The sequence below is a fragment of the Pyrgilauda ruficollis genome, unplaced genomic scaffold (genome assembly GCF_017590135.1).
Source record: "Pyrgilauda ruficollis isolate IOZ18807 unplaced genomic scaffold, ASM1759013v1 scaffold38, whole genome shotgun sequence".
Taxonomy (NCBI): domain Eukaryota; kingdom Metazoa; phylum Chordata; class Aves; order Passeriformes; family Passeridae; genus Pyrgilauda; species Pyrgilauda ruficollis.
In genome coordinates this window covers 7,886,341-7,955,187 of record NW_024525267.1, presented here as the reverse complement: position 1 = coordinate 7,955,187, position 68,847 = coordinate 7,886,341, and the positions used below count along the sequence as shown (strand labels likewise).

Below are 68,847 nucleotides of genomic sequence, written 5' to 3'. Positions count from 1 at the left end.
CACTCAGTAAAAGTGTCACATACAAGTAAGGAATGACCATAAAATACCTCTTTTTTTTCTTTTTTTTTACCCATCATGTAGAAATGGAGGTCAGTGGAAGCCGGAGGGCATTTGCCCAGTTATGAGCAGCCTGTTCTGGATGCGATTTAGCTGATTTAGCTGATGCTATTAGGCTGGGAGAGAAGCAGAAGGCTCTCTTCTAGGAAATGCTCCGTGTGAATGGCTCCGTGCTCAGATGCAGCATTCACAGGCCTGGGTGTCGGCTGGGTTTTGTTTGTTTGCTTGTTTTAAAGAACGCTTTTTAAGCAGAGTTCAAATGTGTTCACACCAGAGCAGCTTTAAAGGGTACAAGCAGCAAAAGGAGCACTGGGGCTTGCAGAGAAGCACGCTCCAAACCACAGCCTGCATTTTGCAACATCATCTCGGCAGGCTCGGGGACTGGTTGTTTTGCCCCTTTGTCTTGAAACACAATTTGGCAGCTCTCCGTGGCCAATCCTGCCCCTGGAGTGAGCAGCTCCCTGCCCAGGAGAAGCAGCAACCGCCCTTACAAAGACCTCAGATGGTCTTTTAATATGGCAGTGATTTAATTGCAGCTCTCGCTCCAGGACAGTATCAAAACAGCTCAAGAGCCCCGACTACAAAGAGCTTTGGAGCAGGCGTTCTGACAGCAAACTGTTCTCACACCATTGTTCAGGCTCCCCCTTTCCAAAGGGAATGACTTGGCTCCACCAGGACTGGCAGGAAGCTTCCAGCTTCTCAAAAACTGGGTAAAGAGATTATGCGAGCAGCTCACGAGGCTTTTGCTCTGAGCTGCAGAAGAGATCTCTGCTCTCTAAGAATTTGGTGTGTCTCCTCAGGGCCTTCTGAGTAGCAGCATCTCTGAGGGGTGGGCTGCAGCCCACCTGGTGGGAAGCCTGGGATGAGAACTAGAGAGGGACAAACTATGAATTCAAGAGGCATGTGTATAATTTTAACCCCTCCTTGGATATTACCCTTCAGATAACAAGTAATGATAAATGAAAAGCTGGATGGGGCTTTGAGCAACCCAGTGGAAGGTGGCCCTGCCTGTGGTAGGGGGGTTGCAACTAGATCATCTTTAATGTCCCTTCCAGCCCAAACCATTCCATGATTATATGACAGACAAAGAACTTGCATGTTATCATCTCACACTGGCTCTGCAAACAGAGAAAAAAATAACACGCTGTGTATTTGCTCTGAGCAAATATACAGATTGTAATATTAAAAAATGTGTTTACTCCAAGCTGTTTATAAAGTCAGAAATCATTTTCACTCAGAAAATACGTGTGTGGCATATAATCCTGTAAAGACTTAAGTAGGGTATGTCTCCTCTCAAAGAAGAGAACACTTTGCAGCTTGCCTTCCTCCCTGCAGAGAAGACAGTCCAAAAATGAAGCATGGTCCTAGAGGGGCATTAAAATCTGTCTTTGCTTATGCAGTGGTGAATGAGGGAGGAGTAGGAAGGAGGAAAAACACATGCAAATCCCTAGAGTTTAAAAGTAAATTTAGAAGACAGATGAGGACTCCAGGGCTTGTCAAAATGAAGGTTGCCACCCCTACATCAACACTGCCAATTCCCTTGAAAAGAGCAGCCTTATGGCTCCTGCAAATATTTATGCTGAGATTTATTAACTGCAGTTACATGAACAACATGAACTTCAGGATTCATCTCCTTGAGATATTTATTTTCATTAAAAACAAACTGTTTGGGAAACACAATAAGTATTTCCCTCTACACTTCCATCCATCTGGTTTCAGAAGAGCAATTCTACAGGATACAAACAGTCCTAGGCACCACACAGAGTACTAGACAATGTTTAAACCTCACACCCAGCAATACAGCCTTTACTCCAGTAAAGCAGAGTAGGAATAAGTTCACATTCAGGAAAAACATAACTGAGTTACACGGAGGCTTCCAAGAAGGACTTAGATGGGAATTAACTTGAGTTTAAAAGTTAGAGAAGTAAAAAAAGCAAGTACACAAGTCAAAGTACACAGTCCTTCACAGTTATCTCAGTGGTGAGGGGAATGGTGGCTCAAGAAAATCAGCTGCACAGAGCAGCCACTCCCTAGGTGGAGAATGCCAAAACATCCAGTTTCAGCATCTGAAGGGGGAGAATTACTCTACCAGGATCGTATCGACACTTTCTTGGATGAGATCTGACTCCAGAATACATTCATCTAAGTGGTCTTGGGACAAGCTGGAGCTCTTACCCACGCTCTCGCTGTCACAGTAAGGGTGAAACCTGGGGGTGGTGGGGCCCTCCAGCTGCTGGCAGCGGCCGTACCTGTGCTGCTTCCCTCTGTGCGTGTACATGTGCTCCAGCAGCTGGCTCTTCCGGAAAAACGTGCGGCCGCAAACGGTGCAGCTGATCTTTCTCTTCCTTGAGAAAGAAAAGTTACAGTTCAACTCCACCGGTTCGTGGTCCTTGGAGATGAGGGAGAGCTGCCCGATCTGCAGAGGCTCCAGGTCGCTGCAGCTCGGGTGCTCCAGCTGATGCTCATCCTCCTTGAGGAGGAAGGCCCCGAGGCGATGGCCATCCCCAGGCTCCCTGTCCTCAGCCAGAGGCTGCACCTCGCCCAGGTCGCTGCTCTCCAGGATGGAGGCCGGGACGCCGAAGGGCAGCGAGCCCGAGACGTGGGTGTGCAGGTGCTGCCGCAGCGCGTCCCGCGAGTCGAAGCGCTCCCCGCAGTAGTGGCACAAGTGCACCTTGAGGCTGCCCTTGGCGAGGATGGGGCTCGCTACCCCCGGAGAAGGAGGGGTGCAGCTCTGGGACACCACGGGCTCGGAGTCGCACCTCTCCTGCTTTATGGAAACCGAGAGCTTCGGGCGCTCCTCCGCCGGCTTGGCCAGAGCCGCGGGCTGGGCCGCGGGGCGAGCGGCCTGCTGGTCCAGGGGGACATCGTCCAGGCCGATGGCCAGGGACAGCTGCAGCTGGGGGTGATCGCCCTGGGCCGCAGACCTGCCGCCCGCCTTGGGCAGGCTCTCCTTCGCTCCCAGGCGCTCCTTTGCCAGCTTGTGTGCCGTGGAGATCTGGATCCCGTACAAGTTGGAGGACTGGACAGGCTCTGGGGAGAAGGCCTGGTTCATCTCGATGGCGATGTGGGAGAGGTGGTCTGCGTGCAGAAAGCGGATGCCCTCCTCCAGCCGGCTCTGGCTGACGGTCTGCTTTGGCCCTTTCCCAGTGTACATGATATGTAACAAGTAACTAAATATGTCAGGCTGGATGTCTGTAGGCTGAATTTTTATGCACTCGCTGAAATAAAACAGATGATTAAGTACATACAGGGATCCAAATCCCGATCCATTACCTGCCCATTTGCTGTGAGAGCACTTTTACAAGCAGCACTCCTGCCAAGCCCTGCAGAAGTGCAGAAGCTTTGTCTGCAAAGCCAAGTGCCTGAGTCTGCGTTTATCCCTGTGATTCTGAAGACCACGTGCACAACTGCAGCTGAGGCTGGTGCAAGTGACCAGCCCTGGCCACCCCATCCCTCCCATGCAGAGCCAGCTGCAGCCACACAGCACTGCAGCGATGCCATGCAAGCTGTGCATCACCGGTGTGTGCCACTCCATCTATCTGAGCAATAAGTTCAGCTGCCAGTACTGTGTAATCTTTATGAGTATTGCACTTAAGTGTCAGCAAACAACATCCACAGGGAAGGGCAGTTAACTCATCTCACTTCCAGCCAAGGGGCGATGCAGCTGATCCTAAAGATTATCTTGCAGAGGTTCTGGAGGCCACGATCCTCAGAAAGGAAGGGGAATGAAGAAGGTTTAATCCATCACAAGCAGTCAGCCCCAGGTCAGAGGCCAGACCTTGGCACTGCTCTTGTTATACCTGCAGAACCACTCCTGACCTGGCCAGGTGAAGCAATGTGAACAACAGCTTGAAATGAATTGATGATCTCAGTCTCAGCTCTTATCTCCAAGAGTCTGAAGCACAGAACTGTGATAAGGCCACAGCTTCTCGATTGTTTGTGGATCCTGCCAGAAATGACAGTCTCACCCAGCAAGCTTGACAACAACCTAAGGCAAAGTACTGGACATATTTCACATGGGTAGGAGTACCAGGATATCCCTGGATTCCAAATCTGCAAGGCTCTCACTGCAGAAGATGGTGGTATTTACATGCTTTATTTATCTGGTCACACAAATGCCTCATCTCCAAAATGCAGGGTCTGATGTTGCCATATACTGACTAAGAAAGTGGTTTTAAAGGGCAGTGCTTTCTGGACTGGGATTGTTTAGAGAGTCAAGGCCTGTGCTGGGTTAGGAAAATAATCTCAAACCACCTAACATCCCCATTTATACTCTCTTAGACTTTTATACCTTTAGAAAGAAGAAAAAGCAGAATGCTGAGAGTGGCAAAAGGATAGGAGGGGAGCTATGTGTTCTTACCTCGTCTGATGAATAAATATCATCTTAAAATAGTTTGAAAAAGCAGCGAGCACCGCTCTGTGGGCTTTGAAGTAAACATCTCCAATGGCAACTGTGCAGTCACACAGAAAGCCAAACTCCCGCTGCATGTTCAGCTGCTGGAGGAGGAGGACGCTGTGGCCGGTGGTATCCATGGTGTCCCTGGGAGCAAGGGAACAAGATGTTCATCTCGTTAAGAAATCGGAGAGCTCCCAAAGGCTCCAGTGTTGACTTCCCACCACCAAAACGAGATGGACGCTTGGCATGGAGCCTCTTCCCTCCTCCACATAGTCCCTGCACCCCAATTTAACAGTTTCTCCTTCCGATACCACCGCTGGTGCTCAAACCCACGACCAATGAGCTCAAGACCTTTCGGGGACTTTCCCATCTGCCAGCTACACTCAGAGATGCTTGTCCCGCTGATTAGCTACGCTCCGTAGGGTGTCAGCACTAACTTTAAACCTGGCTGGCGTTTCCCCTGCGATCTGACGGTGCTTCCTGCTGCCCCGCAGCCGCGGCGGGAGCGCGGGGGAGCGGGGCTGAGCCCGGCGGCTCCGGCACAGAGGAGCCCTGTGCGCCCAACAAAGCCCCCATTGTGCGGGCCGAGCCGCGCTCGCCCCGCCCCGCCCCGCCAGCGGCCCCTGCGCAAATAAACGCTGATATTTGCTATTGTTTCCGCAGAAAATCATTGTGGGGGAGAGAGAGAGAGAGAGAGACACGACGCGCATCGGGAGGCGGCGGCGCAGCCTCCCCGTGGCGCGGGACCAGCGCCCTCCTTCCCTCCCTCCCTCTCTCCCTCCCGGCCCCGCGGCTTCCCCGCGCCCGCGCAGCCGCTTACCCGCGCGGAAGCGCCGCGACCGCCCGCCCCCGCTGCCCGCCCGGCGGATGGGGTGGGCGCTGCCCCCCCGCGCTTCCTGCCGGGCGGGCTGGGCCCCGCCGGGCCGGGCAGGGCTGGGCAGGGCTGGGCAGGGATGGGCTTCTCCCGGGAAACGCCAGCGCGGCCCCTGCGCGGCCCGGCGGTGCGCTGGGCGCGGCCCCTGCGCGGCTGCGGGCGGCACTGCCCGCGCTGCTCGCCCGCAGCTCCTGTGCGAGGGAGGGAAGGAGCGTGTGGGGGATTTTTTGGGAGGCTGCGTGTTTTCCCGTGCGTTGCCAAAGGCATCAGCCTGGGCTGGGGGGCTCGGCTTCTTGATCGCCCAGTGGCGGAGTGTGGGCCGCTGAGCGGCTCAGCTCTCGGCATAAAGTGTGTGCGGCCAGGGGGTAAAAAAAAAAAGTAAAGGAGCTTCCCCGGTCTGGCCGGGAATGGATGGGAAGATACGAGCCCGGCTTCCTCAGCAATGTCTGCGGCCTCTGTGCTGCTTTAACCACCGCGAGTCCTGAGGACGCGGCGTTTCTCTGTCAGGCCTCCTCCTCCGGTCGCTCACTGCTGTTAAAGCAGGGGTTATTTTAGGCGAGAGCAGCTGTGCCGGGTGAGGTGCCAGGCACAGGAGGAGGCACAGGCGGCACTCCCACCCTTGACCGCGATTGCCTGGCCACCAGCAGCCCCTCCCGGGCAGGGATGGGCTTCTCCCGGGAAACGCGAGCGCGGCCCCTGCGCGCCCCACCCCTCCGCTCTGGCACTCAGTGCCACCTCTGAGGTGTGTTTCGATGAATGTTACCGAATTGCGTTCTGAACCTGTTCAAACGTCCAGTCCATACAGCGTCCTGCTGCCACCAGGTTAATTTGATGTTCACGTGTTGTTTTTCCAGCTGGAAAAGGCAATGAAAATCACTGTTTGTGTGCTTTTGTTATGATTTTGGTGCAGTTTCCAGGATCTATCACACCCACCTCCTCCACAGCATCTCTGCTGACTCAGGGCCTCTGCAGAATATACTCAGTGCCTCGGATCATCCCTCTTGGCTTCCTCTCAGCATTTGATAGTTTGTAGTCAATTTCCTTTTTGCATCCCTGTAACTGCAATTCTTGAATATTAAAGGCAAATAATGCTCCTGGCCACCAGAATCCATCAGCTTATGGGGCTGTTTCCAGGCAGCCTGAGCCTGGGTGGTGATGAAGTTGCACTGAGAGATGACAGACCACAGGCTCCAAAGCATTTTCATCCATGTGTTTGCTGCTTATCTCACTGACCAGCACAGCTTTATATTTTTTTTCTTCTATTTTAAATATAAAGCTCACAGGAGTCAGGGACCATCTTTCCCTCCTGTGTTTGTGCAGAAGCAGAATTGAGAGACCATGGAGCTATAATTCTGCTGCTCCTATAAATATTAGTAGCCACTTTTCTTCCCCAAAAGAGGTTGGCAGTAGGTGGCTCAAGGTTTTGTACTCTGTTTTGGGTTATTTAACATATTTATTAACCTGCGTATGGAGTGAGTTGCTATTTTCAGATGGCATGTTATTTATTTAAATGATTAATTATTTACATGTTATTTAGGTTGACTCTGGTCCAAAGAGGACTTTGAAGAGCTTCAGAGAAACCAGAGCCAAACTGATGAAAGCGATGGTGAGGAATGAAATTTGGTGTTTTGCTGGAAAACACAGGGAATGATATCACACACAGCCAATACAAAGTGACACAGCCTATGCTGCTGGGTCAGAAAGACATCAGGATGCAATCACAGCTCTCTCCATGCGTGTTTCTACTCCCTCCTCCTCTGTGGTCAGAAAATAATAATTAAAAAAAAAAGTAAATTGCAAATGTGTGGTGGGAAGGCAGTAAGAGAGCGGGGGTAGTGAGAAAGGGGCACTGCCCTGTGCCCCACCTTACCGGAGGTGGCAGGAGCTCCTGGTGTGACGCACATGGGACAGAGCAAGAGGCTGCACAAGCCCCTCATGGGCGCTCTTGGCTTGTGCTGCCCTGGGCTGTGTAAAGAGGCAGGGAGAAAAAGACTCTTGAACCGTAAGAAAAGCAACCTTTCGGCGTGATTTGAAAACCACGACTCTGTTTACTTGTGGAGGCCGTTTATTTAACTTCCTATAAAACAGGAAAACATACAAAGCAGCTGTAATGTGGGGGTCTCTTCATCTTCTGTGGGAGCTGGTGTCTTATATCCACAGAGGTTTTTTTCCCTTGGCACTGCTATATATCCCAGAGGCAAGGCTGAAGCAGAGTGAGAGGGGAAACGGGGATTTTTTAGACACATTCTGAAAGACATATTTTGAAAGATCTGCTTTTATTCTGTGGTGGTTAGAAAACCCCCAGACAGACCCAGGAGGAAGGGCTGATCCTCCTTTTGGAAACTAGGATTGTGTTAGTTGGGTTTGTCCTGTTTGCTTCCACAGAGGAGGGATGCCTCGGGAAAGCCTTCAGGGTCACTGAATCAGGGATGCTGGCACATTTTAACATTGTGGCATTTTATTTTGTTGCCTTTTTTGTTACTTTTGCCATTTTCAAATTTGTAATAAAATCTCTTAGTTTTGCTATGATTAAGTTTGCCCCTTTGGCTTGTCAGATACTTAGAGGGATCTCAGTTGCAGCAACATAAAAACAATGGTCTCTCCAGAAACTGAATGATGGAGCTGTGCGGATTAAACACTTACAATGCTTGTGCTGAAGGACAAATGTCACTTTAGGGGTGGAAAAGTCAAGTGGTAAGACCTGGAGGAAAGCCTGACCTGGCTTATGTTTTCTCTCAGATCTGCGGCAGAGAGCATGGGGGCCGGAAATCCCACTTACTCACATGGGATAGTTCCGGAGAAGCTGGATGTTGTCACACAGGAGAGGTCCAGACACTGGTGGGAAGAGGGCCTGGAACAGCTCCTGGAAGGATGAAAAAAAGCGCTGTTCTCGGGATCTGTGACAGAGCGTGGCGGTGGCTGCCAGCGCTGTGCTCCTGCATCACCGTGAAGCTCCAGGAGGGAGGGCGGAGGTATTAACGTGTGAAATTGCAGCGAGAAGGAAATACTTCCTCACGCAGCTCGCAGTGGTTTTCTCGCAGTTGAACTGTCCCACGCGGGGGCCGTGGGGCTGCGGGTACAACACTCCATCGCCGGACACCCACACGGGTGACCGGAGCCTCCCCGTTAGCACCGGCCACGGCTGCTTCGGGGGGAAAGCAGAGACTCCCCGTTCCCTGCGTCGAGCCCGGATGCGCGGGGTAGGGGCGGACTGCGGGGGGCCGGGAGAGCAGCGAGGCGGGACAGTCCCGGTGGGCTCCCGCCGGCGAACGCTGCCCCGCCGCGGGTCCGGAGGGCTCCGCCGGAGGACGGGGAGGAGCCGGGCTGAGGGGGCTCCGGCAGCGCCAGCCCGCGCCGCGCCGCGTCCCCGGCGGCATGGGAGGAGAGCGGAGCGCGGCAGGGAGCCGCCCGCCGGGCCCCGGCATTGGCGGCGGCGCAGCAGCGCTGGCAGCGGCGGCGCCGGGAGCCGCGGCCGCCGAGGGGAGGGGTCCGGCTCCGTGCGGTCGCGGCGGAGCCGGCGCTGCGGCAGCGGCAGCGCGGCGGGGCGGAAGTCCTTTGTTGCAGCCGCGGCGGCAGCGGCAGCAGCAGCAGCGGCGGGAGCGGCGCGGACACAGCTCCCCGTCGGCGGCCGCCGCCTCTCCCCGAGCCGCGGTAAGCGGGGCCCGGGGGCCGCCGCCGGGACCCGGGAGGAGGAGGCGGGAAGCGGCCGCAGCTCCGCCGGCGGCGGGAGGTGGGAAGTGCCGAGCGGCGGCGTGGCCCGGCGCGGCCCGCCATAGTGGCGGCGGCGCTGCCAGGTAGGGGCTTTCCAGCCGCGGCCGGTCCCTGGCCGGCGGCCGGAGCGGTGACCTTGCGCCCGGCGGCCGGGCAGGGCACGGCGCGGAGCGGAGCGGCGCCGCGGGGACTGCGCGGGGGCTGAGCGGCGGCGCCGCGGCGGCGGGTCCGGCTCCGGCTCCCTCTTTCCCTCCCTCCTGCCCTCCCTCCTTCTTTTCGGGGGTCGCGGCGGGCGCGCTCCACCTGCGGGGCGGGGGTCGGGGGATGCCGCGCTGGAGAACGAGAAGCGGCCTAGGGAGGTGCAGGGGCGAGAGGCGGGGAAGGGAAGGGAAGGGCACCGCGCCGCCCGCGTGGCTCCGGGGCTCGAAGTCGCGGTAAACATCTCGAGTGCCGCTATCGCGCCCGGCCCCGGCCCCCGCCGTGGGTCCCGCCGCTTCTCTTCCTTTTGTCTTCACAAAATAAACGCCCCAAAACTTCGAGTGAGTTGCGGTAGTTTAGCGAAAAACGGAGCGGAGCTGCAGCCCGGAGGGAATGCTCCACCCTGCCAGGCGGGAGACTTGGGTTTCACTCGGGGCTGCCAGTGCGCTGGTTGGCCGTGGAGGCGGCTGGAAAGGAAGGGGAATACTTTTGTCACATAAAAAACAAGCTCTGTGCCGCTCTGGGAGCGGTGTCGAAAGTCTCGTTCTTCAAAGGACTCCTCTCTTCTGTTCGGATAGAAAGGTAGTTGAAGAGAGTAGAGGAAATGGGACTGAAAACGCTGTGAGTTTGGGGCTGGGGTTTTATTTCTCTCTATTTTTCAGGATTTTTTGTAACTCAGTTTCTCAAGTTTACCCCCTGTTTCAGCTGATACAGTTCCTCTTGACACGTAGGCGTTGGTAAACGGGTAGCATGGCTTGGACGCTGCTTAATATTTGGGTGTTTACTGCCAGGTTGTCACTTGCTTGCATTATTTCCCTCGCACTCGAGTATCGCAAGGTACAGCACGCACTGCAAAACTATCCGGGGTTGCAACAGTGCGGTGTTCCTTAGGCATTTAATTACACTAAACAAACATTCCTTTAATTAAAGGTGTTTGTTTAACATTCCTCATTACAGCTCTTGGAAAAACCCACAGAGCAGCCGTGAGCAGGGGGATGCGGGCTTCTCGTTTTTGCCGAATTACAAGTTAAGCTTTCATGGCGAGCGGAGGAGAGGCGGGAGAGGCGTGGGGACCATATGGCCGTGGGGAAAACCGGCCAAACGCGAGCGGTTGCAGAGATTTTCCTAGGCAGCAACAGCAAAGTGAGTTGACAAGATTGTGGAGAGATTTTTGGATGACTGGCCAGAAAACCTAAGGAGTAACAAGTAGTATTAGCTGCACTCTGCTGATGTTTGAGGTAGCAGGGAACCAGCACCCACTGAGGGGGTGGGATGCAGGTAATGAAGATGTGGGTTGGTGCTGTGTGGGAAGCTCAGAGAAGTAATAGAAGCCACTTCTTCCTAGTAGCCAGAAAGTTTTGTGTGGAATAAGATCACAGACTTAACAGATGCTTCAGCTCTGCTTGCACAAGTCTTCATCAGACTCAACCACTGTTGTCACTGGCACAGGAATTAGCAGTGATTACACTGAGAGTGCTCATGCCAACCAGGGATTTGGGTTTTTAGATGCTTTCTTACTTGAATGTCAGTGGCTGCTTCTTTCACAGATTTCTGTTCTTGCTGACAGTGGAAAGCCCTGAAAATCCAGGATGGACAAAGCTGCAATAGCTATTTACCTGCTGGATGGAAATAGAATAGCTGCTCAGAACTGAGATAGTGAAAATTTCCTGATAAAAGCCTGGTGTCCTTTCTCTTACTTGTTAGAGCTGGGCCTCTTACTAGAGTTGTTCTGGACCTACACACATGTAGAGTGAGAAGCCATGTGTTCATTTTTCAGTTTGGGCAGTGGTTCTCCAGCAGTTGAGTTATTCAGCCCTGCCTTTGCTTAGGAATGGTAAACACCATTCCCGAGGGAATGGAGGGGTATGGTAAACACCCTCACCCAAAGAGTTCTGCTGCGGACACAGTGTGTGGGCACAACAGCTGACATAATTTGCATGAGGACCGTTTATATCCTCAAATTGGTCTGGTAATTTTTAATTTGTTCACACAGTGTCATTGCAAAACTCCAGAATTCACTGCCTGTTGCTTTTTCTCCCCCATATTAGACCTATTTGACTGGATGGAGACCCTAGTAGCCTTATTTTTATTTTTAGTATGCTGAAAGTAAAATGTGAAACATTTAAGACCAGGAAGAGTCAAAAAAACCTGTAGTCTGATCTGTGTGTTGAAAGTTACCGTGCTTTGTTCATGTGCATCCAGCAACTTGTTACACTGAAGTGCAACCTGTATTTAGCCAAGGATCCTTTCCTGGAAGGCACCTGTGACTTCATTTGAGGGTCTCAAGACGTGGTTAAACCACCAAGATGCTTCCAGAAGTTGAAAGTTGGTGTAACTCAGAGAGCTGAGATGAAAGGGCTCATCTTTCTGCTGCAAAGCATAAATTGGGTGTCATAGTTTTTTTCCCCACTAATTGTTTCTTTTAAACATATCATTACCGTGTTGCCTGACAACTGTAAAGGTGCCAGATAAAAGATAACTGTGACTTTCTAGAGTCAACCTTTGTGGCTAGCAAGTTACTTTAAAGGACTGCATAAGGTCTCTCTAGGACTTCTACTCTCTAGATCTGATCTAAAGTTGTTTGAAGTTGAGATGGGGCTTTAGCACAAACTCAGTTTTCTTATTTTTTTCTGTCAAGCTGTATTCCTTGTCTTTCGAGGAGTGTTCTGACCTAAGACCATGTAATGTATCTTAACTAATTTTCAGTTAGCAGTTGAGAAGCATAACTTACTAAAATTTGACGTCTGTTTCTCATTTGTGGGCATGGATGCTGAATCAGCAGAGAACTGCTGGCTGAGCAGTGGAGAGCGGGGCATCTGACAGCTCATGCTGGAGGCTTTGGACTGTCTTCCCTTCCCCTGGTTCAAATCTATCCCAAATGCCATGAAACTTGTTCCTGTACATTGCGCAGGAGTCTGTTCAAAATGAATGGATTTGGCCGTCGGGATGTGTCTGAAGATGAGTATCTGCCTCACTGGAATCATCTTCCCAACTGACATGCCTGAAAGGCAGGCGATTGGAAGGGCTGGGAGAGGAGGATAAATTATACCTTCAGTCCTTCATGGCCTGAATAATGGAGCTTAATTACATTTTCCCTGGCAGTACATGGAATTCCCATAGCTGTTTTAATTTATGATCAAGGCTATGCTTGCAATGCAAACTGATGCATACTCGCTGTTGAGGTGGACGGTTGTCACCTGGTACCAAGTTCTTTGCTGTTTTTTCCGTGTTTGTGTAAACTGAGGCACCCAGAGCAATCTCTATGGCTTCCTATTGAGTATATTTAGGTAAAAGGTGGTCAGTGCAGTAGCAGAACACAAAAACTTGTTGGGTGTTGTGTGGAGAATTTATACATGTTCTATAGGATTTTCTGCAGCATGTCAATTCTGTCATTTAGGAATCCAGGCTTTTTGGTAGATCTGACCCACAATGGCAAAATTAGGGGGAAGAGTTCTTGGGAACCCACACCAGGGTGGGGTATGGAGACAGACGGCGATGGGAGATTTGCTTTCTGATCCTCGTGCGCTTGTTTTTTGGATAACTGGGCGTTGTTTGCTTGAGGTTTTCCAGTCTCATTTTCTATTAGCACCAAATTCTCCACTCATTTATTACACTTTTGTCCAGCCTGTTCTTGGTTTCCAAAGAAAAGGAGCCAGTAACTAAGCATGTAAGTGCTGTGTTTTTGCCTGCTCAGCAGTGGAAATGCTGGGTTTTGAAAACCACCTACTAATTTTAGGAGCTGAAAGGCTCCTGAATTCTGAACCTTGTGGTATGTCTGTTTTAAAGACAGAGAAGTTAGCAAAAGAACTTCACTGCTTCTTTGCTTGAGGACTTTTTAAACTTCTTTTGTTTTAAAACATCTCAGAAAACTTTCGAGTGTGAAGAAAGGATGGCATGGAGCTGTAGTAAATAGCTATTTTTTCTTGTTAGCAGACTTAAAAACAATATAATTGGTTAGTGTAGTAGTGCAATTTAACCTTGTTCATGGTCACATCTGAGTAGTATCTAAGTGGTGCTTCAAAAGAAAAGTCTGGTGGCAGACAAGTAGCTTGGATCAGAGCTTGGCTGTGTGAAAATAAATATTTACTAGGGAAATAAAATGCATATGGAGACTTGGAGTTTGAAAATCAGAGTGAAAATACCCAAGTCAAATACCTTCAGTTTTCATTTTCATATCAGATGCTTTTCTAGCACATTTTTTCAGAACACTTCTGCATCAATCAGGATTGCTTACAACATGGCCTTTGCTGCATTTACCACACAAATCAATCACTGCTGAAGATGGAGTCACTTGTGGTGGTTCCTTGTGGTTCCTTGTGGACTTGTGAGGTTGGTGCCTCCAGGATTTGGATGCTACACAAAGTGTGCTAGTCCACTGGGCAAGTGGCTGGTGATTCTCCTCTCTTTGAAAAAGAGGATCAGAAATAATTAAAAGCTTTGGATTGACAAACTCACCTGTATGGAGCTTTAATTTTCCAAGATACTTGCTGTTTAATACATACAGAGGATAGCTCCCACTGACTTCAGTTGCCACCAGTGGTGTTTACCTGTGTGAATAAATTGGACATCCAAAAAATGCAACTAGGCTTATTAAAAAAAAAACAAAACTGAAAGGTTGAAATTACTTGTCCTGGTATTGACAGCAATGGGATGATGTTCTCCAAGCAGTGGTCATTGTTGCTCCTGTTTGTCCCCCACTTCTCATTCACTTCACATCCTCCAAGTGCCTGGCCAAATGAGCAGGGATCTTGTCTTGTACTGCTCAGATCCAGGCCTGGACAGATCCAGAGGATGTGCTGAGTAACGGAAATTTTGGTAAGAGGGATGGAAGAACATACTTTGGTATATACATAATATATGTGTATATCTTGAATTTTCTGTAAAAAGACCTGTTTTCTTTCTAATAACTGGGGTTTTTTCCTAAAGCAAACTTCAAAAATAGTTTGCAGTACTGATCCACCCACATGAGTGATAAATGCAGATCATTGCCATTTTAGCAATTAAAGTAACAAAGTAATGATAAATTACCATTTTCTGAGAGCTTGCCCTTGTTGGGAAGGAGTTTGTCAGCAAGCCTGTCATGCTTGTTAATGGCAAAGGGATGGCAGGATTGGGAATTTGGGGTGCAGTTCCTGCTCTGAAGGCATGAATGCTGCAATTGTTTTCCACCCATCCCCCAGGAAGAGCCTGTCTGTGGTTTTTACCCCTTCTGCCCTTGATCCTGCAGCCTGGCTCTTCCCAGCCCCTTGCCCAAGTGGCTTCTTCCCTCCACTGTTTCGACCCTCATTGCATCCACTTCTAATTCCCACTGCTGCTTCCTAATCCCAGTGCCCTTCTCTTGGCTCAGCACTGTGCTCCCAGCCTGCCCTTTTCTTCTCTCCAGATTTCCAGCGGGTTTCCATCACATCCTCCTCACATTTCCCAATCTCCCTGTGTTTTCCCTACATCCCCTCCTGGCTCTGGCTCTCTCTCTCAGCCAGAGCTGGGCATCTTCTCTATCAGCTACCACAAGGGAAGCTGAGACCCCGTGGTGAGTTGTGCTGTGGAGCAATCTCCAGGAGATTTGCTATCAGCTGTGACATTGTGGAGGTGGCACATGGAGTCATGGAATGGTTTGGATTGGAGGGGATCTTTAAATGCCATCTAGTCCAATTCCCCTACCATGAGCAGGGATATCAACAAAATCAGGCTGCTCAGAGCCCAATCCAGCCTGGCCTTGAGTGTTTCCAGGTTTGGGGCATCCACCCCCTCTCTGGGCAACCTGTGCCAGTGTCTTAACACCCTCATAATAAAAAATTTCTTCCCTCTATCTGAATCAACCCTTTTGTAGTTTAAAACCATGGCAGAGCTCTGTGCAAAAGGGGATTTCACTGAGGATGTCTCAGGCAGGCCCCTGTTTACTAAGCAGCTGCGAGAAGATGAAATGTTCTTAGCTAGGCTGTAATCTGAAGTTTCAATAACTAAGAAAAGTCTTAAGTGTGAATAAACTGATAATTTGTATCTTCTCCTCTTGAAGCATATAGTTTGGCCAAATTCAGGCAGATTTTTATATTGTGACAACATATCTAAGACAGAATGCTTTCTCCCACATAAAGTGTCTCCTCAAAGACTTTGGAAGAGAAACTTCTAATTTCTAAATGAAAAAATAATAATCTGCATACATGAAAGCTTTTTCTTAGCCTCATTTTTGGAACCATTTTGGCTGAGGTTTTCTGTGGAGGAGGGAAAAAAAGTAATCAGTCCAAGGTTTCAGAAGGAAAGTTTTGCTGTTGCTGGTTGAAATGTGTCGAAGTTTTACATAGCCCGACACAGGCTCTTGTGGTGGGAAGTTACATCCAGCAGGTTAATACAGCATCCAGAGGGAGGATGCCAGCACTGTCATTAACATAAATAACCTCATACACTCTGTTTTAATACCTACATGTAGTACTACCGTGGTAGAGACCAAGTACATGTCAAATCCGAAACCTTGCCACCCAGCCTCATGCTCCACCTTTTTATCCCTGAGTGGTGGCATTGCCAGTGGGTCATTGTTGCATATCAGGATCCACATGCTGAAAGCTTTGCAGGACTTCATCTATCAAAAGGAGAAATAGCTTTTACCATTTTCAAAGAAGAAGACTTGAAAAAGGTGAGGTTGTGTGCTGTCAGTTGTTCCCACCATCTGGAAACGACCCCGTCGCAGGTGCCTGCAGATAGTTTGTGACCACCTGTTTTGTACAGGCTTGCTGTTTGTATTGCTGTTTTTCTATTGGAGGACACAGTGGAGTATATCTAGTGAAAAAAACCCCACAATTAAATAAAACATTTTGAACTTGCCACTTTATGAGGATGGGGAAGTTAACATGAGCTGTCCTGAGCCTTTTCTTGTTGTGTTGGCAGCTCACACCAAGAGGCCAGTGGTGCCTTAGATGGCATCATCTCATTTTCTCGTTGGTTTTCACTCTTAGAATGTGGAAGTTAATTCTTTATCATTATGCAGCTGCCATTCTTAATACAATAGATTGAGTAACATTTAAGCATCTAATGAATTGCCTCAAATCCAAAACACGTTACCACTTGGAAGAATATGAAGTGCACTTTTATTATTACTGATGTCAAGAGCTTTGCTGTTCTTCACAGAAACTTCTGAAATCACCCAGTGACACAGACAATAATCAGTTTCTGTTGAAAAGATGTAGAGTTGCTTCAGAGGTTCTCATACTTTCAAAGCCACTGCCTTGCAAGTTAGTAAAAAAAGAGAAATGAATTCCACTCAATGAGTTGCATTTCTGCAGTGGACATCACTGGGCCAAACCAATCTGAGAATTATTATGGCTGGGTGCTACCCTGAAGTTCTGGGTGTGGAGGGTGGGGTTGAGAGGAGAGGAGCAGCTGCCATTCACATGCTCGTTGTCAGTGTAGTTCAACCCAAATCTCAAGGTTCCTGTTGCCAGACAAGATCTTGGGGGTGATCCATAGGAACTGCTACTGTGTGAGTTGGCAGTAAGGAATATTGCTGGGTGGGGTGAGCATGTTCTTTTCTCGAGAACTTGGGAGCCTTTGCTGTGGCAGTCCTTTGTGGAATGAAGAACGGGGACTTAATTCTAGGTTTGCTGCTTAACAAGCCAGGCAACGCCTATGACTTGCGAATTCAACACTAATTGTGGAATTTAATTTCTCTACCCATTTTTTCCCCTAGGAGATATAAGCTGTTAGGAAAATAAGAAGAAAAATGGAGCATTTGTGTGTGTTGTGTTTAAATTTTGGGCAGTTGAAAGAGTGGTTGCAAATCAATCCATGCATTTCATTGAGTCATAAAATGCCCTTTAGTATATATTATTTGCTAGCCTGGACTTTATTTGCACAAACCTCATACAGTTATTTGTATTGTTTGCAATAACCTTTCAAAACGTTAAGAATCTTCATTACTGCTTTACATTTTTCATTTCAATTAGGGTGTTCTCTGTGAACCCTCTTCTGGTTCCTGATCCCCTCAGCCTGTGCAGTTAGAACAGCTTATGTGTATCAGTAAAGGTTTTCCAAAGTGAGTCGTGACTAGGTGCTGGCCACACTTGGTGAAGTTTGTCTTTAATCAAACACACAGCTCCTGTATACACTGCATTTCTTCTGGATATTTTTGTTAACATAAACCATGACATTTTATTCCTCTTTTCTCTTGAGGGCAAGTTAGTCCTTTCACACAGAGCTACCCTCAGCACTGGCAGACCTTTCTCTCCAGTCTTTGCCGAGGCTTCATTTCACTGCGGCTCCACCTCTGGTTTGCCGGCTCTCTCAGTTCTCCATTGCTGAGTTTTTCTTTGTCCGGTTTCCCATCTACGTGTTTTGGTTACATTTCAGCGCTCTGAACGAGTGGTTTAGAGAGCAGTTGGAGGCACGGCGTGCACCACTTCCTGCCTCTGCAGTCCCTGTGGCTGTCACGCAGCTCGCCTGGTCACCATCTGCAGCTCTGGGCTCGAACGTGGGACGTGCCACCGCAGCCGGGCTGCCCTCTGCTTCTGAGAAGGCGTTTGAGTTTGCAGTTCCTGGTTTGCAGGACGCCTTGCAGAGAAGGTTGAGATAGTCCCTCAGCTGCCACAAAGAGCAAAATGTGTGGAGTAGCTTGTGTGGGTGCTCTGTTGTATCTTAATTTCCTTTAATGGGGAGGGAAAGACCAGTTTGAGCCTGGCCTGGTTTCCAGTGTGTGTTGCATCATGTGCCCGTTGGACTGACAGGTAAAAAGGCAAGTTGAGACTGAAGAGTGGTTTCTGACAGCCAGCTTACCTTGTATAGTTGTTGTCCTGGGGCCATCTTACAGAAGTCTACCCTGTGAAGTTTTTGAAGTTCTGCATTCAGAATTCATATCTGAAAACCTTGGCTGTAGGACTTGGAGATATATTTGCTAATTTATATTCTAGCAGCTCTGATTGACATGCGTGCTGATTATGTTTATTAGTTTACTAGTCTTGTAAGTCTAGTGGTAAGCACATGGAATTATGGATGCTTTCACTGGCATCAATATTCGTAAGTAGTTAGCAGCAGAGATCTCCAGACAGGAAGCTGTACTGCAGACTGGCAGAATAGGAAGATCTAGAGAGAAAAGAGATGGCTGTTCCTTCCTACGTTTAAGTAGGCTTTGGGTTTTGTGCTCATGATTTAACAGATACCTTTTTCTTTATGCAGGGCTGTAATCGAAGTACAAGATGGCAAAAACCAGCCATAGCAACTATGTCCTTCAGCAGCTAAACAAGCAAAGAGAGTGGGGCTTTCTGTGCGACTGCTGCATCGCTATCGATGATATTTATTTTCAAGCACATAAAGCAGTCCTTGCTGCCTGCAGCGCCTATTTTAGGATGTTTTTTATGAACCATCAAAACACTACAGCCCAGCTGAATCTAAGCAACATGAAGATTAGTGCTGAATGCTTTGATCTTATTTTACAGTTCATGTATTTAGGAAAAATTATGACAGCCCCTGCCAATTTCGAGCAATTTAAAGTGGCCATGAACTATTTACAGCTATATAATGTACCTGAGTGTCTAGAAGATATACAGGACACAGACTCAAATAGTTTAAAGTGTTCATCTCCTGCTTCTAGCACGCAGACTAATAAAATGATATTTGGTGTGAGAATGTATGAAGACGCACTTGCTAGAAATGGCAGTGAAGCAAACAGGTGGGGCATGGAGCCACCAAGTTCAACAGTAAATACATCCCATAACAAAGAGCCTGAGGAAGAACCTTTGCACCTCAACAGCTTCCCCGAGCAACTGTTTGATGTCTGCAAAAAAACCACCACATCCAAATTCTCTCACACGAAGGAGCGCGTGTCGCACTCGCGCCGGTTTGGAAGGAGCTTCACCTGCGACAGCTGCGGGTTTAGTTTTAGCTGTGAAAAGCTACTGGATGAGCACGTGTTAACATGCACCAACAGGCATTCCTACCAAAGTGCCAGGTACTACAGTGCTGAGAAGATAGACTTTAGTGAAAAGAACTCTACTTCTAAAATGATCTCCACACAAACAGAAAAATACAAGGGGGACTCGAACCATGCTGCGGACGATTCATCGTCTCCCGTGTCAAACATCACGAGCAGAAAAAGCAGCACTGTTGCCTCTGAGACATCAGGTGAAGAAGGAAGTAGAGCCTCTGAGAGGAAGAGGATTATCATCAAGGTGGAGCCAGAGGACAATCCTACGGATGAGCTGAAGGATTTTAATATTATCAAGGTGGCAGATAAAGACTGCAATGAGTCTTCTGACAATGACGACCTAGACGATGAACAGGAAGAGCCGCTTTACAGATACTACGTTGAGGAAGAGATGAGAGAGAAGAGAAATGCTCGGAAGACTCTAAAGCCTCGTTTATCCATGGATGAGGATGAAAGAAAGTGTTTGAAAAGTCCACGGCACCTTAACAGCAAAGCTTCTTCAGTGCAGGAAGATGTGGAGAATGCTCCCTGTGAACTTTGTGGGCTAACAATCACTGAGGAAGATCTGTCCTCTCATTATTTATCCAAACACATAGAAAATATATGTGCTTGTGGCAAGTGTGGTCAAATACTGGTCAAAGGCAAGCAGCTACAGGATCATGCACAGACCTGTGGAGAACCCCAGGATCTGACCATGAATGGGATCAGAAATTCTGAGGAGAAAATGGACTTGGAAGAAAACCCCGAGGAGCAGTCAGAAATAAGGGACATGATGTTTGCAGAGATGCTAGAGGACTTCAGGGACAGTCACTTCCAAATGAACAGCCTTCAAAAAAACCAGTTATACAAGCATTCTTCCTGTCCTTTCCGATGCCCTAATTGTGGCCAGCGTTTTGATACTGAAAACCTAGTGGTTGAACATATGTCAAACTGCCTGGAGCAAGATCTGTTCAAGAACTCCATGTTGGAAGAGAACGAGAGGGATCACAGGCGTAAGCATTTCTGCAACCTTTGCGGGAAAGGATTTTATCAGCGTTGCCACTTGCGGGAACACTATACCGTTCATACCAAGGAAAAACAGTTTGTTTGTCAGACATGTGGGAAGCAGTTCTTAAGAGAGCGCCAGTTGCGGCTCCACAATGATATGCACAAAGGCATGGCCAGGTATGTCTGTTCCATTTGTGATCAAGGAAACTTCCGAAAACATGACCATGTACGGCATATGATATCTCACTTATCAGCTGGAGAGACTATATGCCAGGTCTGCTTTCAGATATTCCCAAATAATGAGCAACTGGAGCAGCACAGGGATGTTCATCTGTATACATGTGGAGTATGTGGAGCAAAATTTAATTTGAGGAAAGATATGAGATCTCACTATAATGCCAAGCATTTGAAAAGAACATAAGCATAAACATACTGTTAAAGCATTAAGTTGGCAGCAGAGAGAACACCAAAGCAAAGCATAAGTATAGTAAAAAAAATTTGAAAAGGAAAAAAAAATTGAAAATAAGTCTCTTTTTTATTATTTTTTTAAGACCCTCCTAACCATAGGTGTCTATTTAGGCTCATTAAGTATAAAGCTTTGAAAAGCATCATGTGTTTAATTATTACATTTTCACTGTTTCCTAATACCAGTTTCTGTTCTTAATTTTATTGTTTTACTACATAGATATACAAATCATTATTTTTAAACTGTAGATTAAAAGCACAATGTTACCCCTTCACTGACTGCTATTAAACAGTTCTCGGATCCATGTCCGTAAGATGAGTGCTTTAATATTTCCATGTGTTGTTTCTTCATGTGAAAATTTTAGATGCCAGCGATTAATGTGCAAGAGCATAATTGTTCGTAATCTCCAAATTAATTTTCAAAATGAAAAAAAAAGCCAAACACAAACCAACAATGCCAAGAAATAATCCTTTGGGCTCTGACTCTGCTGCAGGGGCAGAGCTGGCTGTCCTGGTCCCCTGCTTCTTGGCTTTGTTGGAAGGTGCTTCCCAGGGGTGAGAGCACATAGGCTCAGTTAACCCTCGCAGGCTCGGGCTGCTGTGCACCGGGGGAAGGGAATTAATGACTCTCGGGATAACCGAGGGCTTCCAGCACAGTGGTCATTTTCCAGACGGGAAGTCCTAGCAGAGCTGTTCTACTGATGTTGGCCTTTCTTTCACTGTCTGTACCTCTGTGGGTATATTTAACCTGCTTATCCTAACGTACAAAGAAGGAGTGGCTGTGGTGGGTTGCTAGGAATGCAGTATGGCCATGTGCACTGAACACTGCATTTTCAGCCTAGCTATGAACTGTGTCTTGCTGCTTGTGTTGGAAAGTTAAAAGCAGGGTGAGTGTGGAGATAGTCCCATTGCTTGGGACCTTAAGGTTTTCTTGCTTCTTGTTTTCATGATACTTTATGAATGTTCTGTTTTTCAACATGAATATAACAAGAAAAGACTGCAAAGTTTGCTTAATAAATGTAAAGATATTTTACGCCTTTTAAGATTTCTTTCTGATTCTAGCAGAGCCCTAATCTGTGCAGCTTGTCTCTTAATTTAATTGAATTTAAAAATCCTACTAAGTACCAGCTGACACCAATTCAGTGAGGCACTTTGGCCTTTGAGAGAGCAACTGGCTTTGACTCTTAGGCACCAGCTGTCTAAACGTTTGTTAGGTGTGATTTGTGATGGGGTGGAAGAAAGGATCCTAATAATTGTGGAGAAAAGGATCCTGATACGTAATTGTGGAGAAAACAATTAAAAAATAAAACCTAGTTGTACTTTCTCCCAGCAGATCTCACTTTATCATGGAGGGCAGTAATACTATTTCCCACTGAGCTACGGAGGGAGGAAAGTAATTTCGATCAGCAATTAAGGCAGCTGGATTAGATGATCATTGCAGGTCCCTTCCAGCTGAAATGTTCTATCACCTCATGTGCCAGTGGTGGAGTTGAGAATAGGAGCCAAGAGTTGACAGTCTAGTCCAGGGCTTTCATGTGCTTGTTTCTGTCAGAGTTGAGTTTCATTCCTAGTTTCTTGGGGATTATGAAGGCTATCGAGTTTTAATTTTAGACTATTCAGAGGAGTGAATATACAATTTAGAATCTCCAACTATTAAAAGTACTGTGAGTTGCCTTGCATTTATTCAGTTTCAAATGTGCATTAGGATTTCTCTTGGTTGGCAGACGTGTGCATTTCTGCGGTGATGGAGAAGGCTCCCCCACCAGCCCTTGGTCCTGAGCCAGCAGCTGCTCTGAGGCACCAGCTGCTTTGGGCACAGTTTAGTGAGCTTTTAGTGTTTTGCTTTAACTGCTCAGTCCTTTGTTTTCTTGTACGATGCTGAAGTCAACTGAGTCCTCAACAGCACTAGAGCCAAAAGAGCACAGGCACGAATACAGGAATACTCCAGCACTCCAGAGCTGGGGGCTTCATACACTGCACACAGTGATTCTCTGACATGCAGGTTATCCCTCACAGTATCAGTTGGCTTGGGAAAAGCAGTCAAGGGAAGTGAAGGAGAACTGGAGTGCACTGGGGGAACTGGCAGGAGGGTCTCGTGGCACTGGAGAAGTGGGAGGACTGAATGTGAGAAGAGATCCTGAGTGGGAGGGAGTGGCAAAGGCAGACAGGCAGGATTAGAGCTGTGCAGTGGGAAGCAAATCCCAAAGGTGGCATGGAGGGGTGGCTCGGGGAGTGGATAAAATGTCCCGGCTGTGAGACCGGAGTGAGGATGACTCAGCTTGGCTGGGGAGCTGTGGCCTGAGCCATGAGCTCACCAACGCCGGATGCGTACCAAGCACGGCCGGCCCCGCTGCCCGCAGCGCTGCGGGGACACAGCACAGCCCACATTAAAGACCTGGCTGAAAGGCAGGAGGTGACCTCTGCCATGTAAGGGATCAGTCCGAAATTCGGTGAAGGGCTAAGGGTGATTTATAGAGCCTCCTGCTCAGGATCAGGAGCCCTTGTTTAGAACCTATTGGTCTGAACTTGACCCTAAAATGTTTCTTAAAAAATGTGACTTCCTAGTGCAAGTAGACCTGTCAACTACAGAAGTTAAATGGAGAAACTGGGAATGATGGTATTTACGTGTACTATCTAACTTTATAAACACCCTGAATACCTCTGTTTTTCAATTATAAGCTGTGTTGTTGTAGTAGCCTTTCAAAGTAAAGTTTGTTAAACCTTTCCAACTGAACTTGAATTGATGTTTTTTCCTGTTCTAGGGAAACAAAACCCATTGCCTTGGAGTTCACATGTATGAAAGTCCATGCTAAGGCTCACAAAGAGCATGAATTGCACTGCAGGGAAGCTTAAAAGTGGATCTACGCACATGTAGGCAGAAAAAATCAGAATGACTGAAGTAGTCTAAGAAGTGATCAGGGGGAATATAGGAGAACATAAACAAGTCAGCCAGGCTTGCAAGTAGATGGGTATTTAAATAGATGAGTATTTGAGATGACATGTAAAATCATGCAGGGGAACAGTATGGGACTGTTAGAGAAAAGGCCTGGAGTGACAGGAGGAATTTGGGTGCTGTGAAAGGGGAGAAGGTCTGGGTGCTGAGACAGCCTGGGGCTGGCCACTCCTGAATGTTCTCCCCAGAATGGGACAACATCTGCAGGAGAGTGAAATGATGGTGTTTCAGTGCTCCTACCATACAGAAATGATTTAATGTGGAGACAGAGCAGACATGAAAAAAAATCAACAGCAGTTATCCTAGAAGTTTTGCTGTTACTTGAAAGATCATGAAGGGGAAGCAAAAATACTTTATGTAAGAGTTCTTTTCCTCTATTTTGTGCTTTTCTGTTGCCATAACATTGTTCCTTTCCGTCTCCTTAGTGAATATTAGCATGTAAAAACACTTAAGGATCTTTAAAACTGGAGGTGTAAGCATTGCACAAGGCGTAGCCAGAAAGAAAAAGATTTGCTGGATGCCATAAGTTATATTTTAAGTGATTTGCTGTTCTTATTTTTGGAGGACCTCTCTGCATTCTGTTGTTTTTCCCATTTTGGCAGTGCTATGGGCTGCAATCCTGAGAATTTATAAGTGGCCAGCCTAGCTCTTAGCTTTCAAGATTTACTGAAAGTTAAAAAGAGGGAATTCATGAAGACCCTGTATGAGCTTTAAAATATCACAAAAGCTATTGAGCTTATTTTTCAGTTTCAGAGGAGATGTTTAAAATGTTTATATATATATATATATATATATATATATATATACTTGTAAATGTTTCCTTCTGACTTGTTAGTTCAAAGAGTATTTACATTTGTGTATAATGACATTTGTAGCCAACAGGTCTGTGGAAAAATCTTGACTTCAATAAATAGAGTTTCATGGAATTCTAAGAATTTATGCTTTAATTAGGGGATTTCTCTACGTAATACTTTCAGTTGGTGTAAAACATATAATTCAGCGTATTTTTTTATTCAAAGCTGTAGACAGAAAATATATTGCCCTGGAGAATGTATTAAAAATACATTGTTATAAAAGTGAATATTTTGACTACACGATTGTATTTGAATACTCTAGTGCTAAACCATCAAGAGTCTCAGAGCTATTGGTGAGGACATGAATTTGCTCCTGGAGGCTGTGCCACCTTGAGCCCTGGCAGCCCTTTACTTCTCCCCATTAGTTTCAGCTCTCCTGTCCCCTGTGTGCCACCCTCTCCATTGTCAAAGAGCACATATCTATGGAGCTGCACAATGAACTGAATCAAACAGCAGGCTTTTTTCTATTCCCTGTGGGGCTGGTTTTTGGCTGGATCAGTTCCCTGCTGTGCTTCCCTCTCCATCTCTGTGTCAGATCTTGTGCAAGCACAATAGAAGGGGTGGCACGAGAGGAGGAATGAGTGGCTGGGAGGGGGCTCCTTTGCTTAAACGAGCTGTACCGGAACTCAGAGCATGTCCTGAATTTAACTTGGTCTCTGTCTCCCCCAAGCATCCTCGGGGAAGCTGAACTCTTAAAGTCATCTCCTATTTCCTGATAAGGAAAAAGGCAGCCCAACCTCTTACAAATGAGACACATCTCTGCTGTCTGCCCTCTTCGTGAGAACTGGAAACCTTCCTGCATTCAGCTCATCCCACAAATATGCTCTGGAGCTTTCTTAGTGTTTCTTGAAGCAGACTGGGTAGTGCTCTGCACCACTGGGTTTGTGTGGTTGGCCTGGCCCGAGGCCAGGAATGAGCTGGGCCCCTTGTCTGGCCAAACACCAGGAATGGCTCCCACCTTCCTCTGGCCTTCCTGCCCTCCAGCTGTGGGCCCAGATGTAGCTGTGGAGCTCCTCTGTTGCCCTGTGCCCCTCGCTGCTTTTCTCAGTAAGGGGAGACAGTTATCTCATATTGGTCTAATGCTGAAAGCTTGGGGTAATTCCATGTGTAAGTTAAGCTGATGCTGGCAGTATCTGTTACTATCCCTGTGTGCTTCTGACTTTTAAGTGCTTCTCAGTCTCAGAGGGTTAAAAATCAAATCTTTTGACTTCCCTAATTCTCAGCTGGTTTGATGCTTGCCGCAGATTTAAAGACCTACAAGATGAAGCATGACTAATTTGACTTTATAAAGTCTGCTGAAGGCTAGAAATTAGGAACATGTTTTCAAAAGCTGACATTTCTGTAGCTCTCAGCTATAAACCGCTTTTCTGTATTTTCTTCCAACTTCAAAAAAAAACTCTTAAAATATTGCTGTGCGGTGTATTCTTGAGACGTGTGAGTAGGCTGAGATTTTGTAGGAGAAAGATGCCAAAAATCAGGACACATTTTATAAATCAAGTGTCTTTTGCTACTTTTACAGTCACTTCCACAATTCTGGAATTAATTGTGATTTTATTTTTTTAATTCAGAAAGACAAATCTTAATTTGTAACAGGGCAGTAGTGCTCATGACTCAGGAATCACTTCATCATGACTATAAATATTCAGCCCTGAAACAAACAGCCCATGTTCCTTTTAATGTACTTGAATGGCCAGTGCCAGCTTCATAGGAGAAAAGCTATCAGATCTTTATTTGGGTTATTTTTACCCTCAAATATCTTGAAGGGTGGGGATTTTTTATTAATTTAAGACATGAGAAAACAATGTTGTGCATTGTGCTTTTAGAGAAACGGTTTTCAGTAATTCACTCAGATTCCCTGAGTAAGAGTGGTTGGAAATACATTTCTAAAGTTTCATATTAATATACTAAAGGGAACATAACAGAACTGTGAGATGAGAAATCCTCAGATGGTCCAAGGCCAGGCTTTGACTGCCTCTTTTGTGTAGCCAGTATGGCACACCTCACCCCAGCAACCTTGAGGTTCAGACGTGACCAGGATCTTTGATTCTTTTGCAAGAAAATGAAAAGGTTTAATCCTTTCCTATGCCTCCTGGCATACAAAAAAACATAGTAAATCTTCCTGCAGCTACAACCACAAAAACAATGCTGCATGTAGAATTTCCGGTGGGAGAAAAAAAAAAAAAAGAAATGGTTCAAGAACTTCCTTCTCTGACTAAGTTCTGCTGCATTTATTGTTTTCACTCAAACTCACATGTGATTTGCATCAGTGAGATTTTGGGGTGTATTTTTTTTTGTTTGCAAATAAGATGTGACTTCAGATAAATATGTCTTGTAGTTCTGTAGATATCCCCAGACTCCTGCCAGGGAATGAGCGCATCCCTTATAGGCCTCTAAATCCTAGAAGCTGTGTAGATTGTAGGAAATCCACTGGAAATCAGGATTGTTGTAAATCCTTAGTTTCTCAATTTGTCTGTCAGGCAAAGTGCCACCAGTGTCAGCAATTGCCAAGGTCTCTGCAGCAGCTGTGTTGCCAACACAAAAGATGCAAAAATCAGTCTTTCCCCCTCTCTCTTTCCCCATCTCCCCTGATGACAAGGTTGCTATTTTAGAAATGCATCCTTTTGGCTCTTTTATTTGCCTTCTGTTTTTTGAAAAGGAAGATTTGCTTTCTTCCTGTTTTAAAGCAATGATTAGGGCTAAGAAGTTGCTTTCTTTAATAGTTCTCACATGTTCAGTTGAACTACACAACTCAGTAATACCTGTTCTCTCCTTTTTAGGTAACCATCCCACTACATTGCGGGTGGTCACCAGAGGGACTTCTGCTTCTGACTCCCCAGAAAATTAAAGAGAAAAATAACATATTGTCCTTCTCTCCATGGCAAAAAGCCCCAAAGACCATGAAAGTTTGTGGAAATGCAGATAAGCTGGCTAAAAATAGAGTTTGCTGAATACCATAAATTACTTTTGGTTTTGGCAGCAGATACACCAGACTTCTGGTATCGGTTACGCTCCTCTTACACAAGTTGTTGGTAGGGCTTTTATTTAGGATGCTAAAGATGGTTCTCTGGTTTCTTCCCTGCCTGTGGGTTTCCTACTGGTACCTACTGGTAGAATCCCAGCTTCCAAATTACTGAGGTTCTGGTTTCTAGCCATTGGTTATTGAATTACTTAGAACAAATCAGAAACATTTTAAGAGACAAAATCTAAAGTATCCCTCCTTTGGGAAAAGGATAGATACAGTAATATTTTAGGAAGAGGAAATACAGGGTAGGATCTCTTGGAACTGATGAAGAAATTGTCTTAGTATGTCTCACAACCCAGGAGAGAGCTGAGATGTCTGAGCTACATTGTTATCAGATGAATTAAATAGAAGTTGTGTACACTTACATATGCTGTAAAATATGACACTTAATACTCTGCGTGCCTGGAAGTCTGAGGGTTAGCCCCACCTAGTCTGCTTTCAGATGGATTGTGTTTCACTTAGATCTTACTGGCCATTGCTGACACGGTCAGTTCTGCCAGAAAAGACAGAAAAAAAAAGACAGGAAAATAAGTCAAGACACAAGAGATTTTACAGTAATTGTTACGGTTCTTTCAGCTTTAGTTTGTTGTGCAAAGAGTTAAATAGTTCAAAGGCAGTTTCCTTTGGAGAATGTTTATTTGATCAAGTTCAGTGTGGCTTAGACCCCAAATAGAAATACCAACTTCAAACAGAGCACTGCTATGAGAGAAGGAATAGTCTGTGGCCTTCCAGACCTCACAAGCTATGTTGGTTTGTTACACAGAGTCAAAACAAAGATGTCCCTTAGAACAGATATACATTAACTCAGTGTATTTCACATGCCACATCTTTTATCTCCCATCTACTTCTCTCCCTGGTCCTTTGGGCTGTGACAAGGTCACTGAGATCCTGGATGAACTACAGTCTCCTCAGTGAAAAGCATATATGGTGTGATTGGACCATCCAAGCTACTTAGATTGTTAGAGAATGTTAGAGGAGCTACTGCTCCTGTTTACTAAGTCTGAAGTACTACATCCTTTGGATTTTGGAACAGTGCTTATCTTTGCTTCTTGGTTCCCTTTACATTGCAGGAAGCAGGGTGAGGAAGAACCCAGTGGGTGCTTCTCTTAGATGGAACCTGGAAGATCTTGTTGGCTGAGGCGTGTTGTTGTTTTGTTTCTTCAGGTCCTTAGCTGGCTGAATCTTCAGACTTCTAATAAATGCACTAAGCCTTGAAAAAGCATTATTAATGCATGATGAGATAGACCAAGTTCAGCCACTGAACATAAGAGTGGAACCCATGCAGATGCTGTTAGCGCAGGAACCTGGTATCGAGCCAAATCTGGAGAGCCATCTTTGATCTGTCTCCAGATCCTCCTTTTATTTGTAAACATCCAGCTAATCACAGACTTCCTCTGACTTTGATGAAGTGGAAGGAGCCGCATCCTCTGTAAGCTCTGGGAAAGGCTGGAATTCTGCAGAGGCTCGGGATGCGGGGATGGGGGTTCCAGCGCCATCTCGTGGCTCGCTGGGAACGCGCCTGTCCCTATTCCCAGGGCTGGAATGCTCCAATTCGCTGGGAGGAGGGCGAAGCAGATCCTCCCGCGGCTGTGCATCCCCAAACAGTTCTGTGCTTAGGGCAGCTGGGCGATTTTAGTCTGCGAGGAGGGCACAGCGTTTTACCTCTGACCTCCCTTCCTGTGGGCTACAGGCTCTCGGCAGTGCCGGCAGCTCCGTGTGTGCTGCACCCAGCCCACCGCAGTTGGCACTGATTAGCAGTGTTTCTGCTGTCTCATCGGAAAAATGTGATTTAATAGTCACAGGCAGCCCACCTTCCCGCACTCAGAGGTGGTCCCACACAGCACAGCCGATGTATTTCAGGGAGGTGGTGGAATGAAGCTCAGTCGTGTGTGAGAGTTCTCCACGATTTGGAAATGACAGAGATTTTGGACTGCAAAGTGCAGGCCAGCATGGTAATGAACAGCAATGGCAAACTGATGTCACCTGGGGAAAAACAGTGCTCACATGCATATTGTAGTTAGAACACCTTTTTCTCCTCCTTTGTTAGTTTACAAAAAAAAAAAAAAGAAAAAAAAAGTACTTCCTGACTTCTGAGCTAGTCGTGTAAGAGTTACTTTGCAATAACAGCACTGGTCCACTGAATTCCCCTTCAAGATTTTAAGGATGTGGTAGGCAGACATATGGCCTTGCTGCTAGAACCAGCAGTACTTCGAAGGGAGCAGTTTGCCCAAGACATGTTTCCCCTATTCACATTACCCTCATGGCACAAAAGCCTTTTGTCCCAGCTGGCCTTTTTGCCCACCTTAAGTATGTGACATGGCACCGAGGGCAGATAAAATACCAGACAAGTGAGTGAGGGCCTGGCCACGGTGCACACCGAGGTGTGGAGCATCACTTGAGGCTTTCCTCTGCAAGGTGTGCCAGGAAATTCAGCCCTGAGCTGGCCTCGAGGATGCTTTGGCAGGTAAGTAATGCAAAGAGCTGCTAAACCTGGCTTCATGTGTAGCCTCTGCAGTGTAGCCACAACCACTTGGGCCAGGGCTGCCACAGTCTCATAGAAACAGCCAAGTGTAAGTTATCCAGAAGTGTCACTATCATATACTTTGTACTATGTGATTCACATATCCAGAGAAAGAAGTCAGTGTGCAAAAAAAAAAAAATCCCCAACAACCTTGAGGATTGTTCTCAAAAGTTACAACCAGGCATTTCCAGTTTCTTGATTGTTCCTCTTGGACACAATGCTGCTCATATTTGTCATGAACTAGTGTGGTTGAAAGACACTTCCAGAAATTGTAAATATTTATATAATTTATCTGCATTTAACATAAAATAAGAATTTGGGGTGTGTATGAGAGTGTGTGTGTCAAGTAAATACATAACAGTTACCTCTGAGTTAGGTAAGATAAAAAAAAACACAACCAAAAATACAGTCAAGTATGAAGCAGTAAGAAGTATTCCAGAGTGGGGGTGTTCCAAGCTGTGAGTGGCTGAGGGGAAATAATACTTTTGCAATTTTTTGAGCATCCACTAAGCCAAGCCATAAACCACTGCTGGAAACTAACACATACAGTATGAAAACTTACTTCTGTGAGGTTTGGGAAGTGAAGTTTTTCTTCAGCAAATCTGTAGCTGTTTTGAAAACAGAAGGCAAAGGAAAAAGAAGAAAAAGTTTCTGAAACAAGATGACAACATTGTTTAAGGTTGTGTTCTGGTGGGCTAGGGGTTGAAGGAAATGTATAGCTTTTTAAAAGAGTTCCTGACTGTGGTGGGTGCTCTGAATATAACTGAAGGATGGGTATTTAGAGCAAAACCACACATGGTGAGGTGGGAGGGACCACATCATGCTAGCAAATACAGTACTGCAGTGCGGGCTTCTGACTTTTAATATTTTTCTTGCATTTCTTTTCTGCATGGCAGTAGTGAAATAGGGACTTCTAAGCTTCTGAACAACTGAGAGAACCAGATTTGGAGAAGACATGAGGAAGAACTGGTCGGCAAAAGATTTCATAAAAACTCAGAACCTCGTGTGCCAGATCTGAATTGGCACCACCTTTGCTTTTTTGACATACTGCAGCAGTCGCAAAAGGCACCAAAGCAGTCAAATTAGAACATGCAGTAAAAGTTGTTTTGGACTCTTCTATGTATCATAAATCTCACTTCCTTGTGACTATTACTTGCAGCTGTAAGAAACAAATTTGAAGTCTTTCATGGAGCAGACAGCCAAAAGAGGCAGATGCCAGGTGTTAAGGGCTGCAGTGAAATGAATTTGCAAAATTTCTATCCACATGCTGGAGTGCTCCTTTTCTGAAATGCGGCTTCTTAGAGTTGTGAAAAACTGTAGATTTTTTAGTTCAAACATTACAAGTGTATACTCATGCACAATGCTAAACTATCAAGTGTTAAAAAAGAAAAAAAAAATAAAAGAGTAAGAGGTGAAAAAAAATCTTAAAAACTGAGGACAGAGGGTCCCTAAGAAAGGACAGGATGGTGAGAGAGATCCAGCTCCATGATTTCCCCTGCTGCCATGATCATCATTTGCAAGCTGAAGAGGACCTTCCATGGAGCACAGTGCTTGTATGTGGAGAGTAAAGAAATGGTGCTCTGTTCTTTTAAAAAGAATGGTGAAAATTTTTTACCGACAAGGAGATGAGTAAATGTAAAATAATCTTCACAGGGCACAGGGTGCATCTTGTTCCGGAGCTAAGCCTTGCAAAAGCTGGCTCGAAGAAAAGAATCAGACATTCATGTTCATATTTGAACATTTTAGGAATAGTAATGTTTCCAACTAAATTAATGGGTGGAGGGAAAAGCTCTAACTAAAAAAGTAATAAGGCAGTAAATGTTCCAAATTAGGAAGCATGAATTATAAAAGTATCAATTTCTTTTGCTTCCCTCAGACAACAGTGGATCAAATTAAGACATGTAAGCAGACTAAACATGCTGATTATATTCTGCTGTAGTTACATATTTTACTAATTCTACTCATGATTATAAAAGGATGTTTCATTGTTCACTATAACTGTTATCTCAAGAAGAGTCTGTCTATAATTTTATTTATAATTGGCATCATTTTCATTACTGTTGTTACAAAGTGTGTACAATATTGTCTGTATTGCAGCTTGTATAGGGCATGTGTCTGTGCTTGCTTTGCTCTTTTTGAGTTTATAAAGTTACTATACAAATGCAAGAAAAGATGTTCAGATATCTTTGAATGTGGTTGCTTAATTACGTAGCCCCCAATGTTTCAGCATCTATATGTTGAAGGTATCAGCTCTATTAACACATAACACCTCAAACATTAATGTAGGTATTTTAAAAGCCCCCAATGCAGCACTGGAATGCTGACACCTCAGTCCCATTCACCTTATGGAGTAAAGGGGAGGATGGTGAATATCTGGGCAAAGCCAGATACCACTGGGGACTCTGCAGGGAGGAGGCACAAGATACCTAAGAGCAAATGGGATGTGCTTTCTATAGTAAACATGAAGGACCTTAAGAGCAGGACCACCACAAAGCAGAAGACAGAAGGGAATACATTTATAGCATCGCCTTCAACAGTATGCAAAGTGTAGGACATCTAGAACAGGCTGTGACTGTTCTGTAACTTAGCAATTACTTCCAGTCTATGTAGAGTATCCGTAAAGACATTCCAGGTTAGTTATCATCATCTTTAAAGCTTATTCTGTGCTTTGCGACAGTATCTTTAATAAAATACTCTTACAAATCTGCTTATTATTCTGATTTAATTCCATCTTATACCTGAGTTGATAACAGTCCTGGCAACAAGGTGAAGGTACCACCTGCTTCATTGGCTCCTGTGTTTTTCCCATTCACCTGCTAATGACAAGAGGGAAAACAGAGATTAATAATTATCAAATAATCATAGAAATGATAAAGCAAGAGGCATTCATATCATGCTACCATTGAATTATTATAAAAATTGTTCACACTAAGCATATCAGTAAATCTGAGAGATTAATCACATACTTATCTCTGAGTAAGAAGTACTGGTCTTTGCCTGTGTTTACAGTACACCATTTATCTTGTTTAGGACTTAACAAAATTTTCCAGATTTACAGTTACTGCCAATAATTGCAGTATATTGTTTAATCCCATCACAGCAGTTCTAGGTAGAATTCTCTGTTTTCATTTATTTACCCCCTGGACCGTATAGAGTATCCTTTTAATATCTTCAAACAAGACCAAGCAAAGTTCAGGTACATTAACAGATAAGATTACAATTTAGAATAATCCTGGCAAGGTGCAGATGGGATCTGAAAAGATATTTAATAGGAACAAGTGCAAGCTGGAACCATTACCCATGCAAGTAAAGGAACAGCTGCTTAATTTCATAGAATCTAGAATGGTTTGGGTTGGAAGGGACCTTAAGGACCATCTCATTCCAGCGCCCTGGCATGAGCAGGGGCATCTTTCACCAGACCAGGTAGCTCAAATCCCCATCCAGCCTGGCGTTGAAAGGGATGGGGCAGCCACAGCTGCTCTGGGAAACCTGTGCCAGGGCCTCACTCATCCTCACAGTAAAGGATTTCTTCCTTATATCTAAATGAAATCTACCCTTTCAATTTCAATTGAGAAGAACTGATGCATTATTTGGGATCATATTCTGAGAATTGATGTGCAACATCATGATGCAAATAGAGGTAAAAACTGAAATGTAGAAACTGGATTGTCATCTGCTTCTTCAGAACCACCAAGGCAAGTGCTGGTAACATCTCCAGTTTTGAGCATAGCACTCAAAAACTAAGATACAAGGTGCATGCAGAGAATCCAGGAGAAAGCAGTGAATGTCTGGAAACCAAGAAGACTTTGCTTCTGAGTACAGGTTGAGTAATTTTAACTCATTTTACAGAAGAGATGGTGGAGGGAAAACACAATGATTTTCATATAAAAATCTGGTTGCAAAGAAAAATGGCACAACTGTTTCTCATATCCAAAGTCAATATGAATAAAAATAATTGCCTTAAATTGCAAGAAAGGAAATCTTGGTTAAACACAAAATGGGACTAAATGACCTGTTAAGGTCCTTTTCTGATCTGATTCTGTGATTGCTGGAAAACGTTTTGCTTTAAAGTCAGGACTCAGTAGAGCTGGTACTGGCTGTGAGGAAAGGAGGCTGCAGTTAAAGGAATAAAGAACTCACTGCCTAAAATGCACAGTACACCAGTTTATCTAGTTAGCACTAGTGATACTAACTTCAGCTTTTAATCATGCCTTAGCAAACTGTCAGAAGTCTATGTAAATAAATGTGCTTAAAAACCACTTAATTATAAAATAATTATTCCTTGAAGCATCAATCATTAGTTTAATCAGTGTTGACAACTTCCATGATTTTATTGAGTCTAATCAATCTGAGGCAGGCTGATTTCAGTTGTGAGATGGTGTAATGAGCTATTTTAATTATTAAAAAAAAAATTAGACCTGCAAATTACATGGAAAATCCTAAAAGTGTAATCTGAACATATGGTAAAAATGAAAAAAACAGAAGGTGAATAAAGCCACTAGGTTTGTAATTTCAGGAGATCTGACTCACGAGTTTTGAACTCCTGGTTTGGCAGTATGAAATTACAGTGCCCTATATTCTGCTGTTCTGACTATTTCCGTAGTACTGATCACGCATTTGTGTAATTTGCCAAAAAAACACGTTACACAAATTTGCAGAACTTTGTTATTCACAAAAACAAAGGATCACTTATATAAGTAAGATGATGTCTTGTGGCTGCCCTTTAAATTAAAAAGGAGCAGCTGTGCACAAAACCTGGAGGTATAGAAATACAAAGTAAGTTACACAGTTCCCCCCACATACACTATGATTTTTGATGCAACACCTTGTTAGAAGAATCTTGTCATTTTATACGCTGGTAGTTCTTGTCTGAATTCCAAGTACCAGATGTACATTTACAAATATGAACAAGATGAAGAATTTCAGTGGTGAATAGGTATTGTGACAAAGTATTACTAGATCTTAGAATAGCAGTTGCTTAGACTTTTCTGAACTGATTGCTGTATTGTGAAATAATCCATTCTCACCTATACAATCTGATCTATGCAATTTTTAGGATAGTTTTACAAGAAAAATGGGTATTAGGGAAATGGATACCAGAATTTAAGCTCTAAGGTCTTCTGACAGCCAAACCTGAAAAAATCATTAATTGCATTTCAACTTTATCTTAATGATCCGAGTGGCTGATGTCTGATTGAACTGTAACTTGGGTTCAGTCCTATTTTTATACTCCATTGCCTTATGAAACACGTGGGGAAAAAAAATCTTCCTTTTATCATGATAAAGATAAGGGTTGAGTTCTCAGTTCTGCTCCAGATACTGAGCTCTTGCTTCACTGAAGAAATCTAAATATCATCTTCATTTCTGGCTGGGTGGTGTAATGGAGAATAGCCTACAGCGTATTACATAACACTGCTAAACAGGAAACATGGGTGCATAATCAATCCTAAACACAAATAAATGGATCAGAAAGAGGCCTGCCACTGCCAGAGGTGCCAAACTGCTGCTCTGGAAGTTGCTGTGAAAATATGGCTTACAGATTTAGGATGAGGGAATAACAGCAAATGTTTTGTTAAAGGGAAAATCAGACTTGTGCTGAAGTCCTCCCCATAAAGCTCACTCTTTAATTTCTGAACCAGTTGGTTTGGCTCACCTGTGCCATGATTGCATATGAAGCAACATAAAAGGGAATCATGTGGCTCTTCCCATATGAGAGGATGACTACATGGATGAGTTGGTTCACAAACTGCTGACAAAAAGCAGGTTGGTAATAGCTCTGCTGAGAAGAGAGAATACGTCTAATGAGGTTTTGGAGGTTGCTCCCTCTTGTTAGACTGGACTTTCTCTAAGGACATCAGTAAGAGGTGATGGCAAGAACATCCTGTGAACTTGTGACTGAATAGGAATGAAAGTTAAAAAGCAGCTGGGACCTAGACATGTCATTGTACAGAAGAAGACAGCACCTGTGTGCCCAGCTGGAAAAGAAATACTTCTGCAACAGGCTAAACAGCCTCAGTCCAGAGACCTTTGGATTTTTCCTTAGGATGTCTCTTTACACCAGTAGCATTAAAATAGTGTGCTCATGTGTTCCTCCAAGATCTTTTCTCCAGATTTACTACAGCAAAACAGCTCAAATGATGAAATAAACAGGACTGAGAGAGTATTCTCAGGGTGAGCAGTAATCCAGTCAATGCAAACACCTCTTTAGCAGGTTACCAGCACATGTGGGTATCAGCACAACCACATCAGGGCCACACTAGTTACTGGGCCAAGGAAACACCAAACAAGTTTTGTCTGGAGCTGTTGTATATATTTTGTGCCTGGGCTGATAAAACATATAGTTAAAAGCTTTGGGCCAAATAAATGAAATGCCATTTCTAAATTGGATAAATCTTGTTCGACTACAGATATAGCTAAATGAGGCATCAGATTAATTTTGCTGCAAAGACTGTTTATTGTGTTAATCAATATTGTGTTATTTCCTACTCCACTTGTTCTCTCCATCTACTGTTTCTATAAATACGTTTTTGAGGCAGGAGTCTTCTTTCTACTGTGGAATAACAGGGTCTGAGTTTGTACTGCAGCTATTAAAACAGGTTTCTTGTGCATTATTAGTGTTCCTAGGGGACAGTCCTCAGAAGGATACAAATAATAAACAACATCAACTTTTCAGCTGAAACAGAATTTATTATCCACCCCTCTTTGTATTGCTCTGGCACTTCTCCCTGTCCCACATAATACAATCAACTGAATGAAGTGGCAGTGAATTACAGGAAGAGATGGTTCAGTGATGAATCAGTCACTGGTCTAACTACAAGAGAAACCGACACCCTTCCCATCAAAGAAATATGCACACAGGATATACAGAGCAGCTCCTGTAGGCAGAGACAGCTGATGGTTCCCATTTTCCAGTGACTTCTTTTGGATTGCTCCAAGGTCAGAACCCATGTGAAAAAAAAAAAAAAAACCAAAACCAAACCAAACAAAACAGACCAGGATCCATGGAAGACTAATAGTTATTTAAGCATGTACAATATGTATGGTCAGAAATCCAGGCTCTTCCATCATAAAACTACACACATAATGCACAGAAGAGGTGGAGCTCTCATGTCTTGTAAAAAAGGCTTTGAAAAATACACTAATGGAATCTAGGATGTTTTTGAACAGGAGTTACAGTGCCTATAATAATTGTGTGAATACAAACCACTCTGGGAAAAGCTGTAACATGTTTTCTATGAGGCCGGGTACAGCAAACTGCTGAAGGCTGGGGACAAAACTAATGAAAGAGGATTTAAGTACACAGTGACATTAATCCTTCTCTCACACAACTCCTGAAGTCTATGGATAGCGAACTTTTAGCAACACTTTTAAAGGAGCTGAAAAGGAGCTACTTACTATGACTGTATAAAAATATTTCTCAGGATGGTGTTTTGCTCTCCTTACTAGAACTGAAATATTTTGAAGTGTTTGTCTCAGCGTACAGAGGCATAATTTGGAGAAACCACAGCGGATTTTAATGTTTAATATATTTTCATCAAAGCACTTTCCTACCTCCGAGTTAATAGCTCCATAGCTTTTGCTAAACGTAGGCGTGACGACATCTCACATTAGCACAACAGACAAGAATGTGGAGGCGGTTCAAGAATGGTCACCACGCAGGAACACGCAGCAACAGGGCCCCCAAAGCCCCACCGGTGCCACTGCCGGAGCTCCGGTGCCGGGGCGGGAGGGGACAGCCCGGTGCCATTCCCTCAGTTCTGATGGGGGACAGGACGAGAGCCCGGTGCCACTCCCCGAGTTTGGGTACCGGCACAGACACGGGCGGGGGTGTTGTCAGCCGGCCAAGTTCGGGCGAAATCAGGCTAAACACGGGCTCGGCGGGACTTTCCCTCAGGCACTTTCCCTCAGCGGGAGGGCGCGGAGCCGTGAGGGGAGGGGCTCCGCCATGACAGTGCGGGGGTCGCCGCGGCGGGGCAGAGGTGGCGGCCGTTCCGCCCTGACAAGCGGGGGGGGACGCTGAAGGGAGGTGTGTGTCTGTGTCAGGGAGGGAGGGCGAAATTTTTGCCGCCCTGCGACCAAATAAGGGCAAATTCCCCAGTGCCGGGCTGAGCGCTCAGGAATTACAAACACCGCACGGCGCGAGCGGCCGCGAACCCACAACCCGCCCCCTTCCCCCCCGCCCCGCGGGTCCGCGCGGGCGGAGCGCGGGACCGTCCCGTAGCGACCGCACAGCCCCACCCCGCCTGCCATTGGACAGCGCTGCTGTCAATCCCCGGCATAACGTCATGTCAGCTGGAACTTTCTAGCTGAGGTTCGCGGCGGGGGCGGGGCGAGTGGACAGCACCGGTGCGGATTGGCTGAGCGCGGTGGCGCACGAGAAAAACCCGGAAGAATCGCGGTCCCCGAGGGGCGGGCTGGCGGGTAGGCGCTCGCCGTTCTGATTGGCCAGAGCTTTGGGGGCGGGTACTCCCCGGCGGCTCGCGGGGGCGATTGGCCAAACGACTGTTGGAGGAGCGTCCGGATTGGCCGTCAGGGTTCTGGCAGGTTCCAGAAGCGGCGGCGGCGGCTATAAAACGGGCGGCGGCGGCGCGAGCTGGGCATATCGCGCCGCGGCGGCAGCTGGAGCGGGCGGGGTGGACACGGGCGAACAGCACCACAAACAGCCGACACCATGTCTGCCAAGGGGCCGGCGATCGGCATCGACCTGGGCACCACGTACTCTTGCGTGGGTGTCTTCCAGCACGGCAAGGTGGAGATCATCGCCAACGATCAGGGTAACCGCACCACACCCAGCTATGTGGCGTTCACCGATACGGAGCGCCTCATCGGGGATGCTGCCAAGAACCAGGTAGCAATGAACCCCACCAACACCATCTTTGATGCCAAGCGCCTCATCGGCCGCAAGTATGACGACCCCACGGTGCAGTCAGACATGAAGCATTGGCCTTTCCGTGTGGTGAATGAGGGAGGCAAGCCCAAGGTGCAGGTGGAGTACAAGGGGGAGATGAAGACCTTCTTCCCAGAGGAGATCAGCTCCATGGTGCTCACCAAGATGAAGGAGATTGCTGAGGCCTATCTGGGGTGCAAGGTGCAGAATGCTGTCATCACAGTGCCGGCGTACTTCAATGACTCCCAGCGCCAGGCCACCAAGGACGCCGGCACCATCACAGGCCTCAATGTGATGCGTATCATCAACGAGCCCACTGCAGCCGCTATCGCTTACGGCCTGGACAAGAAAGGAACCCGGGCTGGAGAGAAGAACGTGCTCATCTTTGACCTGGGAGGGGGCACTTTCGATGTCTCCATCCTTACCATCGAGGATGGGATTTTTGAGGTAAAGTCCACGGCTGGTGACACCCATTTGGGAGGGGAGGACTTTGACAACCGTATGGTGAACCACTTTGTGGAAGAATTCAAGCGCAAGCACAAGCGTGACATTGCTGGCAACAAGCGAGCGGTGAGGCGGCTGCGCACGGCTTGTGAGAGGGCAAAGCGCACCCTCAGCTCCTCCACGCAGGCCAGTATTGAGATTGACTCTCTCTTTGAGGGCATTGACTTCTACACCTCCATTACTCGTGCCCGTTTCGAGGAGCTCAATGCTGACCTTTTCCGGGGCACCCTGGAGCCGGTGGAGAAGGCTCTGCGTGATGCCAAGCTCGACAAGGGCCAGATCCAGGAGATCGTGCTGGTGGGTGGCTCTACCCGCATCCCCAAGATCCAGAAGCTGCTACAGGATTTCTTCAATGGTAAAGAGCTCAACAAGAGCATCAACCCCGATGAGGCTGTGGCTTACGGAGCTGCTGTACAGGCAGCTATCCTCATGGGAGACAAGTCTGAGAACGTGCAGGATCTGCTGCTCTTGGATGTCACCCCTCTGTCCCTGGGCATCGAGACAGCTGGAGGAGTGATGACTGCTCTCATCAAGCGCAACACCACCATCCCCACCAAACAAACTCAGACCTTCACCACCTACTCAGACAACCAGAGCAGCGTGCTGGTCCAGGTGTATGAGGGTGAGAGGGCTATGACAAGGGATAACAACTTGCTGGGCAAGTTTGACCTAACAGGCATCCCCCCAGCACCCAGGGGAGTCCCCCAGATCGAGGTCACTTTTGACATCGATGCCAACGGTATCCTGAACGTCAGTGCTGTGGACAAGAGCACGGGTAAGGAGAACAAGATCACCATCACCAATGACAAAGGTCGCCTCAGCAAGGACGACATTGACCGCATGGTGCAAGAAGCAGAGAAGTACAAAGCAGAGGATGAAGCTAACCGGGATCGGGTGGCAGCTAAGAACTCCCTCGAGTCCTACACTTACAACATGAAGCAGACAGTGGAGGACGATAAACTGAAGGGAAAGATCAGTGACCAGGACAAGCAGAAAGTGCTCGACAAGTGCAAGGAGGTGTTGTCTTGGCTCGACCGCAACCAGATGGCTGAGAAGGAAGAGTACGAGCACAAGCAGAAAGAGCTGGAGAAACTCTGCAACCCGATCGTCACAAAATTGTACCGGGGAGATGGAGGGGCCGGGGCTGGTGGCTCTGGCGGCCCCACCATCGAAGAAGTAGATTAAAGAGGACTGAAATATAGACTGGTTTATGGACAGTCACTCCATTCTTTGCTTTGTTTTTTTTCTAACGTTTAAGGAAAACGTCCTTGCCGATAACAGAGTTTATTCTGTTGGGTGTGTATAAAGGCAGATCTGTCAGCTTGGTTTTGATAAGAGGGAAGGCACGTCCTGCTTTATAAGGTTAGTAATAGACAAATGTTGTTAATTCAGATACAGCTGTTTGTATTCTGGATGTTTGTCTCTGTTTCTTCTAAAGTAACCACTTGACTGTTGCAGTTGACAAGTTTCAAGTTATGCATGAAAACCTTTACAGAAAATGAAAAAAAAATTTGCCAAATTTGGCTTCTGGAAATTTTGGTAATAAATAAAATGTTTTAAAAGCATAAATCTATCTTCTTTCTCCTCTCTGTGAAGGGGCAATAGTGGGGTGGTGTGGGGGGGGTGAGGAATACCTTTCTGGTGGTGTCTGTGCCTCTGGGTGGTGGCAGCAGTGGAGCAGGGGGGTGTTGGGCTCCGGAGGGGTGGCTGATGCCCCTAGAGTGGCAATGGGAGAGAGCATGGGGGCTTCCTGAGGGGAATGGGTGCTGGGAGGGGGTGTCCTGGTGTTGCAGCCCCCCAGTCTCCTGGCAGGGGCAGTGGGAGTGTGGCTCTTGGGATTTTCACAGCAGGGAAAAATTCCCCGGAGTTGTGTGCCGGTGCTGTTTTGGGGCAGGACCTGCTCTTACCCGCAACCGGTGTCTGGGGCTGCAGTTCCAGCTTGGGAATGCATCGTGTGCGTGTGGCTGGGAGAGAACAGCAGGGAAATGAGGACAACAGAAATAGTCCTGCTTGGCAGGTGGTGGGGCTCGATAAAATAGAGACCGGTTTGTGGGCAGCTGTAAAGTGCTGAGTTATTCTTGGGTTGCTTGTGTGCACGCTGAGCTTTCAATACTTTACTGTGTGTTTTTCTCCTCTTTAGACAATCAAAAGTAGAGCTGGGAGTGCTGAGTAAGGAGCTGGTGCGCTGAACTTCATAGAATAGGCAAAATCTGTAGCAGTTAAACTCGTCTGGCTTTGCTGCAAACTGTCTGCAGAGCTTTTCATTTGTATAAGAAAGCAAAAAACCTGGCAGGCAGCGTTGGGAGTCCGAGGCGCTGCGAGTTAATGAGCTCTCCTGCAGCAGCCTGATGGCACGCACATTTCGGACTGGCTTGTCCTTTAAGGGAAAAAACTGCAGAGCAGTGGGCAGCTGAAGGCAATCGGCTGCCGTGTTTTGGTTTGTTGCTTGTTTGGATGTCAGCAGCGTTGGTGTCTTGGGAACCGTGGTGGGTGCTGCCCTGCCAGCTCTCCCCACTGCAGACAACTTTTAGGAGTCTGATTCCTTAAGCTTGTAAGTGATGTATATTTTTTTTCAAAAAATCTATAAAAAGTCAAGAAGGGAGGCAACAATAAAGTTGTTCAGTATTTAATAACCAGCAGTGATGTAACACTCTGGTTTACTACATGGATTTCTCTCAGATAGCTTTCCAGGGCACTCACTGATTGTGGCTTTCTCTTCGCTGGATGCAGAAAAGGGTTGCAGTCATCACAGGGGGGAATGTGAGGCTTGTAAAAAGCTTGTTTGATAGCAAATGTTGTTGCAAATGACTCAAAACCACTTCAGGTTTACGGAGCAGTTTGCAGGTAAATGTCAGTGCCATCCCAGTGAGATTGGAGAAGTTGATTGCAGCAACTTCAGCACCTGCTGAGGGCTTCAGTGGCATCTCCAAAGGCAGCAGTCAGGCTCTTGGTGTTCAGCTACACAGCACTTTCCTGGCTGTTTCCAGGTATACTGCCTCTTGATTTCCAGGCTGTAGCACAGAGAGGGCTCCTGGGAATGAGAAGGTACTGTGATTTTTAATTTTATTTTTCCCCTAGGAATGAATAGGTAATATGTTTATGAATGGCACTGGATTATCTGTAAATGAAAGTTGTTGCTGTAAACTGTAATACTTTGTCAGATGAACTCTTCTTAACCAAAATCCCACTACTATGGGATGACAGTAAGGAATAGGTAGCACCCATTTCCATTGTAAATGCAGGTTGAAGTATTTTTTTTTCTATTAACCAACTGGTAATTGCCCTTGCCACATAGTTTCCTTTACTTTTCAGCCCTTGGTTTGCATTCCTCAGCGTCGCTTCCCAGTTATTAAACACAATTTTTTGTTATTTAAGTGTCTTGCAGAGCTAATGTAGCTAAATGCACACAGCAGACAGTTTGTCCCACGCCTGTGCTGTTTTCTGTCCTTCCCCTCACCTCAGCCACTGCTGCTCTGTGCCTGTTCCAGCTGTGGGGCAGTCAGGGTAAAGAGGCCAGGGATGTGGGGTCTCCATCTAGATGGTGAAAGTGGCTGAGGACAACAACAGGTTAACACTGGGAGTTGTAATTTTTTTTCCTACAAAAGAGGTGTTTTTTGTACCCCGCACCTGAGGCCGTGTGTGGGGTATGTAAAGGATTGGAAACTTGTACTGACTTACATGCTTGGGAAAAGATTTATAGTCTTGAGGCACAAAGTAGCCTTTCAAATATGGGAACAAGCCCCTAGAATGCAAGAAGCAGAAAACTTAAAGAGCTCAGACCTAGATTCCTTGCATTCATTCCCTTAGTTTATAAAACAGAGAAAAACTTCACGTTGATTTTCAGTATGTTGTACTGACTGTAGAGTGAACTCTGATCCTGTTAGTGGAAACTTCCCACTGGCTCCAGTGGGTCTCTATTCCCCCTCCCCTCCCCGGTTTCTTAAAGAAATAAAGTCAATTTCCCAAATGCTGCTCCTCATTTGCAATTAGGTGCATTTGGTGTGTCCACGTCCTTCTGGGGAGCAGTTGCACATTTGAAATGAATTTGGCAAAGCCAGGAAAGTAATCTTGTCTAAAATCTGCAGTTTCATTGCTTTTGCTCTCAGCGTCTCATCCTGTGCATGGTCCTGACTCACAGGAAAGCCAGCTGCTCCTGTCAAAATCCTGGGCTGGCTTTCTGAACCTTGCCACGCTCCAACAAAGCTGTGCAAGAAAGACAAAGCCCATTAGGGAGAACGTAAAGTGCTTGTAACTTCCTAGCACTTGTGCAACTCCTGCATTAACTTTTGATGGCTCCATATATTTTTCTGATTGAGTTTGGATGGTGTTATTTCAAATAGAGGAACACCCATGGCATTAATACTGGAGAATTTAATCACCCAAATTAAACCCCTCAAGCCAAGCCGTGTCTCCGTGTGTGCGGCGCAGGTCGCCCTGCAGCTCCCCACTGTAACTTTGCAGGGGAAAGAGCCAAAAAAAGACCAAGCCGAAAGCATTACTAAAATACCGTGCATTGTGAGAGCCCTCGGAGGGAGCCGAGGACAAGGGAGCTGTGTGAGGGCAGCCCGTGGGGAGCTGGGACGTGCTCGGACAGGCTGTGTCCACCCAGCCGGCCGGGTGAGTCAGCCTGTGTTTGAAGATGTGTTTGTCTGCTTGAAGCTGTGCACACAGGACTCGCAGACAGGCTGCAGCCCTGCTCATCCCTTGTGATACCATCTTCAAGGCAGGAATGAATACATCCCGGCAGCCTGCCTTTTATCTCTCGGGAGGCACTGCGTGGAGCCCTGCAGGCTGGGGAGCATTTCTCTTGGGAGTTGCCTGTCATTTGGATTCTCCTTGAAGGTTTGGGACTCTGTGGGGCGCAGCCAAGGTAGGAGATGAAGGATCTCAGGAGTGCACCATAAATTTTGTCTTCCTCATTGTGAGCCACTCCGGCAGATAAATATGAGGAACAGGAAGAAAGAGAAAAAATAATCAGGAAATTCACATTTCCAGTCTTGGCATTCATATTAAATGTGAGGTATCACATTAAAAAACACGGGCTTACACCCAGCACGCATACTTAAAGTTCCTTTTTTCAGTCTTGTCAGTGCAGTGCAGGGAAACAGCATTTTGAACTTGACTTATCTCAAAGGGGTTCCTCGTTTCTCCTCCTTGGCCCTGTGCCTGGCATCAGTTTCCCTTTCTGTGTCCCTTAGGAAGCACACGGTGGTCTAATCTCTGCTCCATCAGAGCTGCACCTTGGCACTGGGGAGTCCTGGGATGTTAAAGCAGCAAAGCATGTGGATGCTCTTACAGCAGCAAAATTACGTTCTGTAGTTGTTCATCACAGGAAAGTTATCACCCCTCCCTACCCCAGAGCGAAACAAGTTATGCTAGTAAAGCCTCTTGAGCACACCTATGTGGGTCAGGTATCACATCTCTCCGCCGCTCTCTTCCATGTATTTATGCAGGCAGAAGCCTATAGAACAGACCTGCCTCTGGAGCAGATCCTGCTTGCAGCAGCGTGGTGATTATAGAGTTGGGCAGGCCAGCATTTCCAGATGCAACAACATATTTCACTTCCACATATGAAACGGCAGTATTAAAACCCCCTGATCCACCCCTGCATGACCCATTTGCCTTTACTCTCTCCTGCATCAAGAGGGTGGAGACAGAGACAAGCTGGCTCACCTTGTCATCCCAATAACAGCATCAGGCAGGAATTTCAGAGAGGGGAGAAATTTCCCTCTAAGAGCCAACACTTTTTTCTGTAGTCTTAAAGAAAATCAAGAGTACAGGAAATTTTTGCCTCTTTTCCATTGCTGAAGATATTCTCTCCCACCATTCAGGAATTGTTTTTTGTGTGTTGGCCTCTGCAAAAGTTGACAGATTTCTATTGCATCCCGGACCAAGCAGTGTGAGGTTGTTCTTGCCCATGCTTAGGCAGCAGTTGGCAGCACGTGCACCGTACCTGCTGGAGCAGTAAAAAATGTCACTGTTCCAAATCATGTGCAGGTCAGCAGTTAAAAATCAATCTTGACTAGGATTAAAGAGACAAAACCACTTCCACAAGTGGCAATGTACTTTGGCAAGACTCTATAGAAACCTCTATGGGTTTAGGAGGTCTTGGTTGCCTTTCTATATTCATTGCCAAGCATCATTAAATACTTTCTGTCAATCCTTGTAAGAGCTGCTGCACAGTTGCACTGACAGTCTAGCAATCACATGTCATGGATGAAAGCAGAATTTCTTTTGCCAGGCTGTATCTAAAAATGTACGCATATTGCTTTCAAAACCACATTGCTCAATTGGAAGACTCCTAATTTCCCTGCTGAAGACCTCATTCATTTGCATTTGTGTTTGCAAATGTTCCAACACAGCCTGGTTAAAGACATTGGATGGTAGCTAGTCCTTAGTCCTACCCCCAGCACTACAGGTGGAAGAGAACTAATTTTAAAATTCTGATGATGTAAAAAGTCTCTGTAATCCATGAAAAACTAAGTGCCAGATTGTCTGCCATAATTTCCTTCAAATTTCCTTCAGAGCTCATAGAATTTAATAGAAAGATCTTGTCTACAGCATTTCTATATTAAGTTTTCACCCTTTCCCCCCCCCTATTTCTGTAACAGGGAGATGGTTATTATATCCTGAGAAGAACTAGAAATTAGGCTATGAAATTTTTTGAAAGGTTTGTGGATTTCTGAGCACCTCAGAATACAGAATCAAAATCAAAGTTTTGAAAATACCTTCTGAGTTTGAGGTACCTTTAAATACTCCTTCCTTTCTGTCAGAGGCACTTTAATAACAAAAGGTTGATTGTTGGGGGCGCAAGGCTTCGTGAAAAGGGCTGACAACTGCTCCTGTTCAATAACCTCATCTGATAAAACCATGCAGGGGGAGTAATGGCACGAGGAGCTCACTAGAAGAATGTGCAGCTGGTTTTTCTGGCTTTCCAAAATCAGACTGTAAGTGGTGCCAGGCAGTCGCTGCCTCCTGAATTCCCTCAGACCTTTGGTGTGGACTCAGGACCTGCTTCTGCCTTTGCCTGTCAGCACTTCAGCCAGGCTGGAGCTGTGCATGTGGCTCTGAGGGCTCTGGTTCTGGGGCATGGCTGCTGCTGGATCTGAGGTGGACTTCTCCAGAAGTTACACTGCAGCCACCAAACTGCTTTGGGTTATCCAAGGAATGCACTGTTCAAATTGCTGAAAACAGGGAATTAGGAGCTTCCACGTTGCACAAAAGTGAAGTGAAAACCTGCACCAATGTTCATGGTATTTTGCCCAAGGGACAGTATTTATTCCATTCACACAGCATGATCCTGTTTTTAATGAGCAGGCAGAGCACTTGGCGGGTAAATGGTGTAGTCATGGACAGTATTAGCTACTGTGAAATTGAAATCTGTGCTTGTGTGTCCAATACAAACAGTAATGCACACACGGAGTCTAGTATTCCCAGAGAAACCAGAGCTGACATTTAACAGCCCCTGGGAAAAGAGGAGGAAATTAATACAGTGGGTATGGGAGACAGAGGCTTGACACAGCAAGAATAAAGAGGCAGAGAAGAGGTGGATGACTGGATGGTGAGTCAGTGATATTTTTGTTGAGTTTATGCATTTGTTTACTTTCTGGGTGTGATATCCAAATTAAACATTAGATATACCTAAAGAATGGGTACATATACATATTGTTGAGTGTTCTCAGCTACTGGGATGCTCATGGACACACAAACACCACAAGAAACAACACTAAAAGAAGCCTATTAAGGGTTCAAGGTCAGTTGTTCAGAATTATGACAATTGGAGCAAGGCTGTTCCTTGCTTACTTTGTGCTTATGCCTCATAACCCAGTTTTTAATTATGCACTAACAGGTTTTTAAATTTTTTTTCTTCTGCACCTGCCTCAGTCAGTGCACACAATGGGCAGTGTAAGCTTTAAGAAGGTAGTAGTTTCTGATTCAAGATACACCTTATTTACTGTGTGCTGCTCAGCCCCAGCTCTGAAGGAGAATTGTTGCTTAGGTTGCTGTCTGTGCAACTCATCACCATCACATCTTGATTGCTTCACATTATCTATTTATTTTTTATCCCTCAGATGTGTATAATTCACACAAGGAAGAAGGTGATAAATAAGTAATAGCCAAATGCCATTATGTCTATTATGGCATCTTCCACTGAAAATGCCAAGTTTTTTCAGAGAGCTTAGTGTTATGCTTTTTGTGGAGTGTTCAAAGCAGATTTCCATTGCAGAGGAAAGTTTCTCTCCCCTGCCTCCTGTGCTTCAAACACTAACACAGGTAGCCCTTGGTCTCTGCAACACATCCCTTACTTTTGCCAATTCTTTTAACACAACTTTTACTGGAATCAAGATGGGCCAGTGGTCTCCTGAGGCTGATGACAGCCCTGCTCTCTAAAAATGAGCCAAGGAGCCATCAGTTCCATACATTCTCTTTTTCCCTGAGCCTGTTTCTACAGTGCTGCCTGCCTGCCACGGATGGGATCTGAGGTTGTTCCCAAACCTGCTTCTCTCATCCTCTTAAATATGTAACTTGGCTGCCAAGTCATAGACATGCACTTGGCAGCTGGCAATAGCAACTGGAAACACAACATACACAATGCAATTGTATAAAAAAAATTGAAAGAGATGGCTGCAGCCAGCAGAACCAGAGAGGAATTTTCAGGCTGTTTTGAGATCCTTGCTTACCTATCCATGCACTGATTCTGTTTGCTGGATATGCCTTTAAATAGTACCCAGAAGAGAAAAGATGCAGTGTTTGAAAGGCTGTGGAAGTAAGAGAAGTTAGGGACAGGTTGCTTTATGGAAATTTTCTTTCCCCACATTGTGTAGTCCATTTGTTCTTCCACGTGGTCATGAACACCTGTGATACTTTCAGGACTATCTTCCCTAGTTAGCAACTACTGCAAAAATTGATTGATGCCATTTTTAAGAGGTGGAAGCACAGAAAATGTTCCTTTTGTCTTACTGACCTGACCTGTCTAGAAGTCTTAGATCAGGTATTTTCATCCTTTCAAAGTATACAGTAGTGCAGCAACATTTTCTTAGGCTGTAGCTGACCTGGTCTGTTGCAAGGTGTTGTATTTACCTGTATCTCCACCGGCCCTTGTCTGACTCCACCATGAACTGATATAAAATGCTAACTAAACAGAAAGCTTCTCATTTATTTTTGCTGGATGACTACTTTTGACAGTTTAGGGAGCCGCCTTGCTGTGGGGTCAAAGATAAAGAATCATCACACAGGTAAACGATGGGAAAATTTTGATGGGCTCAAGAATGCTTCTTCCATTAACAACTGGCTCTTAGGCTGGTTTAGCTGTAATGTGAAACCTCACCCTTGATGGAGACTTGACTTCTATTGGCAAAAAGTGCTTTTGTCAGCATAACTTGTACCAATTTTGGGTGTGAACTAAGCAATACCAGTTATACACAACACTGACCCACTGTGAATGATGTGTGAGAGATTCTTTGCTTGAAAAACCAAATGTTTCACAATATCCCAAAGATTCTAAACCTCAAAATCATGCCCTAAAGTGACTTGCCTTAGTATATGGGAATTATTTCCAGGTGCAGCTTCCAAATCTTGAGCTGACTGCTCACGTAAGAACCTTGGTTGTGCCATATATTTGTGACCTGATATAGTTTGAAATCTTGTAAAGCCCAAAGCTAAAGTGTGTTTAACATTCAGAGTGCTGTCACTGCCCATAACAGAAGGACCAGCTGCCCTCACTGCTGCCAGTCCTGGGAAAACCAGGAAAATCTCTGTACCTCCTGACCATCAATGCCACAATGAGCATAAATAAGTGGCTGTGGAGATGTTATTAAATGGAAAAAACTCATTTCCCTGTTTGCACTAAAATGTTACCCAGAGAAGCTGCTTAGCAGAGCTGGGAGGAGCAGAGCACATTGGCCATGAGTCCTGGTGCCCAGAGCAGGCTGCAGGGGAGGAGGGTACATGCTGGGTTCTGCAGCTCCTAGGGGACAGCAGATGGCCACTGCCATAAGCAGTGTCACCCCTTCACTCCTGACGGTGTCCTGGCAGCACTGTGCCATCTGTGAGCCTCCCCACCCTGCCCTGCTCCATCCTGCTGCTGCTGTTCATGTTTGCCTCTGCAGCAGACCCAGGGGCCACAGGAGGCCCCACGGGAGGGCAGGACCTGTCCTGCTGCCCCAGCACGGTGGCTGGGACAGTCATTCAGCCATTTGCATTAGTGAGGAGCAGCTGGGATGCATTTTGAAGACACAGGGTGGAATTTTCTCCTTCCTGTGGTGTGCTGGTAGGTCTTGCTACACTGGATTACCACCTTTCCTATTTTTCTTTCATGGCTCATAATCCCTTGTGTGTAACATAAAGGTACGGCATTTGCGTGGGCCTTTTCATCCGAGAGTGGCAAAACACTATTAAAAAGCTGGAACTGAAGACTAGAAGAGGCAAGCTGAAATAACCACTTTTTGTCAAAGGATTAGAGCCATGATTTCCTCATATTCATCTCTGCGGTCTAACCACCGCATGGGCTGTGGGCTGCTGACTTGAAATTATTCTGTTGTCCCATATCCAGCCTCTGCTACCAAATTAGATTGAGTAAGAATCTCTGAGAGCCTTGTGGCTGCCTGGCTGAATAGTACCTGGCAAAAAGTCACAGGAAAGCTTAAAGTTTCACTTGGTTTGAATTTGTAGGCAGAGGGATTTCAGCAATAAGAGTCATTTTGCTTTAAAGGCGACCTGCAAATAATAGTTAAGGGTTTGCAAGTCTGTCCTGTTAATTAAGAAAGGAGTAATAGACCTCATTTATTTCCAGGGGATATTTTTGTTTGGAATTCTTAGAAATGTACAGATGCTGTAAAATGCTGTTACTAGTAGTTTTGTCCAGTGTTCCCTGAGCAGTCTATCTGGTGTTTATTTAAATTTCTCAAAATATCAGGAGCATGCATAACATATTCCATCTTTCAGCAAAGGTTTCTTTTCTCCTGATACTTAGATTCTACAATTACATAAATATTATTAAAAACCCCAAAAGCAATGTGCTATTTAATGTCTGGTTTAATTTGATTTCTCAGTCTTTTCAGATTCACTGGCAATCAAAGAACCGATTCCTTTAGCAGATTTCCCATTAGTTATTTGTAACCTGAAAGACAAAAAAAGAACAAATACACATTTTTCTTTCTTCCACTGGCAACCTTTGAGAACTTCTTTTGAAATAACTCACACATTAACAATATCTGGGGAAAAGCAGGCTTAAGACTGATGGAAAGTGCCCAATATGCACAGAATTTGCATTATAAATACTTTGTTGGTCTGAGAACTTGAGCACAGATTTATGACATGCACTCTATACACTGCTTCCTTGCAGAGGATAAGAGTGACTTGAGGTGTGTGGTACTGAAAAGCTGATACCAACATCCTTGAAACTGGAAGGTAAAATAATGATGTTTGGTTTCAAATTATGCTACTTTAGGCCTTGATAAATACAGCAGTTCCTAGTAAATTCAGTCTAGTATTTTTTTTTACCCAAACATCAACTGCAGGACAAATTATTGCGTCATGTTAATGGGGTAAAGGAGAAATACATATTTACTCCATACATCTTTCAAGCTGAACTACAGGGGGACAGCTAAAATTGTGTGTTGTGGGTCAGAAATGTGCCCCACACCCTGGGGCAGCCGTGCTGGATGCGAGGCCAAATGCCACCCCAGGTGTCCCCAGGTGGAGACCCATGGAGTGGTGTTCCCTGTGGTGTGTGACTCTGCAGTGGTGGGCAGTGGGGGACTGCAGACTTTTAGGGAAACCACAACTTTGCAGGAGAAAAACTGCACCTAACTCTGCTTTGAATGTCTGTGGCAGGTGTGGATTAGGGCATTATCAGGCCTTTTAAACCATTAGGGGAAAAAAACCCCAAAACCTAAAAGCACCCAAACTATCTCCCCCACTCTTTTCTCAACCAGTGGAGTGTGGCAGCAGTGGGTCACCCACGCTGCTGCTGCTGCCTCCCGCCCTGCTGGGCATTTTCCAGGCTTTTGTCTGGCTGGAGCCAGGCTGCTCCCCTCTGTCCTGGTCACACAGCTACAGCAGACACCTTTCATGGCCTGTGTCTCAGCAGCTTCAGCCACCTTCTCCACTGGGGTTGGGAATGCTGCTGACTCTGCCCAGCAGCTCTCCAGGGAGCGGTGTGGGCTCCGTGGTGACCTCTGCCTGATCTTCCCTCAGTGATCCCAAAGAAGAGCTCTGGAATGGGACAGTTTGCATCTGAAATCTTCCTAAAGGCACTTGAGACAGTTCTGGAAGGGTTTATGTGTCACAGGGCGTATGGGGCAGGAGGCAGAGCAAGAAAGCCCCCAGAAGCCCCTTTGGTCTTTGCATCCATATTCTTGAAAGCAACATCTCACAATGGCCTCACCACAACCCAAATATTTTCTTAGTGTCAGCTAGAGGTCAAAACAGATATATCTTAATGTTCTGGGATGTTGACGTCTTCGTACTGCTGCTAGTAATTTAAAATCATACTGCTGCATGCTCATACTCTGTACTTCAGCTCCAATCTAGCAGCTGAAGAAAACCTCAAGGAAGGAAAAAATGATCTCTTTCAGGAAATGCATGTTAAGACATTAAAGAGGTATTTCAATTCAACTAGCCTAGCTCAAAAAGAAACAGGATCATCTGGGTGGGAATATTTTCACCCATTGTCTGAGGATCATGTCTGAACAAAGCACATGAAGCAGGAAGCCAGCTGTCATTTCAACAGGGTGGATGAGTGGTCTGAACACAAAAACAGAGCCAGACATGCCTGGTGTTGAATGCTAGCTCAGGCTCAGCCTGGTCTGACTTTGGTAAAGTCATTCAGCATCTTTGTTGCTTTTTCCAGATCGCTCACAATGAGGTAATAATTCTCATCTACTCCAAAGAGTATTGTGAAGTAATTAATTCATCTGTGTAAGGCACTTCAAAGATTAAATTATTATTATTGTTATTAATTTTATAAATTCACAACATGGTATAGCTGACTTTCATCCATTACTTAAAACCTCTTTGATCTATATAATACAGTTGCAACTTATTATATTAGCAACTAAAAGAGCAACTTCAGATGCAACCTTAGAGGTGAAATGTCCTGTTTCTCTCAACATCCCCAGCCTGATTTGTAGCTCTAACAGTTGAAAGTTAGTTCGGGATACCTGCCAAGCACATTTCACTGCTTAACCCTTTGAAACTGTGTGCAATGAAGAGAACATGGGCCAGGCAGACAATATTCTTAGACTGGATTGAGCACTGTGTCCTTGAATGTTATATATTGGTCAACCACCAGCATCTTCCAAGAGGATTGCAGTGCTATGCTCCCTGAGAGAAGGCTGGCTGACAAAGGAGGAAAATTGCATAGGCTGTCCAAGTGAGTACAACATGAATATGTGACGTGGGATGATGTAAAATGTGAGTAATTGCTGGTATTTCACATCAGCAAGGCATTGCCTCTAGAACTTAGAAAGCTGTTTCTGCTGACACTAGCAATTTTTTGTGGAAATACTGTTTTTCTCCTCTGTATGCTTTCAGATGCTGCTCTGCTTTTGAAAGAAGCGAATGACTCACATCACATTACCTTTTGTAGCTGGTATGAGGTATGTCATGTAGAGTTTCTTGCAATAATTTTGTGTGTAGCTGGATGTGAAGGCACTGCTCTTCTGATTGAGAAGCAGAATGGGAAATATCAGAGGTTTAAAATCTCTCAGCTCTGTGGTTCAGAGGGAAACAATACTCAATTCATGTTGTCTTGAACACGTGCAAAGAAATAATTCTATCACCTGCTTGAAAGCTTTCCATCCTGTTACCTAAAGGAAGGTGAAGTGCAGAAAATAAATACATTTCTTGGAAATAGCTCTGGTAATACCCAATTCAATCCACTCTTCAGCATGTTTATTGGACTGTCAGTAGTTCTCTAGAAACCTTCAAAGTCTTGGTGTGGGGTGGAGTGCTTGCTACAAATAGGTCTCAGCCATTTTGCTAATATTTGGTATAATGCAGCCCTTGAGCAGAGACTTTGTTCTTTCTCATAATGCTCTGGTGGTGTCTCTATCTGCAGATCTGGAAACTTCACAGTGACCATTCCACCTTCTACTTAGGAATGAGAAACTAGATGAGTTCCTCATGGCCTTGCTCTTCTACCTACCTTTTCACCTGGGAAAAATTGCCCTGGAATTACCTGGAAAAGGAATGCAGATCCTTGATTTTGTGAGTACATTAGGGGTATAAGTACACAGAGCTTGCCTCAGCAAATCTGGAACCATAGATCAGTCTTTTGGATAAGAATCAGTGGAATTCTGCTTATGAGCAGAGCTGCTTGCTATATTGGGATATATGGGATACTACAAAACCCCCTTGGTCTCACATTTTATGTCTCCCATCTCCCTGTCCTCTGTGCTCTCCAGGGCATAGGCTCCTCTGCCTGGGGAGAGGCAGATTTTCTGGCAGGGACTGAACCCTGCTTTGCCTCAGAGTGGTGAGCTCTGTTGTCCACGTGCTACAGCATCACCACAGTCTCCTGCTCAGGGTGCTGGCAGGGTCCAGTCCTGCTGCAATGGGGCCACCAAATAATCCGGGTTCACAAGGTGATTTGAATAAATAATTTCTACTACCACTGATGTTAAATCTGTGTGAGCCCCCTGGACCAAATGGCCATCCCTTAATGCCCTTTCCCAGGATTAACATTAGCATCCAGACATTTCTGCCTGCAAAACAGAGCAGCAAATAGTCACAACTGAGTCTGCTGTGAGTTAATTTGTGCTGTGGGTGACATTGCTTTAAGACTTCATTTCTAAATACTTTGCAAAGCAGGTTCTGATGACTCTTAGGTGCTAGAAACATGTTACAGCATGAGGAATAAGTGCTAGGAAAGCAGTTCCCAAGTTAGGGTGTGTGACCACATTTGCTGCCTTGCAGAGTGGAAGTGGGGATGTCAGAGGAACAGATCAGGAGCTGCTGTGTTAGAGGGTTGTGTGCCTTGGGAGAAAGCACTGCAGAACTACAAGCTGTGATTTTATCAAACTTCTGTGCTTTTCTGGAGTCTAATAGTTTCTGGAATTGGTTCACCATTCTCTTAAAGCACTTAATGATTACCTGCTTCACAGTTCATGAAGCCTTGATATAAAGACAGGCAGATTTATCTGGATTGAAGAATAGAGTGTTGGAGGATTGGTGTCCCTAAGGAACTGATTTGTTCTACATCCATAGATTTACAAATATTTATTTCATTGCCCAAGGAACAATTTATAAATAAAGAAAAACCATCAGCACAGTTCAGTACACAAAGGTCATAGACTCAGCTGAGGTGCTCTGGGCTGCAGTTCACAAAAAGATTTCCTTGCTCTTGGCTGGTAAAGGACAAGGAGGCCACGCCATGGGTCAGGACACCTCACTCTGTCATTGACTGGTGTGGCAAATGCAGCAAGAGACTGAAACAAAGGAGAGTTCAGGCCTATTGCAATATAGGGTTGTGTTTTCTGGATCAAGGGACCTCTGGTTAGTAGGGATCAGCTACAAGCTACTGGATAAACCCTGCCAGACGAGACTTTTCAGTGCATTGTGCCATGCAGTGCTCTCAAAGTGAGTCCTGCCTATTGGTGGGAAACATACACTGAGTACTGTCCTTTTCTACAGCAGGGCTTTATTTAGATACATTACCATCCCTGAAGGGAAGTGCTTGCTTGTCAGGATTATCTGAATGGAGTGTTAAGAGAAGATTAAAGAACATGCACTTACCATGCAGAAGCAGGAATTCAGGATATTGATCTATTGAAGTATAAATACCAGTAAGGAAAATAAGATTATAAAAGGCAATTTTAGCTCCTATTTAATGTTGAAGTTCAACCTTAATTATTTTAGTGTCTTAGCTGAATTGGAGAAGCAGGGGGATGTTAGTCATGCTGTGAAGAGCTTTCTGGTATTACATCTTCTTTAACTATTCAAGACCTCCCATTTCTTCTTGTCCACACAGTCTAATTACAAACTTACATGTGCTATATTTCAAATCAAATTTATAAAGGGCTGTCCTTCCCCTCCTGTGGAGTAAAATTCTGGAATGATCTTTCACTAGAAAGTAGTGGGAACAAGCAAGAAAATTACTTTGTTTCTGAAGGTGGAGTTCTGAGAGCTTGTGAAAGGGATTTCGTAACTACAGAATAGAATTGGAATGACATAAAATTACACTTGTGATAAGAAGAATTGGGTTTGTGATATGCTGATGTATTTGGGCAAATGTGAAAGAAGATTGCGTAGTCATTTGTTTTCCTGTATCTATCCCACATAAATCCCATGCTCAGGTCTGCTGCTAGTGGCCTGCTCAGGGAGAAAACTCCTCCCCCTTCCTCCAAGATATAATTTAATTTCAGAGGCTCTTTTGCTTCCCTGCGTAGTGCTGGCAATGTGCCACAAGGAGAGACAGACTGGAGGCAAGACATGCCAGTGCCACTTCAAGTTCCTCCTTAGTGTTGCCTGTAATTTGCTCCCAGTTAAACCAACAGACAGATTACTTGGAGACAGGGCTTGGTGACCCACCTAGCCATTTATCAGCCTCATGCTCACCTATGACAGGCACATCCAACGCTGTGCAGTCCTCCAGCAGCTCTTCTTGCAGGCCCAATGAGATAACCTAACAAGACAGCTCTTCTTGCAGGCCCAGTGAGATAACCTAACAAGACAGAAAACAAAGCTGGCCATTCCTGCTCCTCGTTGGTGTGTTTGGGGGTTCCTGCCATTTAGGCTGCCTATTTGAGAGGCTTAACTCATCCGAGGGTCTAATTTTGTCCATAATGAGGCAGTCTTGATGGTCTGTATAGCTTCTCAGATGTCTTGGACCCAAACCACTGATACTTTAGAAGTATCAGAGTCCACAGTTCCTCAAGAGAGCCCTACGACCATCCAGGCTTCAGATTTCATTGCTTCTGTGCATTAAACTGTCTTTGGAAAATAAAGTATTGGAAAGGCGTCCTGTCAGAGAAAGTCAGGATGAGTCTGGACATCTTCTGCTTCTTGTGACTTCATCCTTTGTTGACGCCCTGCTGATTCTGTGGAAATCCAAGCATGAGCCTTCCATGATTTTTTCTAGTTTCAGGAAGATCTTGTACAATAACATTGAAAACAACTAACCAGTTTTTCAAAGCAGTGAGCATGAGGCATTTCCCCACTGGAGACAGCTTGGGAGGATTCATCTCTGAAATATGTGACTCTAAGAACAAAAACTCACCAGCAGTGGATGAGACATGAATGGAACAAGGGCTATTATTTCTGTCCTGCATTTTCTTTCTCCTTTAGTTTCTGGTTCTGCTTCCAACCCTTTCATGTCTTTTGGGGGAAATCTGCTGAATTTTATTAGCAATTATCCTCGAGAAGCCCAGAGTAATTGTTTCAATTTATTAAGGAAGGGTTGGGTAGGAGGCTTTAGAGCTGGAGCCCATCAAGGAAGGGCAGATAAAACCAACTCTCCCGTGTGTGAGAAGAGGCTGGAAGCTTTTAGGCCAGCAGCACTCCCAGGAACTGGCAGACAGTCGGGTGGATTACAGGGGAAGCAGAGGAAATAGAAAGCTCTTTGGTTTGGAATTTCCTTAGTGTTTGATGTGAATTGGTTTAAAATACAGGCTTGCAGCGTGTGCCGGTGCTGTTTGGAGGCGGTCCCGTGGGCCTGTTTGAAGAGCAGTAAGTGGTGACTCCGGGAGAGCCAGACCCACCGCTCCGGGCTGCCTGACAAAGCCGGCCCTGGGGCTCCCTGCCCCCGGGGCTTCCATGCTGGCTGCAGGAAGGGCTCATGAGCTATGCAGGATCAAAGACAGCAGCCTGGCTGCAGCTTTTGTGTTGTGTGGGGCAAGAAAGACTGTCTGGGCCCTGTGGCCCCACCAGCACTGCCCAGCTGCTCTGGAAGCATCCGAACCGTGCTCCAGAGGGATCCCTTCATGCTGGTGTCAGCCAGCACATTGGTTTGGGTGCCTAAAATCCACACTAACTTCTCAGGAACAGTCACTCTTTCTGCATCCCTATTGTCCAGAGCCCCTTCCCTGAAAATATTGTTGTCTTTTTGTTTTAAAAAGGACTGTGATATTTTAGAGAAGATGTGTTGGTGAAGTTAGGGGTGTCCAGGGCCTACCTTGCCAAGGTGTACTGTATCCTAATCCTCAAGGAATGGCACAGCAGCACCACATGCCCAGTGCAAAGCAATCCAGTCCCTTCTAGGGACCCTGTCAGGGGCCTCAGTAGCCCAGGGTCAAGGTCTCTGTTGTGTGACACAAGTGAATGCCCAGGACAATAAATGTCTTGTGAGCCAAGGAGTCACAGACACCTGTGGGATCATGAGACAGAGAAGTGTCCTGATCTTCCTGCAGCTCTGTCTCATCTGATAACCAATTCCAAAAGTGAGCTGCTGACAACTGATTTGGCCACAATGAATTGCAGCAGAGCTCTGGATACCAGTCTGGAGAGCTGTAACCCTGGTATGAAAAAGTGCTGCTGAATACATGGAGCAGAAAACTTTAATGGACTCAACATGAAAGTCAGCAGGGCAAAAATCAGAGCAGCCCTGAATCCTACCCCTGCTTCTTCCACTTAATCTTGAAAGCAAATCATTGGGTGCCTGCTGGTTGCCATTTATGCCTGCATAAATTTTCTCTTCTGCCAAGTCTGAGATAGCATAAAGACAAGTCTAGCAAGGGAGAGAGACAATGTACCTGAAGGGCAGCAAGTGCAGGGAGGAGAGGTAAGAAGGGGCTGAGCTTGGGCATTAGAAGTGTAGGATCCCCCCTCTGAGTGGGGAAGGTGGTGCATGGCTATTTCAGAGTGGTGGAGACCAACCAGGCTTCAGCAGTGATGGTCTCAGGCATGGGCTGAAAGGGAGACAAACTGATAGTGAGATTTAAGAAAGAACCAGAAGGCAGGAGAGGATGAGAGGGTGTTTGAAAAGGGAGAGAAGCTAAGGGAATGATGAGGACAAGAAAAGGGGATTTTTAACAGGTGATGAGGGTGGTGTGGTTTAACCCTGGCCAGCAACTAAACACCACAAAAAATGGTTAATGGAAGGAAAATGTAATGACAGAGAGATCATACACTGTAGTACTGTTAGGGATTCTTTCCTCAGCCATGCATGCCCTCACACAATGTTTCCTTTCCTTGGCAATACAAAGGAGCAGTCCCCACACAGCACCCCAGTCCCTTGGGATCCTCTCAGAGCAATTTAATGAAAATTTTCAGTCAGCTGGTGTGAAACTGCTGCCAGTCCCCATGCACCTGCCTTCCTGCAGCACTGCTCCAGGCAGCCTTGCTCCTGGCTGGGTGGGGGAACCTGGGTTTCTTTGTAATCAAGAGGAGAAGGTAACCCACGAAGGGATGGAGTCAAAGGGTGCTGAAATTGCTGTCCCAACAGCGCTTCCATTACAGTGTGTCCCATACCAAAAGGTGCTGGACACAGAATAAGAATGTGTTTCCCCTGGAACCTGACACATCAGCTCTTCACCAGGAACTGGGGGAGCAGCCTTCTCTGCCAAATTCTTGCTCCCAAATCCTGATGAGCAGACTCGACTTCCTCCCTGGCTGGACAGTGAGGGTCATGACAGCATTTCATTACTTATTGGGTGGCCCTAATGTCTGTGCTTATCAGAATCAGTTGGAGGAACTTATTGCAATAACTTGGATTTAAGAGGTGGATGCAGCTGGGTAAAACAGACAGCTCTGCTGCCTCCTCAGAGGTGAAAGGGAGGGATTGAGACAAGCAAGAGATCTAGTGGTGAAAAACCACCAGCATGAGAGTGAAACCATGTTCTTGAGTATTTCCATCCCAGTGGGGGCTGGAGGCTGGTTTGGGTTGGGATGTTGGTGGCCAGGCTGTGGAAAGACACAGGCTGGAAAAGAGCTGTGTTTTAAAGCCCTCCTGATGTAAGGCAGGTGCTGTGTGAGGAGAGGGCTCACTGAGTTACTCATACAGGGTGGCTGACTACAGCTGCCTTCAGAGTTAGGCTAATGCTGAACCTGTTATAATATAGGGCACTTCCCATACCATGCTGCAATTATATAAACATAATCTTTTCCAGGCTGACTCATTCCAGCCTTAAATGTTATCTGGATCCTCCCAGACCATTATATGAACAGCCAAGTACAAGAACTAAAGGACCGAACTGGTTAACACTCTTAATTATAAGATGGTTAGGAATTTTTTGAGCACACATGGGTTTGGATGAAATGGAAACTGTGGGGAAGGTTACTTTTGATGAGTTTTTTTTTTTTTTTTTAGCATGAAAAATGTTTAGATTAAAAAGCTGAGGCACTCTTGATGGTGTATCAGCCCCAGTTTTGCTGTATTTCCTTATAACCCAGCTGTGGGTTCATGGTGGTGTTGAAGCTGTTGCTTTTCATTCCAATTCACCATAGCAACATTTTAATGAAGCCTTATACTATGTTGGTAAAGTGCTTTTTCTGCCAGATCTGCCAAATGTCTATGTGTTCACATGAAATTATTGATGTTTCTCAGAAGTGTTCTCCCTGAAATTGTAGAAAGGGATGCTTAGGTGAAGATCATCTTCAGCTTAAACATTTATATGATTTGTAAAATGCAGCAATAAAATCCTATCTTGACACTATTCCAGAGTGGAATTTGAGAGTTCCTGCAGACCTGTTATTTGTATATGCTAGCATTAGTCCTTTTGTGCCTCCAATGCTAAGGAAGGAATAGGTGTGTCTGGCTTTCTCCTTTTAAGTTATGAGGATTGTGCAACCTTTCTGTAGTGCCAGTTTCCTTATGGGCATTTGTCACGATGGGAACAATACAGAGTGTTCCCAAAGCTGCATCAATGGGGCAAAGAGGGCTGTGCTCCTCTTTCTTTTATGCATGAACTCACCCTATCCCCTGTCACAGCTCTGAGAAATCAATATTGCTGTGTCAATTCTAGAATAAATATTGTTATGTTACTAGAAGCCATGATGCTTTTTACTCACTCTTTCAAATTTCTTACAAGTCCTGTCCTGAAGCTTGTTGCTCCAGGATGTTTTCCTGACCTTTTTTGTATTTTTCCTAATTAGCAACTGTGCCCTAGACATGGGAGGTGCCTTCTAGTTCAATACTTATTTTAGGAAACTTTACTTCACTCAGGTCTTTTGGCTTAGTGCTTCACCTCAGGGAAGAAAGAACTGGGAGAAAGAAGGGTGAAGACCCCTAGCCTTCTTTGTCTCTAATTATTAGTGTTATTTTCTCTTCCTAGCTTCTACATAGGTTTCTCTGCTAAACTAGGATCTTAGTTCCCAGACACCACATGAGCTGTATAATGTTAAAAGGAGAATCTGGGTTTCATATTTAGGTTTAAGTACCTGGGGTCACTTTAGGTTTCTCTTCTCTGGTACTCTGAAGACAGAATGCTGTTCTTTACCAGATCCATAAGGAACCCAAATCACTGGAGTTGTTTTGGGAGTTTTCTTTGGCAAAGGGCCATGCTCTGCATGCAGAGTCAAGCCTCTTTTCCCTTGTATATTTGTGAAACATCAGCAGGATTGTGACTGATGGGAACCAGGTATGGAGATACGTGGTTTTCTTGATCAAAAAATCAGTAAATAGAAGTCCAGGGATGGTAAACAGAGCTAAAGGACTGAAAGGTACTATCTTCATGGACTGCTCTGCATTGATATTTCTGGGGTGATGGTAGCTGGGGATCAAGGTCTGAACCACTTGATGTTATCAGGAAGATAAGGGACACATCATGAGCTGACGAGCTGATGTGGAGACAGGCTTTCCTGTGCAGCTGGCAGGACCTGTGGGGACCTGTAGGTTAGCAGGGAAAATGTGTTTGCATTCCCGTGAGGGTGAGTTGTGCCATCTCCAGGAGAACAGAGTGGCTGCTGGGATGTGTGCATGGCCATGGCTGGGATGTAATGGCCACTTCCATGAGGGACGGCCACTTGGCTTTGTGTGACCACCTTGGGCTCGAGTGGGTGGCGACAGCATCTCTTTGGCGTCCACTGGGCAAACTGCTGCTTCTTTAACAAAGGCCCTTTGTTGTTCTTGGGCATGTTTTACATTTCTTCTTGGAGATACATCAGGCACCTCCTTCCTGGTTTTCAAGGTTATTGTCTCAGCATTGTCCTGGCTTTGTGCCCCCAATAATTCTGCTTGCTGCTCTTCCAGTGATGTCAGGAAGAGGTTTTTTATTGACTTCAGTAGGAACTGGGTTAGATCAGCGCTGACCACTTTTGAGGGGCCCTTGCAGAGAGCTCAATCTAGATAGCATAGCAGGGGAGCCTCGTCTGCTCATCACAACCAGCTTTGTTCTCTGTCAGATTTAATTAACTCAGCCATACAATATTTTGCATTTTCTTCTTCTGAGGCAATGCAGAAGTCCCGTCTTTCTCCTGGACAGTGGGACTCCGCATGCTGCTAATGAGGATTTACCAGCAACAACTTTATTGCCCTGGTGGAATGCCAGCTTGGCATAGCCCCATGAGTCATATTCAATGCTCTGTTCAGAGAACTGAAAGGACGACTGCTGCTATTAATTTTGTGCTCTTGTTTGGTGCCTTAGGAGAAAAACATCATTGCACAAAGATTGGGGCTTCTTTGAGGTAAAAAAGTCACAAAGATAAACAGAGAGTGTGACTGAGTGTCAGCCCAGAGCGTGTCCCTCCCTTGCCCATACACCTAAATGTTCCATTCTGGTTTTGGTTCCCCCAGTAGTTTATTTGTAAGGCAGAGTGCATAGGATAAAATTTGACCTCCAGGGCCTAGGTGTCCCTGTAAAATACCATCTCTGCCCTTCAGCCCAAACCTTTTCCCCTTGGAGCCCTTGGAGCTGGGGAGTTTCAGTCTCTTGATGGCTCTTGGACTCCAGACAGTTCCCACCACAGCCTGAGGTCCCTCTGGGACGTCTGCTCTACAGATTTCTTCTCATCATTGGCCTCATTGTTTCATCTCTGTAGGTGAGAAATTTTACATTTCATTTCCACTGCCCTTGGTGACATTTCTAGGTGCCAATAAGCTCCTCTGGCCTGCCACATAAAGCTCCAGCAGCCATTTGTGAGACTTGCCATGTAGCAGGGCTTCAGCAGAATCAATCCAGAATATCTGGGCCCAAATTATCCTTTGTACTTCGTAAACTGGGAAGCTTTTCCTTGAAAGAGTGGAACTGTGGGTTTAGTTCCAAGGATACCCAGCAGTCCCAGTGATGCCATCTTTTCAATAACAGACTTGGTAGAGATCAGATTCATAGGGAGTTGATTCAGTTTATGCCAGGGATGACAAATGTTACACAGGAATGAAAAGCCAGATTTTGTTTTTTTTTAATCAGCAAGCAGACACTTGGAGGCGAGATGCAATGAGCTGGTGTTTGGTAGTGATATTTTCTCTGATAATAATGCTGTCATTCAGGGTGGGGATCATCTTGTCTGCCTGCAGCTGCCTAAACACTCTCTGTCCAGTCAGACCATGCCTTCAGCTGCCTCAGCAGCCACTGGGGAATAAAGAAGCTCAGCCAGAGGGTGAATTGTTGCCTCTTGTGAGAGATGTGTGTGATAGGAACCCCCAGAGAGTGACTCATCCCATCAGTCTCTTTCCATTGATTATTGAGGGATACTGAGTGGTGATCTCAGGTTAGACTAGCCAAGACTGGTCAGAGTTGAGCAAGGTGGAATCCATCTGAGCTCACTCTGTTTCTAGCTTCATCTGTCTGCATACCTTTAAAAAAACAGTGCTTTCAAACCTCCACTGGTCCATGCATTGATTTGGTAGTGCTATAAGGAAGGATAAAACCTAAATCTTTCTCACTGGGAGAGGGGCCACTGGATTGAGGATTTGGTCTGCACAGGAGAAGCGGGAGAGTAGGTTCTGAGAGACTTGAGAGAGCCTGAAGCTTGCAGAGATCGTTGTCTTGGTTATCCGATGGCAAAGCACCTACCACCAATTGTAGTGCTTGTTTAAAAATAGTAAGTTTTCTGTGGAAAGGAAATATGCCCTAATATAAGCTTAAGCAGAAATTAATCAAAACTTCTGAAAATCAAAATGGGGTTTGTTTCCTTGCTCATGATTCATTCCAACTTCTTCAGTCTTCTTCACTTTTAGTTTTTAATAGTAATTTAACTAAAAATACTTTTTAATTCCTGATCAGGAATTACTGATATACTTTATTCCAAGAAAGTAATTTTGTTACTACATTGTACTTTAAACATACAGTTTTGATGGTAATAGAAACAGAACCTTTTCTCCTGATTCATGATAAACACAAAATCTTTCAAGCCTGGGTATGCCACAGGAGAGGAATTCCATTTCCCATCCAGCTGTGGTTAACAGCAATATCACTGCAGTACTTTTAAATGCAATAACTCAGGACTACTGAGTTATCAGTAAATCAGTTTTGCTCTGTTGAAGTTTATGGAAAGCTCCCTTTAAGACTTAACTCTTCTTTTGCCTGGAAATGAGAAATTAAGAATTGCCTTAATGCATGCTACAGCACTGCACATGCAAAACCTTTGGACATGTCTCCAGCACATGACCAGTGAGTCTGGTATTTCTTGAGAGTGTGAAATTTGCTGCACACGCTCCTGTAATTGTTCTGTGCATGCTCTGGGATCATCAGGTGCATCCTGAGCATCCTGGCTTTATACATTACACACAGAGTCATGTAATTGGTATGCAAAGGAACCAAACTCTCAGGGAACTTCACTGGGATGTCTGCAATCCATGCTGTGTGCATGCTCACTCCAGACAGGAACAAGAGGTTTTCAAGGTGCTGAGGGTACAAGCATGGTTATTTGTTTTCCCTTGGGGCAGAGCAGGCATTCTTTGCTAAAGGAGGCAAGGTACTTTGCTGTTTTTCCTAGGAAGCATTACAAACTAATCCCCCTCTCTCCTGTTTTTCTTTTTTTTATTGTGTCAAGCAGAAGAACATGATGTTTTCTAACAGGGAGCATCACTGGAGCTCTTTGTAGTGAGTTAAATCCTGGATGCACACACCCCATGGGACAGTGGAGGAGAAGAACAAGAACAAGGACGAGTGGTTCCTCTTCCTTGACAGATGACTTCAGTTTGCCACGCTGAGAAGCCGCAGAGGAAGGCTGAGCAGTGGCAGCACTGTGCTCCAGGGAGCAGTGGCAGAAGGTGGCTGCAGTCAGAGCAGCTGGCAGCAGTGGTATCTGTGGGACAGCATGGTTTCACGCTGCTCAGTAAATCACTTTGAAATTGCAGCTTAAGATCCCCAACTCATTTGTCAGAGCTGGGGGAGTTTGACACACAAGAGACTGGGCTGGGTGACTGGAAATCTAGGCTGTAATTCCTGGCCCTTCATCTTAATGCCTTAGTTGGGCCATTTTTGAGAAGATTACATTCCTGGCTGATTTTGACAGCTGCTTCGACGCCTGCAGATGAATATGATTATTGATTTCAATGCTAACCCTGTTTTTCTAAAGAGTTAGCAAAACAACCAGGAGACATGACTTAGCAGAGCCAAAAAATTGGTGAAATTTTGCTTCTGAAGGAAGCTATTCTGGAATCTCTTATTATATTGTGTTCAGTTCTTTTTTTTTTTTTTTTTAATTTCCTTTTTTCCTGAATTGACCTTAATTATCACTATTTTACCTAGAAAACTATCTGTACCTGCCAAATGTTAAAATGTTAGCATGGAAATTTTAGCAAGGAAAATTTAGGATGAAATCCTGACTTGGTAATAGCTGATAAAAATAAATGGAAAAATAATGGATTATTAAACAGTGGAAGAAAACCACAGGTGTAATATTTCATCATTGCTAAGAAGAGATATTTGACACATTAGTGCCAGTTTGGAAGTTTTTCAGTAAAATATATGAGCGCTGGATAAAAAGAGCACAATCATTTTACCCTTGCAATATGTGGTTCAGTTTTTAAAAGGATGAAAATGTGCAGCACAATTATGACAAGAAATGTACTTCTTCTGGAGTAACCAATAGCCCAGGGACTGGATCACTTCTGTGGGATGGCCCAGCACTGCCTGACTGAGACAGACACTGGGAGTGCAGGTTCACAGCTAATACTTAGTCTTCTCACTTAGACTGGCATATGTTATATTAAATGCCTAAGTAGCATTGTGGCCTAGGCTTGTTTTCCATGTGTCAGGTGAGTCCTTTTGCCATTGGATGAGGCTGCTGTGGCCTGCAGCTTCTCTTTAAGCTTTTCATTAGACATCCGTTCTGGTACACAGCAAAAATATTTAAATATAACCTCTTAGAAATTTTAGGGGATGGAAACCTTCTCCCAGAGGAGAATAAATATAAAAGATATATTTTGAATTGTGTGTGGATTCTATATCTTCCTCATGTAAATGATGGTACACTCTTTATTCTCTGAGCAACCTGGTCTAGTGCAAGGTGTCCCTGCCCTTGGCAGGGGAGTTGGAGCTAGATGAACTTTAAGGTCCCTTCCAACCCAAACCATTCTGTGACTCTATTCAAAATTAACATTTCTAGGTTACACCTTCATTCCAGGCAGACAGGTTAGGGATCATATGATTTGAAAAATGGTGGTGAGATGCCAGGCTTCTTTTTTCTTCCTCTGTCGAGTCAGGATTGAACCTCTCGAGATGATATTTCACATTCAGGCTTAGTGTTTATTATTTCTTATCTATATCACAGCTTTCTACTAACAAGCTACAAAATGGCTAACTATCTCTTGTTACAAGGTCTTTTAAGGCTAAACTATCCAATTAAGAAATGACACCTAAATTAATTTCACTTTTAAGCCAATAACTGATCACTCGAAGTCTGCAATGCGGACTTTTCTGTCCAATTACAAAATACTACATACCACCCATTACAAAATACTACACATCCAAGGAAGAAGGTGAAGAGGAACAACCAGCCACTGCCCTAAAACCTCCATTTTGCCCCATGTATATTGCTATATTCTAAAACCTTAAACTCTAAGTCTTCCACCCAGTGATATTGCACACTTTCAATCAAACTACACACCCATAATCCCAGTGCTATCAATCAATTCTGGAAGCCTTCTCCACGGCCTCAAGTCAAATATAGTATTTTCTTGTGGGTCTATGCCCTTCAGCACAGAAAGATTAAAATTCTGTGTCCAACACTCCAACAGTGAGACCTTAAGATGGGGCTTTAGCTCCAGTTTTTCTGGGTCAAAGCACGTGTGAGTGTCTTTCCCAGCTGCATGGGTGACTCCTGGAAGGTGCACACCTGGCGGGACACGCAGGAGGCAGCTGTGCTATCACTGCTCTGTGGCAGCATGGTTTCCCTACATGATGCAGAAAGATGTTGGCCAATACCTGGAGCTGAGGAAGGCTATGGAACATCTTCCCCTCTTAGTCCTGGGAGAAACCTGTCAGCTCCTGCATTAGGAATCCTCTGTGTGCCAAAGGACAGGTGCAATTGTGTCCCTCTAGCCACAGGGCCCTCTGTGACCTGTGGGTTGACATCCCAGCAGTTGTCCTTGCAAAAGCACCTTGCTTTGTCACGGCACGGCAACAGACAATGCATGGAGCCTTCAAAAGGGTACAAGGGCAAGGTGTCCTTTGCCGCCTGTCTGCAGGGCAATGCAGACTGTGGTATGTGCTAATAACTGGGATTGGTTATTAGTGCCTGGGGCAGAGATTTCACAGAGTTGTGCACTTGGCCGGTGGTGGGCCCGGGATGACAGGAGGAGACCAAAGGGTGGAGCACACACTCACGTAGGCAGCAAAACTCCTGGGTGCAAACAAGCTTTTTGTGCACAGCCACTTACCTGCAAGGTCCTTGTCAGTGCAGAGAGGAGGGAGCACTGAGCAGCTGCTGGTGCTGCTCAGGAACACTCAGTGAGTACTCACACTCAGAGATGATGTTCAGCGTGCTTTGTTTGCCCCTCTGCAGATTCACAGACTCCTTGAGGGAGCAGCCCCATGAAATAGTGAGCAACAAGAGACTGCTTTTTTCATGCCATTTTCCTTGGACAAAAGGCACCTCTAGACCAGGCAGGGTCTCAGTTACTTCTGTCTGCGCCTAGAATGTGCTGGCTGACTCACTCCATAGGAGTTACCTGGTAAACCTTCATGGTCCTAGTAAGCCATGGTTTAAACACTGCACTCACCAGCCAAGTCCTTAGCCATGGCTTTGCATCTAAGTTTTCTGTGGTAATCTAACAACAACCTTGAACTTTTCAGAAAGGGTTGAGAAATACCTTGAAGTTCAGGTCCTTTAGTCAGCAGAGTCCTTTCCAGGGCTGCCTTCTCAGCAGCAAGTGTCTGCTTTTTCTGAGGTTATGTGTGTCTAACACAGAACCCATGCTTGTTTCAGCATGTAAGGAGGACCTGGCAGCCTTTCACACATGACAGTGAGTCACCCTTGAGCAGGAGAGAGTGAGTCAGAAAGGGCAGTTGACAAGCTTTATTTATCACTCTCCTGTTATTTGGCCCAGGCGAATTTTATCCTGAAAAACCCACCCTTGCTAATGATAGGCAGAGCTCAGACATATCATATGACTACTGGCTTCTTTCCCCCATAGGTTTAACATGCAGTTTCATACCAGGAAATCATGACAGTTGGCTACTTCCGAGAATTTTTATTTTTCAAGGAGTTCTGAATGTACCAGCTGTATTGGAATAACTCTCCTGTGCTAGGGTCACCCTAAAGAGAACAAACTGAAATGCCTCTGAGTGATGAAAAGAGCCTGGGGGCGTTTACAGAGTTCCCATTTACTTTCTTCTCTTAGGGCTGCTTTGCTCAGAGCCTAATTGAACGCTAGCATGGCCTAGTGTCTTGACTCTCTTTTGATTACTGTTCTGCCACTCACAGGCTCCATATAGGGTGTGTCAGGCTCTCCAGTGTAAGTATCTATTTTCAGAAGTTATATGGCTCTGTTGTAGAAATTCATTCCAAGCTGAACGTTGGCAGGAGACATCGCAATTCAGAAATGGAAAAAGAGACAGAGAAAAGAAAAGAAAAATTCTGCCTGATGATTAATTAAGGAAACTCTGTCCTTGGGAGTTTCAGACTTAGCAGCTGTGAGAAAGGGGGCAGTGTAGCAAGGGAAGGCAGTTGGATTTGGGGTGACCATCATGAGTAGTTGGGTGTCTTGAGGTATGAAAAAAGTGAAGTGAGCTCACATCCATTTTACTTGTATTGCAGGTGGGTTTGGAGCAGCAGCACCCACTGTGCTCAGCAGATTCTTTGTGAGCCAGCATGGCAAGACCTGGAAGTCCTGCAGGTTCCCTGTCTCCAGTCTGTCTGGTTCAGACTGTTCTTCTTGTCCTGTTAGGGGCCAATACCTGATATACATGGAATACCAAGGTAGTCTGAACAGCACATTTTTCTGCGCAGACTAAAACCAGCATTTCATGAGCAAAATAACAGTATTTGTCCATTTTTGCTTGTAATCATAGAGACATTTTAGTAGTGCTAAGCTCTAGTGAGACCAGTGAATGAACACTTGTGTATGTGTTAAGGAATGTGGCTTTTGTCCCTAAAAATGGAGACTCACTGAGTGCTGCAGCAGTTAAAGATGCTATAGTGTTTCCTGATCCCACCAGTGTTTCCTCCCCACCAGGGGGGAAA

General features: G+C 45.5%; 3 protein-coding genes across 10 annotated transcripts; 2 read left to right on the top strand and 1 right to left on the bottom strand.

The window, feature by feature from the left end:
• Nucleotides 1–1,646: 1,646 nt before the first annotated feature.
• Nucleotides 1,647–5,334, bottom strand: ZBTB25 (zinc finger and BTB domain containing 25). 4 transcript variants are annotated; one of them, XM_041476243.1, is made up of 3 exons: nucleotides 5,274–5,334; nucleotides 4,418–4,597; nucleotides 1,647–3,275 (listed from the first exon to the last, which is right to left on the bottom strand). In XM_041476243.1, exons 2-3 carry the CDS (start codon nucleotides 4,588–4,590, stop codon nucleotides 2,138–2,140), a joined length of 1,311 nt encoding a protein of 436 aa, XP_041332177.1. In that variant the 5' UTR covers nucleotides 4,591–4,597; nucleotides 5,274–5,334; the 3' UTR covers nucleotides 1,647–2,137. The 4 variants fall into 4 exon arrangements, with proteins under 4 accessions (XP_041332177.1, XP_041332178.1, XP_041332179.1 ...); XM_041476244.1 differs by lacking the exon at nucleotides 5,274–5,334 and adding an exon at nucleotides 4,805–5,264; XM_041476245.1 differs by lacking the exon at nucleotides 5,274–5,334 and adding an exon at nucleotides 4,891–5,264.
• A 2,812-nt stretch (nucleotides 5,335–8,146) lies between these two features.
• Nucleotides 8,147–32,651, top strand: ZBTB1 (zinc finger and BTB domain containing 1). 5 transcript variants are annotated; one of them, XM_041476241.1, is made up of 4 exons: nucleotides 8,694–8,978; nucleotides 18,399–20,310; nucleotides 27,183–29,891; nucleotides 30,845–32,651. In XM_041476241.1, exons 2-3 carry the CDS (start codon nucleotides 18,419–18,421, stop codon nucleotides 27,184–27,186), a joined length of 1,896 nt encoding a protein of 631 aa, XP_041332175.1. In that variant the 5' UTR covers nucleotides 8,694–8,978; nucleotides 18,399–18,418; the 3' UTR covers nucleotides 27,187–29,891; nucleotides 30,845–32,651. The 5 variants fall into 5 exon arrangements, with proteins under 5 accessions (XP_041332173.1, XP_041332175.1, XP_041332174.1 ...); XM_041476240.1 differs by lacking the exon at nucleotides 27,183–29,891; XM_041476239.1 differs by lacking the exons at nucleotides 8,694–8,978; nucleotides 27,183–29,891; nucleotides 30,845–32,651 and adding an exon at nucleotides 8,147–8,299 and having other exon boundaries at nucleotides 18,399–20,902.
• A 5,706-nt stretch (nucleotides 32,652–38,357) lies between these two features.
• Nucleotides 38,358–40,908, top strand: HSPA2 (heat shock protein family A (Hsp70) member 2). The gene has a single exon (XM_041476242.1). The coding sequence runs from the start codon at nucleotides 38,620–38,622 to the stop codon at nucleotides 40,522–40,524; it is 1,905 nt and encodes a 634-aa protein (XP_041332176.1). The 5' UTR covers nucleotides 38,358–38,619; the 3' UTR covers nucleotides 40,525–40,908.
• The last annotated feature ends 27,939 nt before the right edge of the window (nucleotides 40,909–68,847 follow it).

Coding starts and splice junctions, on each gene's coding strand:
- ZBTB25 (XM_041476243.1), bottom strand. CDS start 4,590: ATGGATACCACCGGCCACAGCGTCCTCCTCCTCCAGCAGCTGAACATG. Junction 3,276..4,417: donor ATATTTATTCATCAGACGAG/GTAAGAACACAT, acceptor GTTTTATTTCAG/CGAGTGCATAAAAATTCAGC.
- HSPA2 (XM_041476242.1), top strand. CDS start 38,620: ATGTCTGCCAAGGGGCCGGCGATCGGCATCGACCTGGGCACCACGTAC.
- ZBTB1 (XM_041476239.1), top strand. CDS start 18,419: ATGGCAAAAACCAGCCATAGCAACTATGTCCTTCAGCAGCTAAACAAG.